The sequence below is a fragment of the Phocoena phocoena genome, chromosome 1 (assembly GCF_963924675.1).
Source record: "Phocoena phocoena chromosome 1, mPhoPho1.1, whole genome shotgun sequence".
NCBI classification, from domain to species: Eukaryota; Metazoa; Chordata; class Mammalia; order Artiodactyla; family Phocoenidae; genus Phocoena; species Phocoena phocoena.
The window spans coordinates 126,802,336-126,874,424 of NC_089219.1; the positions used below are offsets into that span (position 1 = coordinate 126,802,336).

Consider the following 72,089-nt stretch of genomic DNA (forward strand, 5'->3'; position numbering starts at 1 on the left):
TTGGCAATAACAAGTTGCTTCTGAGGAAAAGTGAGTTTCTTGGCATACTCCTTGTCAGCATTACAAAGCTGAAAGATTGATCTTCACTTATGGCAGCACACCCTGCTGCCCAAATGTCTTGTTTGTTTGCCTTTGCTATTGTTGGTGGGGTGCGTGAGTCAGAACCCCGGCCCACAGGTTTTCCCAGGACTTTCTTATTATGGGCATGATCCGAAAGTGTTTGATAGGTAGTCATAGGCTGACACACAAAACAGCCAACCTGGGGGCTGGCTAGGGCTTGGCCAGGAAGGCAAGCTTGGGCATTACATTTCAATAGAGCAGGAAGGGGAAGTGGTGACCTATAACCTCAGGGAGTATTTCCAGATGACCCACCGAATCTCTCTCCTGCTTTGAGGAAGTGGCCTAGCCTAGAACAGCACCAGCCATGGGAGAAATGCAAACCCTAACCAGGAGAAGCAGACCCTTACCCAGAGGGGAATAGTTCAGGGCCACCACCAGATTCTGTTACAATTTTTAAAAGCACTCAAGAGTTGGCAAAAATAAAATCTTGGGTTAACTGTAACTAGAATATTGGCTTTCTCTTTGTGGAAGAGTTGGTCAATCATACCTGTCTGTACCAGTTCCCCCAAAGAACAGAAAATGTACTAAGGTCGTAGCAAGAGGAATTTAAGCTAGATGTAAAGGAGAACTTCCTGAATACTAGTTTAATTACATGTTGGAACTATTTTTTTTTTTTTTTTTCAGGGAAGAACTGTTCAGAGTCCTTCCTGCAAAAGGAAAGCTAAAATGATCTTGTAGCTAACCAGACCTCTGCAGGGTTTGGATCCATGCTGACATTTATTCTGTTATCCCTGAGATGAAGTGTGTTGGAATAAGTGAAAATGTTTTGTATTAGTATTTTTTTTTTGCAACCCATAAATAGATGCATTAGGTTTTTTTAAATTGAAGTATAGTTGACTTACAATGTTGTATTAGTTTCAGGTGTACAGCAAAGTGACTCAGTTTTCAGATTGTTTTCCATTCTAAGTTATTACAAGATATTGAATATAGTTCCCTGTACTACGCAGTAGGTCCTTGTTGTTTACCTAGTTTATGTATAATAGTGTGTATCTCTTAATCCCAAACTCCTCATTTATCCCTCCCCCACCCCTTTCCCCTTTAGTAACCATAAGTTTGTTTTCAATGTCTGTGAGTCTATTTCTGTCTTGTAAATAAGTTGATTTGTTATCATTTTTTAGATTTAACATATAAGTGATATCATATGGTATTTGTCTTTGTCTGACTTACTTCACTTAGTATGATAATCTCTAGGTCCATCCATGTTGCTGTAAATGGCATTATTTCATTTTTTTATTATATATATCTTTATAGATGGATTAGGTTTTGATCTTGATAATTCTAACATTTATGAGCACAGTTGCAAGCAATTTTCAGGAGTTAATTATCTAGCTGTGGGCAATTTCAGGAGTTAATTATCTAGAAGAAGAATCATACACATAAATAAGATATGTATGACACAATGGGAATTCACAGAGTTCTGTTGAATTTTAGTAGAGGAAAAGATTACTCCAATTTAGAAATTTAGGAAAAACCCCCTTTTGTGAGCTGGGTCTTATAGGATGGGCTAGACTTAAATAAATGGAGAATGGGGAAAGTGGAGGTAATGGCTCAAGTAAAGATTCAGAAACAGAAAAGCACAGAGTGAATTCAAGGAAAAGCAACTACTCTAGTGTGTCTAGAACCTAAGTTGAGGTTTCTTTTCCTTTTTAAAAATCATGAATTCTTTTTTTTTGCAATATTGATTGAGTTGATTATGGGGTTTTTCTCCACTAAGCTATTAAGAAGGTGATTATGGTTAAAAATTTTCTAATGCAAATTCTACCCTTATAGTTCAGAAATAAATTAAGCATGAAGTTATATTTTTTATTTTCTGCTATATTTGGCTTGCTAATACTGTGTTTAAGATTTTTTCACATATATTCATAAGTGAGATTGGACTGTAGTTTCTTTTTCTTGCAAAGTCTTTATCTGGTTTTTAAATCAAGGATATTTTGGCCTCCATAAAATAATTGAGGGATAGTTCTTTTCATATCTCTAGAAAATGTTGGATATATTTGGGAAAAATCTGGGTAGTTTTTTTTTTTTTTAATTGGTAGAACTCACATGTAAAACTATCTGAGCCTGATGTTTACTTTGTGGAAAGAGTTTTAACTCCAGTTTCAAATTCTTTATTGATTATAGGAGACCATTCAGGCTTTTTATTTCTTCAGGAGTAAATAGTAAATTTGGCAAGTACAGTTTTTTCAGCAAATTTGTTTATTTTGACTATTACCAAATATATTTTTATTAAGTTGTTCTTAATGTTTTAATTAAAGAAAAATCATCTCTGATACCATTAGCAGTATCTTTTCTATACTCCTAATGTTGTATATTTATACCATTTTTCTTTATTTCCTTGATCAGTTTGTCTACTTTTTGATCCTCTTTGATTCTCTATTTTTTTCTATATATTAATTTCTGCTCTTAAATTTATTATTTCCCTCTTTTTTTTACTTTCTTATGGTTTATTCTATCATTTTTGTCCTCTAACTTCTTAAGTGGGGTGTTTAATTTTTGCCTTTTTGCTTTTCTAATATAAGCATTAAAATGATAAAATTTCCTTGATATTTCTTTTGCTGTACTCCACAATTACCAAATGTATTATCTTAAATATTATTCAATTATAATCAAATTTTTGTGATTTTTTTTGACTTAGGAGTTATTTAAATATTTTAAAATTATTAAGCATACTGGGATTTTCAAAAGTTTATTTTTTTTAATTAACTTATAACAGAGGAAGCTTTGATCTGTATGATTCTGGTTCTTTAAAACTTACTGACACCTGCTATATAGTCTATTATATGATCTATTTCTGTACATGTTCCATATGTAATAGAATTGATTAATTGTTGTGTTCTATACACCTCCATGAAATCAAACATAGACGTTTTTGCATGAGGATTGCAGTTGAATATACTCTTTGATGAAGATGAGAGGCCTGATATCTATAAAGCTGGGCTCTTTAAACATATTGCAGTGTAGCAACAAGCAGTAGTTTCTAATCTCTGGGCCTTAACTTCCCTCTGGGTAAGGAGCTTTTATTTTTAGCATCCATATATAATCTGTATTTTCTCAATTAGTGGGTAATAAAAATAACTACTATCCTGTAATTTTTAAACTTTAATGAGTATTCTTCATAATAGAAAAGTTCAGAAACTACTCCGGTGAGTATATGCTTTCTAAGGAAATACTGATTTCTCTAGATCATTCACACAGTGAATGCTTCAGAAGTAACTAGCTCAATTGTGTATGTCATAGGTATCATCAAACATGCCTCCTGTCTGTTAACTCTAAATCTGCCTGAAACTGACCACATAATCAAAAATGAGCTCAATGGACAGGTCCCAGCACACTGAGACAGGGGAGGCCAGTTTGCATGAGGGTTTCTGTCAAAACTGTATTTTGGAAACTAAACTCAGATTGCTTTCATTTAAGGGTCAGAATTGATTCAAACCCACATCTTGAAAATCCCTTAGTTTGGGAAATTTTTCCATCCTCAATCTCCTCCACCACTTGTCTTCGTGAATCCAAAGCCATTTTGACATATGCTTGACTCAATCCTATATTAAGAATAAAAGAGATATGTTCAAGCAGAGGAAATATAACAAAGGAGGGACTTTCCTACAAGATCTTTGTAAAAGAAAAAAAGAAGAACATTTGCATAAACCATTTTTAACCAGAGTCTTTGTTTTATGTCTTTCCTTTCTGAATTCTTTGTTACACTCCCTTGCAGTCCCCCTCCCAGTCTCTGGACCCCAACCAGTGACCAAAGCCTTGATTATGTTTCACTTTGGAATCTTCCTGGCTCCACCGTAGTCATCATGCTTGAATGATTACATTTACTGGCCAGCCTCCCTCCTTCCTCTTCTTTCCATTCCTAAACCCCTAGACGTGCTGATCTTCCCAGAATATCATTGTGATCCTGTCCCTCTCTTGCTCAAGTTTTCCCAGAAACTACCGAGTAAACTTCACCAGTGTTAGTCTGGTGTTTAAAGCTATTCTGTACCTTTTCCATTGCTGGTTCTCTGCTAAGCTTATAAACCTGTCTGACATCTCTGACTTCAATACCTTTGTCTTGGATACTTAACTTACCTTCTGGTTCCTAATTAGACCTCCCTCAGAATCTACTTTAGCTATAAATTCTGCTGCCCTTTGACAAGTGGCCCCTGTCTACTCTGGACCGTGGTGTCTCTTGGCTTGCACACCCAGCATGCCATAGTTCACACTGCCTCCACTTGCAGTTAGAGGTGTTTTCTTCCCTCCACCTCCAGATGCTGGGTCCCTCAGGGCATGACTCAGCCCCTGTGTGTTCCAGCCTCTGGTAACATTTCTTATAATAGGGAGTTTGCAGTAGATGTTTAATTGGTTAGTTGAAAACCACTATCCCATGCCATCAGCCCCTCTTCACACTAAACATGCCCATATAATTTAACACTCAATAACCATTTTGAGCATCTATTGACCTCCATATATAGAGATGTGTTCTAAGGATGCTGAGATCAAGAAACACAGCCTGTTCTTTCAAGGTCACTTTCTTGGATGATTTTGGTGTGAACTGGGGAATGGACACATTCTTTTCGCCTGCTCAAGGAGTCCAGCATTAGTATTTAAAATCAAATCTGGGACTTCCCTGGTGGCGCAGTGGTTAAGAACCCCCCTGCCAATGCAGGGGACATGGGTTTGAGCCCTGGTCCGGGAAGATCCCACATGCCGCAGAGAAACTAAGCCCATGCACCACAACTACTGAGCCTGTGCTCTAGAGCCTGCCTGCCACAACTACTGAGCCCACGTGCCTAGAATCCGTGCTCCACACAAGAGAAGCCTCCGCCATGAGAAGCCAGTGCACTGCAACGAAGAGTAGCCCCTGCTCATCGCAACTAGAGAAAGCCCATGCACAGCAATGAAGACCAAAGTGCGGTCAAAAAAATTAAAAATTAAAAAATAAAATAAATAAATAAAATAAAATCCACTTTGAGTGATTTTTTAATTCCCTTTTCAGCATTAGACACATAGCTCCTTTTATTTTATTTTTAATTTATTTTAAAATTTTATTTTATTTTTTATTTTTTAATGTATTAGTTTAATGTCTTTATTTTATTTATTTTTGATTTTATTTACTTATTTATTTTAAATGTGTTAGTATCTGCGGCACAGCAAAGTGATTCAGTTATACATATCCTTTTTCATATTTTTTCATTATAAGGTATTGAATATAGTTCCCTGTGCTATACAGTAGGACCTTGTTGTTTATCTCTTTTATATATATAGATTAGGTGTCTGCTAATCCCAAACACCTAATTTATCCCTTCCTACCACCTTTCCCCTTTGGTAACCATAAGTTTGTTTTCTGTGTCTACGAGTCTGTTTCTGTTTTGTAAATATGTCCATTTGTGCCATATTTTAAATTCTGCGTATAAGTGATATCATGTGATATTTGTCTTTCTCTGTCTGACTTCACTTAATATGATAATCTCTAGGTCCGTCCATGTTGCTGCAAATGGCATTATTTCATTCTTTTTTATGGCTGAGTAATATTCCACTGTGTATATATATCACATCTTCTTTCCATTCATCCGTTGATGGACATTTGGGTTGTTTCCATGTCTTGGCTATTGTAAATAGTGCTACTATGAACATTCGGGTGCATGCATCTTTTCAAATTAGAATTTTCTCTGGATATATGCTCAGCATCATATGTAGCTCTATTTTTAAAGTAACCTCCATACTGTTCTCCATAGGGGCTGCACCAATTTACATTCCCATCAACAGTGTAGGAGGGTTCCCTTTTCTCCACATTCTCTCCAGCATTTACTGTTTGTGGACTTTTTAATGATGGCCTTTCTGACTGATGTGGGGTGATACCTCGTTGTAGTTTTGATTTACCTTTCTCTGATAATTAGTGATGTTGAGCATCTTTTCATGGGCCTGTGGACCATCTGTATGTCTTCTTCAGAAAAACGTCTACTTAGGTCTTCTGCCCATTTTCTGATTGGGTTGTTTGTTTTTTGGTATTGAGTTGTATGAGCTGTTTGTATATTTTGGAAATTAAACCCTTGTCACACACAGCTCTTTTTAATATCACCTATCCTTACTTGTTAAACAGACACTTACTAACCATGTGGACTTAAGTTATTTAATGTCTCTGAGCCTCAGTCTCCTAAAATTTGAAATGGGGATAATAATACCTGTGGCCAAGGATTAAATTCTATGAGGAATGTAACCCAGATGTCAGGTAGGGTCTCTCTGCCCCTTAAAATCCAGATTATTAATGGATTTTATGGATTATTATTAATAGATTATACAATGCATTACACTACTGATCATTATGGAAGCCCAAAACCCTCTCTGAGGAAGTTCTTAAAATTCTCAGACAGCTTAATTTTCATGGTCACTTTGGTACTGATTTTCTTCTAAATATTTTGTTTCTGCCAAAATATTTTGTTCCAACTTTGCTTTTTGTGGCTGTTCTTTCATATCTGCTGTTTTCCCAAACTAAGGAAGCAGTCTCTTTACCTTAAACTCCTCCTTCAAAGCAACCTGAATACGGGTCTGTGTTTGTAGTAGAATTTTTACAGGTTTGTGCTTGCAGAGAATAGGAACTTTGAATGGGAAGAGCATAGACGTCCAAAGGATAACTTAATTAATTTTCCACAGTGTGGTTTGGATCTAAAGCCTCTTTCTTGCCTCATCTCTTCTCATTAAATTATTATGGAGTTAGGTCTGTTTCAGACATGTGTCAAAGAACAGAGCACAGTCTTAGGGGTGAAAACTAGGGCCACACATGGGAAGCAGGTAACATTCAGGGAACAGATTTTTCTTATCAGAGCTAAAGTCATAAGATTAAGTCATAATTTAATAAACTATTTCTCGAGGAAACTAAAATAATATAGCCCAGGTCCACTGAGCTCTGGCAAACAAATCCAGAGGAATGGATCCTTCTGTGTCCCTTGTATTCTGTTGATTTCACAAAGGCTGGTATTCCGGGTTATGGGAGAAAGGGGTTATTTCATTTAATCTGGAGCATAACTGTGTAAGGAAGATAATGGTATCCCTATTTCATAAATAAATCTCGAGTTCAGAGAGGTTAATGACTTACAGGTTCACCCCATAGAGGCAGAGACAGGATCCCAACCAAGTGGGTCTGGCTCCCCAAACCATTCCCTTCCATCTCACCGCAGAAAGGGCACAGGTAGCGGAGCTGACCTTCTGCCGTGAAAATCCGAGCACTGGGCTGCAATTTGAACACAAGTGAAGGAATCTCTCTAGTTTCTAATCTCAGGAGCAGGCCTCAGACCTGCTTCTGTTCAAGACCTTGCATAAGACCCAGAATCCTACACTAAGAATGCTTGAAAGACAAGATTTGGGTGGGAAGAATAATCTACATTTAAGGTTCAGTTCACAAAGAAATTTCGTACCCAAGTCAGTCATCGCAATAACCCTGTGAAGTAAACAAGGCATATTTCATTCTTACAACTAAGTCTCAGGAAGGTTAAACCCAAGGTCTTTGAGAAATTTATTTTATGAATCTTTATATTTATTTATTTATGAATCTTTATTTAAGGAATGTGGCATGACTTAATTCCTAAGATCATATAGTAGCCTTAGGGCTTAAGCATAGGACTGTGTTTTTAAGTCTGTACACATCTTACCCCCAACGAGTAGCCTCCCCTTGTGTTCTTTGATCCTGATGTCGTAGTTGAATAAGCTCTTGCAGTCAGGGCTGCCACGGGAGTCCATGCAGGTTGTGCGCTGTATAACTCTGAGGGATGCATTCGAAGCTACGTGAATGTGAATGGCACATCCGCAATTTATGGTACACAGCATGGAGAATCTTTTGCAACAGCCCTTGGTGTTGTGCAAAATCTGAGATGGCTTTGAGAAAGGAACATGTAATCATTACCAAAAAAATCATTCTCATAAAATGTAGAAGTTTATATGAAAGCTGTATTGGCCGTGGCACAAGGGAGGTATTTCCAACTAGATTTTACACAGGGCCCTATTCTCTTATAAGAATTCAGCCCTTGACATTAGCTGAGTATCTGTATGGGTTATCACATGCCATGGAAAGAGAGTTCGCAGCAAGTGATATCAACAGTACACTGTGTTCTCTTTCAGATTTATTGAATGCACATTTACTAAGTGTCAAGTAATGAATTAGACGTTCCAGGGATGTGGCCCAGTTTCTGCCTCTAAGGGGGTAGAATTTCACTGGGGAGAAAACACACATACCATAATTTTAACAATAACAAACTAGGGGGGCTTCCTTGGTGGCGCAGTGGTTGAGAGTCCGCCTGCCAACGCAGGGGACACGGGTTCGTGTCCCGGTCCGGGAAGATCCCACATGCCGCGGAGCGGCTGGGCCCGCGAGCCATGGCCGCTGAGCCTGCGCGTCCGGAGCTTGCGCATCCGGAGCCTATGCTCCGCAACGAGAGAGGCCGCAACGGTAAGAGGCCCGCGGACCTCAAAATAAATAAATAAAAACTAACAAACTAGGTAACATTTTTTTTAAAAACTGTATTTAAGTGCAAAATTGCATGTTACTGACTAAGCTCGCAGTAGGACGCCAGGAAGGGGAGTTTGTCACAGGTTGGACTAGTTAAGGACTTGTTATGAAAACAGTGGTAAGGGTGGGGGATGCCCGAGATGAATCATAAAGAGTAGATAGAATCTAGGTGGATACGTAAGAGGATTTGGGGGTGAGGAAGGACCCGCAATAACAAAAACGCGACATTAAAACCCAAATCCAAAAAGAAAAACCCAACAGTGCAGGCTATCTTTCTCATCTCTCGTTTTGCTTGGTGGTCATGAGCTGCTCCGTGTGGAAGTCAGGCAACTGAGAAGGGGAGATGGCTGAAGAAGGTGGGAGCCTGGGGCAGTTAAATAGGATGGCCTACCATTTATAGAAGCTGGGGCTGCAGTGCAAACAGGACTTTTCCTAGTTGGAGCAGATCCCCATTACTCTGCTGGAGCTGGAAAGCAAGGGTAACATCAATTTTATAAACTTTCTATAGGAATATGTCTCCACAGTACACTGGAGGGCTGGGGAGGTAAAATGTGATCTGTAACAAAACTGAGCCTGTAGTTGCATATGTATCAAATTTTCGCTATATTTCAAAGTATATGTCATCAGGTACAGCTCAGAATTGAAGCTGGAAGCCAGAGTTGAGAAAGAGAGTGAAATTGGCATATTTATGTTCCACAGTAATCCTTTTCCCATGGTCTTGTTTGTCCATGGAAAAAAGAATAAAATACTGAGCTATAAAACCCACAACTGCACACTGAAACTTGCGGGGGTAGGGGTGATGGGGCAAAATGGAAACAGAAGGAGCAGCTGGTCGTATTGAAAACTTTTCAGATGTACTGAAATAGACACACTTCATCTTCAGTGTAGAAGATGCCACCAGGCAAAACTTTGCATGGAGGGGGATTCGAAGGATCCAGTGACACTTCAGTTTCCCAAGAATTTTCTTTCACAGCAGGTTGTTTAATACGGCTCATCCATGCTGAATGATAAACAAGAGAAAATAAATTAAACTCAGGAGCCTAAAAATTGCAAAAATTTAAGTGTTGGTAGTAAAGGTAAATGGTCACTAAAGGTCAGAAGAGTAAAGGAACTCTTTCAGATGAGTTACAAGATGCAGGACATTCACTAAGGCACAGGAATGAGAAGAAAAGCCTAAAGCAACGCTTCTCACCCTTTCAGGTGCTTACCACCTAGACACGGTGTTGAAACACAGACCCTGATTCAGGTCTGGGTGGGCCTGAGATTCTGCATTTCTAACAAGCTCCCTGGTAGTGCTTAAGTGGCTAGTCCTCAGAACACACTGAGAGAAATTTTGGCGGTACAGGCTTTGTCTTCAGATCTAATAAATATGAAGGGCATTTTGATAGATTTTGAACAGTGGAAAGTCAGAAAAGTAAAATAAGACGTATTTAAATGGAAAGAGAAATTAGAGAACATCAAAACTCGTGAAAGGTACGGTACTAGGTTCTGCACGCCTGATTCTGGTGGGATATGATTTAAGGAGATGATGACAAATTTAGTTTTGTGAAAAGAAAAATGACACTTGTGTGTGTAAAACAATTCATTCTTGGAGAGAACAAGGGAGAACCAAGTAGGGTATGTCTGAATAACACCTTTCAAAGGGAGAACCAGATTCTGACACTCTGCTGTCATGGTGAACTGCCAGGGTAAACCACAGTTCAGCAGCTGCAAGCGTGCTTGCCAATTACCGAGATAAAAATGTTTCTGAAAACAAAATTTCATATAAACCTCCTCTCTGAGGTTGGCATTGTATCTTCCTGTGTATCTTGGGTGTAGCTTCTACCCAGGCAGAATTTAGACTCTAGAAACCAAATGAGGTGATAAACAGAACCAGTTTGCAGAAGAGTCAAAATAACCCAGCAAGAATTGAAACCACAAATGCACTAGGAGTCAGTTATTTGCCAACCAAATGCTAATAGGAATCAGCACAAAGGACTATGAGTGTTAGCTCAAGGGCTTAAAAAAAACTGATACATGGTGTTGAGTGTGAGAGTGTTCATTTTACCTTTGGCTCGTTTTAGAAACACACCCTACTTCTTCCACTCCACCCTTCCTCAGTGCCACCACACAATGGTTTCAGTGCAAAAAAATTACAATACTGGAGGAGGAGGGTATCTGTGACTTACACCTTCAACCTGGGTTCTAGAAGCATAAACGTTAAGAACATGATCTTTGGATCTAGATGGATGCAAATCTCAGCTTTGCCATTTATTCAGTGACCTCAGGTGGTTAATTAAGTTCATCGTTCCTTCACCTTCCAATGGAAATATTAATAGTACCTACATCCACAGGCTTGTAGGCAATCTTTAATGATTTAAGACGTGCAAGACACTCAGAACAGTGCACGGCATGGAATTAATGTTTGATAAATGTTTGTTACTATTGTAACTAACTCTGTCACTAGCTCAGGCACTATAGGAAAGTTATTTAATTAGCTCAATTATCAAGAGAGTTTGAATGCCAAGGTCCGTTCCAGAACTAAAATTCTATGATTCTATGGTCACTTTGGCCAATAAATTTGAAGTATCCCAAGGCAGCTGGGCAAATAATTCTTCTTTGCCACGTCCTTCTAGAATGTCTGGTGAAGTGTGCAAAACCTGTGTTGATGGGGCAAGGCTTCCCTTCCAACTTCTGTTCACAGCTCCTCAATACACCATGGGCTTTAGGTAGTTCTACTAACTGGCCCCTGAATGTTTTCAGAGTCCCAGTACCATACCATTTACATCATTTCCCTCTTCCAGACTGCCTTCCCTGCTTCTGTCCATACACCTAAATCCTACCCATCCTTAAAAAACCAACCCAGGTTCCATCTTCTTTGTAAGGTTTTCTGCGGTCACCAAACATCTTCTGAAGCAGTCTGGACTTCAGTACAGAACTCATTGACCATTATCATATTCTGCCTTTATTTTTCTGAAGTGTTTTTTCTATATTTCTGTCTTAACTTCCCAACTAGATAATAATCTCCCTGAGGTCTGGCACAAGGATTTACTTCTCTTGGTGTCTCAGTCAAGCTTAACATTTTCCCAACAAAAAGGTGTTAATAAACAGCTATTGATTGGTTCATTGTAAAAATCAGTGAACCATTAAACTTAATATGGCAATTAGCTTAATATGGTACTTAATCCTAATGCTCTTCCTGCCAGCATCTCTTCCTGTCGCCCAAGGACATCTGAAAAATTGATCTGCTTCCATCTAGTGGCAATTAAAACACAGGTGGTTCCTGTGGCCAGAACACAGCTCTGGGTAGATTGTGCCAGAAAAGACTTTCACTCAGTGGGTGTGAGCATGAAAGAAATCTTTATATCTTGTGGATTTCCTGCCCACAGAGATAGGGAGTTCAGCCTAGAGAAGAGTCAGGGACCCCATCTACACTATCTAATGGAAGATAGGGCAATAAAAGAACATAGAATAAAAGAAACTTCACTGACCCTATGTCCTCATCCAGTTACCCCTCCTGACTCTTTCATCTCCTTCCAGCCAAGTTTTATGAAAAAGATAATGTATACGTTCTGCCTCTGTGTTCTCCTCCCCACTGATTCCTCAACCCCTGGCTACAGGACTTCTGTCATGACCTCAGCATTGAAAACAATTTCCCTACTGATACCCTTATTATATCCAGTGGATCGTGGCAGTATTTGAAATAGTTTCCATTTCCCTTTTTCCTTAGGATCATGACCCCGTACTCTCCTCATTTTCCTTCTACATCTCTGGGAACATCTTCCCATTCACCTTTACCTTAGCTGACTTCTTTGATATTGACCTTCCTTTGGCTCCTACCCTCTCTCCCACATCCTCTTCCATTCTCACCCTGCACATACTCCCTGGGTGATTGTACCTGCTCCTGAGATACAATTACCTCCTATAATGTGAGAACCTCCAAATCCATTTCTTCTGCCCCAAGGTAGCCCTTTTGCTACAGACAGAATCAACAGATTATGGTTGAACCACAGACACCTAAATTTTAACAGGTACAAAACTGAACCCATGACTGCCACCTCCAAAACTTCTCATTCTTTCGTGTTCCCTTCTCAGTAAATAATACAGTAGAGATGGTAACCATCTACCAGTACCTACATCAGAACCATGGCAACTTACTTGATTCTTCTCCCTCTCTCTTAGCCAATTAATAATCATATTCAGTTGATTCTACCACCAGTTATCTCATGAACTCATCCTCATTGCTATTGCCCTAGACAGACATCATCGGCTTTAAGCTAATAACTTCAAATACCTCCAAAACAGTTCTTTGCCCCCAGAGTCATTCATCTCCCATGTTTGCATACTTTTATGCAGAGTGATCCTCCCAAGATGCAAATTTCAGCATGACATTCACCTGCTTCAACCCCTGTTACTAATACCCCAAAGACCTCAAGATTAAGTCTATACTCCTTCATATGGCTTATAAGTTACTTTATAATTGTCCTCTGTTGCCTTCTGTCTCTCCAGTTTTTCTTTTGTACTTTAAACTACAGCTCACTAAACTACTAAGGACTTGTCAGTAACAATCTGTGGTTGGTAGGATGGTTGTCTGAACAAGAAACCAACCTCCTCAGGCACCATCTTGCTTCATTTCCTCCAGCATTTGGAAAGGTACCCAGTTGTCTAGCTGGGTAGTCTGTCACCAAAGTCTCATCTCCATCGTTCGCTTGACTTATACTTTCCTTCTTAATATTTCAAAGCAAGTCACTAAACCCTGAAACTGAGAAGTGTTTTGCTATCTTCATTTCTGCCCGGTAGGCCTTGTATTTTCACATGTATGTGTTTCTGCAACTGAAGAAATCTGAGGTTCAAGACCAAGCGAAAAAACTTCCCCCTCTTTGGGGGAAGCTGCAAGTAGAATTCAGGCTCCTCACCTTTCCCGCATTTCTGAAGGTCAATGCCTATCAGAGGTCATTTGCCATCTTGTGCTAGGTGCTGAGGTCCTGGTGTCTGGAATTATACCTTTTTCGTAGAGCCTGGGATTCATTAGTTTTTCAATAAATCCTTGTTGACTTGAATGTTTCCTGAATACTGTATTTAGCCTTGCCCCCCATGTTCAGCCAGAATAAGAAGAAATAAACCATAATGCTTCCAATCCTCAAAGAAAATTCAGAAGCAATCAGAAAGAACTGTCTTTACATAAACTACCCCTTCTTAATAGGGCATTACTTGTTCATTCATTCATTCAGCTCCTCTAGCACTAAAAAAACCTGACAGCTTTTAAGGAAGGTTAGTAGACTTATTACTTTATCTGGAAATTTCATTTGGATGAGACCCCATGTAAATAACTAATAAGGAGCTGATGTGTCTAGCTATAACAGGAAGTATTAAGATACTTAATACTTACCCCCTGTAAGCAGAGGGTAGAGAAGGCATCAACAGATATCGAAACTTCTTGCTGATAAAACTTACCTTCTCCGAGACTTTTTGCCTAAAAATAGGAGAGAAAAATGGCATCAGAAAAAGGAGACAATTTCAATTTTTTTATACTTAGAGAGAAGGGAGATTCCCTCTCTCAAAACTGTTTCTTGAAGTGTACTTTGTATTTGTTAGGTGGACCGCATGGTGTCTAAGGGGATTTGAGGTACTGTCTTAATGTTCTAATTCGAACAGTGGTAGAACAGACTCATTCATGCAGATGCTTCTCAGAGCACCGTTTCATCCACTGTGCTGCTCATAAAGACAGAAAAGTCCAGCCCGAGCTATCCGATGATAAGGCCCCATGTACCCATTCTTGTGTTTACACATCCCGATCTGCCATCTCATCCTACCTGCAGATTCTTCCCTAAGAGATTCAGCTGCTAATACTGTAAGAATATGTGTCATTACACTTCACGCCATCTTCTCTGTGAAAATCCACAAGAGAAATTACACTCAGGTCTCAGTGGTAGGAGCTACATGCCTCATCTGGGTAACCACTGTATTCTTATTTTACAAACACAGTGAGTATCATCACTGGTTATGTTTCCTTCTTTGACTGGCTACAAGGAAACTCAGCCAGATCTGAAACCCTCTTCTATCCTAACTTTACCCCTGGCTCTGACTTGTTTTTGGTATTCTAAATTTGGGCCTTATTTTTCTTACTTTTAAGCTAATTTTAATTTGCTGTGTTGAATGCATTTGGTAAACTCTCTTACATTCTTTTTGAAAAAAGCAGACTATAAATAAGTAGATGAATGAACTGCAGGGCTAGGCTCCAGAGGAAATAAAAGCAAAAAATGCTTTTTGAGGAGAAAAAAAATCACTGGGAGGCAATATATTTCTGTGTCTATAAACTAGAGCTCTAGATCATCCAGTCTGGGTCCAGGTCCTTTTTTGCCAACTGTAGTGTGTCTTTGAATAGCTACTTATTCTCTCTAAGCTACCATTTCTTCATCTGTGAAAGGGTCATGATAATTATATTTTCCTCACTGAGTTGATAAAATGTATTCAAAGTATTTAGGCCAGGGCCTAGAGCATAGACAGTGCTCAATTCTTGTTTTAAACCTTTAAAATGTTAGAAATTACTACTTTAATTTTTTCTTCCAAAATTTAGCCAGCTGGTGACATGAGCCAAAAGCACTTGAGCAGGGAGAATTAAATCTGAATGAATTTCAGGTTCCATTCATTTTCATATGAATATATTTTTGTTTTAGGAACAATGAAACACATACATGAGCAAGAATCTGTTCCTATTGAGAAAGTTTCTTTTTCAAGAAAAAGGGAACTAAGGGGCCCGTGTTCAGTTTTGTGCCCTGTTCTCACCCTGTGTGTTGGTTCAGGTAAACAATTCTTCTGAGGGTCAAAAAATAGAGCCTTATTAATCTGAAGACCAGTGGTTTTAGGGAGCATATCTGGATGGGAGTCTGATCTCTGACTCCGGCCACTGCTGATATGGAATTTTAGAGATTTGGCCTAAAACATCATTGCTTCAGTTTCCTCATTTACTGAACAGGGCCAGTAATGATGCCCAATCAGAGAATGATGGTGCTAGGAGAAAAAAAATATTTCTAGACAAGCCCATGCACAGGGAAGCATGTTTCTGGAGCCCACCCTTATTCTTTTCTCCGAAAAAAGGAGCTGAAGTCTGGGTATTAAGACAACTGGGGCAGGGGCCAAAGTACAGGTTCAGAAGATCCATCTGAGGACAGGACAAGGGTCAAGAGTCTGGTCATTTCATTGGCTTCTGTGCTCTAAATATTTGCTTGTCCCCTTTTTCCAGCTTTTGGAACACCAAAAGCCTATAAAGTTATCGGATTGATGAATACTGTATACATGCAGATTTATTGTATTAGAAAAGCTCTAGGGGTTTAGCCTGGGAACCTATCCATCATTTCTAATAATTGTCTCTATAGGAAAAATATTCTTCGTGTTTCAAAGAACTAACTTACAACTAAAAGTTTTAGAAGGCAAAGTCACTTGAAAGTTGGAGCTATCAGAAGATGTTTCACAAATGAAGACTATTTAGTGTGAGATTAAAGATACCCTGACTTTCCTACAAAGTCAGTGATCTTTTGGGGCTTCTGTTCTCTTGTGCTCTTTGTTGGCATAATTGTAACTAGCCTAACTGCCCGTTTTCTGTTTCCTGTTTGCCCCACACTGATTCCCCAAGTAGGGGCATGCAGTTTTCAAGTTATCAGTTTGAGATCTTGTACAGAAATGACTCCAAGGTAAAAAAAATTGCAAAACAACCCCACTGCTTTTCTCACCACTGCTTATAGTACAGCCTTAGGCAGCATCCCACCTCCTGCACCCCACCACTAAATACACATGACTTCAATTCTATGCTTTTTATTCTACTAACATTTATTAAAAGATTTTGGAATTTGGGAATATCTCCTTACTAAGGTGACTCCCAGCCCCAAAGTCTTTAATGGTTACTTAGATAATAGCCCTCTTATCCCAGAGGGTGGAGTGTAAATTACCCACTCTATTCTACACCCCCTCACTTCTGCCAAGGTCACTCAAGGCAGGAGGAAAGAAAGAATGATTGGGGGCAGTCTTTAAGTCTCAATGGAAAGGGCGATCAACGGTGGGAGAAAAATCTCATTCTTTTTTTGCCTTACTGCCATATTTAAGTAAATAGCATAGTACTCTAAGACAATGGGATCTAATCTTAGCAGAAGTTCCAAGAGCAGGAGCAGAGACATTTTAACTGCTCAGGGCTCTTACTTTACAGTTACTGAAGTTCTTGCACATCAATAACACCCCCGTCCATTGTGTTTCTGGAGTTATAAAACTAATCTAGTACCCTTTCTGTGTTTCTGAGTTATAAAACTAATCTAGTACCCTTAGTCTTAAATGTGGACCGAAAGATCAGGTCATAGCAGAAGACCATTAGGGATTGGTAGATAATATTCCGGCAATTGCCAGTAGGAATGGGTGGTGGGGCAGCCTTTACATACCATTCATGGAATAGAATACATACTAATTAATTTGATGGAACTGAAATTACAATGGCCCCACAGAGGCAACACAGAGCAGTTGTTTTGAGGTCATTGATGGCCCCTGAACTTGAAGCAAGGTTATCTTTAAAGCTGCCTAATATCCATACATGTCATAATCTTGAATGTTTCTGTCTGATGACTTTGGCCAAATGTGGCAGCACATACCCAAGGCCTGCCTGACTGTGGGCCTGTAACTGGCAGGTTTGTCCCGCTTGAGGGTTTGGACACACTCAGGAGGGAGGTGAGGGCAGTGATGCTGTTGTTCTTCTCCAGTGGTGTTTCATCTACTATTCCAAGCAGCAGATACTAGTTTCTTGAGGCAGCCCTCCTTAATTCCCCTTCTTCTCTAGTCCAGAGTGGATGGAAAGCATGAGTATGGGGTACATTTGGTTAAAGCTGTAACCTTGGTGAATAGACACTGGGGAGAAAATGTGGGGATTTCCCTAAGGGACAATACAACTCCCACATGTCAGGAACCAGACAGGTATCATCTGACTCTTGACAAGGCTAGGTATTTGGGAGAAGTGCTTTGAAAACCTTATGGGACATTAGATTCACTTCCTAGTGGAATTGCACTGAAATCAAAACCATGTAGGCTCTTATAGGACAAGATCACATATCCCTTTTTTTTTTTTTAGAATTAAATAATAGCAAAGAACAATTACAATTTCTTATTTGTCTGTTAACACCCTAGCAAGGGTGTTGGCAAGGTACCTTGAAGACAGTAGGCATTTTTAGAAGATTTGTCAGAATGAAAAGCAAAAATCAACCAACTTGTTTTGATGAAAGTGTGTTCTGGGCCGCTTCACACATCTCCAGGGACTGATGTCTATAGAACCCAGAGCTTGGTATCCTGCTTTAGCTGAGGCTCTCATACTTAATTTCCTGTGGGTTTCTATGTTTTTTTCCACTTTAAAGTTGTATTATTTTTGTATGAAGGTAAACTCACATACCTTTTTTTAATCTCCTTGCCAGCCAAATGATAAATGCCAACCCAGAGAATGTGGTAACCATGACTGCCACCGGAATGAAGAGGGGGTTATAGTCACCCTCCTTGATTGTTGAGAAATTCCTGTCCACTTCTGCAAGAGAAATTAGTAAGGCATGTAGCATGAGGCCACAAGCATTATTTCCTTAGTGCCTTCTCATGACATTAAACTTTCTTCCTTGTTACATCTTCTAATAATTGTCCATTTGATGCTATTTGACAGATGAGGAAATCAGTATGGGAAAGCCCATGATGAGTCTATAGCAGAGAAAAGACTAGACCAGCTTTTCTAGCTCAACGCCTATAGAATCTCAACCCACAGATTTGTGATTCATGGAATTCCTGGGAGATGTACCTAAATATTTTGGCAAAAAGTGGTCATCATTGTATTTAGCTCCATGGCCTTGTTCAATGGTTGGGACTCAAACACAGAGAAGAGCTAAAAAGTTAAGTACAACTTCAGGAAAAATAAAAGCCAGTGACCTAAACCAGGCAACTTATCAATAAAAGGAATCTGTTCTCTGTCCTGGCTATTGTAAATAGAGCTGCAAAGGGGATATATGTATATGTATAGCTGATTCACTTTTTTATAAAGCAGAAACTAACACACCATTGTAAAGCAATTATACTCCAATAAAGATGTTAAAGAAAAAAAGGAATCTATTAATGCTTTGAAGCAGCTGTGCAAACATATGCACATGCTGTTACATGCCAAGGACCTGCACTAATGTGTCTTTCAAATGATGTAGTCCTGGGCTTCCCTGGTGGCACGTGGTTGAGAGTCCGCCTGCCGATGCAGGGGACGTGGGTTCGTACCCCGGTCCGGGAGGATCCCACGTGCTGCGGAGTGGCTGGGCCTGTGGGCCATGGCCGCTGAGCCTGCGTGTCCGGAGCCTATGCTCCGCAATGGGAGAGCCACAGCAATGAGAGGCCCGCATACCACACACACACACACAAAAAAAGATGTAGTCCTACCATTTCCCTCACAAATAAGTAAAAGGATACATCTATATATCCTCTTATAAGTATGAACTAAGTTCATGTGGGGACCTTTACTGAAAAAATACTGATATGAAAAAAACCTCTCTTCTGATACCACCAATTGAAGAAACTTACTTTTGCATATTGGCACAGCATCTGACTGTCCCTTATTCTTCATATTACTTTGATGAACCCTTTCAAGGTGCTTCCATCCCCACACCCAAATGTATAGTGGAAAGGAGGTGCAAGTTCCCAGAGGATCCAAACAGAGCACACCTATGAACTGCATGAGGATGAGGAAACAGACACTAGTCCAGCCTTAAAAGGAAATGCCCCATAAACCTGATGTACAATCCTCCCCTAAAGACCCCATGCCATGTCCCCAGTTCCCTACCCCACTTCCTGGCCCCGAGCCACAGAGAGATCAGCTTCTACAAATCCTACCATTTAAAGACTTCTGTCATTGGTATAGATAGTCTCCGGAGCAAACATGGGTAGCTATTCTTTCACATGCTAATTTAACGTGGATTAATTGAGCATCTATTGCCAGGTGCTGTGTCAGGTGGAGGATATATAGAGATGAGGAAGACACATCCTCTTATGCACAGACAGATTTGGGAGGCATCAGATTAGTGATAATTGAAAAGTATCCATTACTTTGGGAATTAAGTGGTCATTGGCGACTTTTGTAGAGACATTTTAGTAGACTAACAGAGAAGTGAGATTGTAGTGGAATCGAAAAATGGATAAGAAATAAGTCAGTATAGACAGTGAGTTTAGATGTTAAGGGCTAAGATAGGAGGAGTTGAGAATTGGCTAAAAAAAAAAGGGGAAATCACTGTCATTGAAGAAAGAGGCAAGAGCAGCTAATTTATGGTAAATTAATGTGTACAAATTTTTTTTAAGCGACATACATTTAGCAAAATAAACTTAAAAGTTTAATCTATCTTTCCCCACCATCTGCTTGTCAATAAGCTACCTCTTTAAGTCTTTAATATATTGGGGCAAACTTACTTTGACATATTGGACTAGGGCTGGACCAATTTCCAGATGATCCACAAACAGTTTTCTTTTCCCCAATTAACTCAGCTCCTTCTGAGCAGCTGAAGGTACACGTGGAGGTAAAGCCAAAGTCGACCAGGAGGTGACTACAGTCCATGGTTCCAAAATCGGGTGCTGTTAGAGGCTCACACTGAATCACTTCAGTGAAAAAGAAAAAATCAGTATTTCTAAGCAGAGACCCTCCCATGACAAATAGTTTTTAGGCAAACTGCCTAACTCAACTGTGGAACCATTGACATGAATCTAACATTTCTAATTTCTAGAAATTACTTCTGATGATGCTTCCAGAGTTTATTTTCTTGAGAATGATGGAGAGTGGTGAGTCAGAGGTGAAGCCAGGAGAACACAGAAAGCCCTGGGTGGGCAGGGGAGCATTGGGGAAAGGAGGGGAGGGCTGGCTCTTTCAGATTACTGCCCCAGCCCTGGTAACTCTCCGTCTGCTGGAAGTGCCATGCTATGTGGCCTTGGCCTCAAGAGCTCTTATGGTGCATTATCAATGAATGTAGAGAATTTCCACCCTTTCACCTCTTCTAAAGTCTACCCAAGCAGTTGTGAAAAACATCCCCATTCTGTGAAGCAAGTCCCTCAACTTTTATAAAATTCAACAGGTTGGTCAATTAGTTCTATGATTTCAAAAAATGATTTGGATAGTTCTTTTGAGAATTCAGCCACTTAAACTAGTGAGTCAAAAGCATAAACGTAGAAAATGTAACCAAAACTTCGCAAGTTTAGACACCACCAGTTTTTCCCCTAAAGGGATAATCTTCTTGACAGTAAAAAAGAAAAAACCAAAAAACACCATATTTCAAATGAAAAAAAAAAAATCAAGAGATTGTGTTTTTGTTTTTCACAGAATTTGCTATTCTCCTGAGAGTTCATGGAGGAGGAAATCTAAAAAATGATTTTAAGAATAAACCAAATAAAACAATCAAAAAAGACCTCTAGCCCCCCCACTCCCAAAAAGGAAATTGCTTGCTGTTAAGTAGGACACCATATAAAATAGGTGTTATTGAAAGGAGAGAACAACAAAAATTCAACTGCAGTTCAGCAAGACTGATTATTTATGCCATAGCAATGAGAAAATAAAAATAAAATAAAAATGCAGTATAGGGCTTCCCTGGTGGCGCAGTGGTTTAGAGTCTGCCTGCCAATGCAGGGGACACGGGTTCGAGCCCTGGTCTGGGAAGATCCCACATGCCACGGAGCGACTGGGCCCGTGAGCCACAATTACTGAGCCTGAGCGTCTGGAGCCTGTGCTCCACAACAAGAGAGGCCGCGATAATGAGAGGCCCGTGCACCCCGATGAAGAGTGACCCCTGCTTGCCACAACTAGAGAAAGCCCTCGCACAGAAACGAAGACCCAACACAGCCATAAATAAATTAATTTTAAAAATATACAGTATAACCACACTGTATTGCTGAAAATTATATATATGTTCTGTGACATAGTCTCAGAGGTATTTGGTTGTTATTTTTTGTTTGTGGTTTTTCTTTTTAATTAGTAACAATAACCTCTTTGAAAATCATCACAGTATAATCTAAGTTAGGTTAAATTATGCTTCAAAAGAGGATACAGACTTCTTAGCAAGACTCTACTACATTTGCTCAGTCTATAAACACAGGATTGCCATGACAACTCTCTAGTCTGAACAGTTAGTTACTCACCTCGACATGTTGGCTTTGGAGATGACCAGTTTCCAAATGGTCCACAAGTGGTTTCTTCAATCCCAACTATGTCTGCTCCCTCAAAGCAGTTGAAGGCACACTGTGATGTGAAGCTGAAGTTTCCCAAAGGGTGAATACAGGCCATGGTACCCAGCTCTGGGGCCTCCAAAGGCTCACACTGAGTCACTTCAATAAGAAAAAAAAAAAACACTGGGCAGTGTTCCAGGGACCTGATGACTGGGTTTGAATCTTAGCTCTGATACTTGATAAACAAGTGCCTTTAAGCACGGTGACTTAACCCCTCCAGCTTAGCTTCTTTACCTCTAAAAGAGGGATAATGATAATTGTATTGACTTCCTAAAGTTGGTGTGGGAATTAAATAATTTAATGCAAGTCAAGGACTTAGAGCCTGGCTCATAGGAAGCTTTAATTAAACATTAACTAATCTTATTATCTTTGGCATTACCTGGGGAGAGAGCTTTTAAATGTAGATAGGTTTAAGTGGGAATGACCAGCTCAGTTTGGAAATAACTGTCACATCAAAGCCCCTGAGTATACTAGACTGTTGAAAGTAGGAAGTTCGGAGAAAGACTGAGTGTCCATAACTGGTCTTCTTTAAAAGGGGAGAAGATAAAAGCTTTAGGAAGTGTCTTAGCCTGGATTCTGTCTTCCCCATCTCTAGCTCAGTTCCAGAACTTTAGTTCTTTTGATTTTTCCAGTCCTCTCCAGAAAGTATGTCTACTTCCTCGCCTGATTGGTGGCATAATAGATCAAATTAAGACTTGGAATTCAATCTTCACATTTTAGGCCCTGCCATATCATTTAGGCAAATATTGCAACTCTTGTGTCTTATTCCTTATCAAATTTAAACCATCATTTTAAACTTCTTCTTGAGAGTTCAATGAAGAATGAATTCAAGAAATTAGAAGAATTTTAATATTTTCCATATACAGTACAAGTCCAAATGAAAGTAAATTATGTTGTCCCATACAGTTCATGCCCACAAGCAAGTGCCTAGTCTCAATCTTACAGATGCAGTGATAAATAAGATGCTGACTGATCTCAAGTTGCTGTCAGTCTCCTGGGGAATACAGACAAGAAAATTGATGACTTCAACAAATGTGGGATAAATAAGAAAGAAATATATGGAGCTATTGGAACACAGAACAGGGTTGCTTAGCCTGTCTTGGCATCCAAAGAAAGCTTCCTGAAAGAAATAGTCCCTGAACTATTATCTTCCAGGTAAACAGGTGTGTTAGTCATGTGCAAAATGAGAAAGCCCTGAGCAATTCAATGATTGATATACAAAGCAATATGGTAAGTGTGGAGAACTACAAGCATTTTGATGTTACTAAAAGGAAAGAGGAGGCAAGGGATGATGTGAGATGAGATTAGGGAGAAAGATAGGAGCTAAGACAAAACGCCTTTATCTTTTTTCATTGGTTTAATGAGTATCTACTATATATCAAGCATTACTCTATGCCTTGAGGAGTTTAGATTTTATTCTGTAGGACAAATGGTAGGTAGAAATTAAAGGGTGGATGGTCACGTATGTGTGATGTTTACTTGGTATTTAAAATTGATCAGATTGTCTATAGTATGAATAATATATTTGAGAGGAGCTAATTTAAAGATGTGGAACTCAGCTCAGAAATAACTGCAATAATCTAAGAGGAAGATAATGAAGGCAATAATGTAGAGTTAATAAGTAGAAGACAAATTGGAGAAATAGTAAATTAGAAAAATGAGTAGTAACCTTCCAAGACTGAAGCAGGAAGAAATAGAAAATATGAACAGACCAGTCACAAGCACTGAAATTGAAACTGTGATTAAAAACCTTCCAACAAACAAAAGCCCAGGACCAGATGGCTTCACAGGCGAATGCTATCAAACATTTAGAGAACAGCTAACACCTATCCTTCTCAAACTCTTCCAAAATATAGCAGAGGGAGGAACACTCCAAACTCATTCTATGAGGCCACAATCACCCTGATACCAAAACCAGACAAAGATGTCACAAAGAAAGAAAACTACAGGCCAATATCACTGAGGAACATAGATGCAAAAATCCCAAACAAAATACTAGCAAACAGAATCCAATAGCACATTAAAAAGATCATACACCATGATCGAGTGGGGCTTATCCCAGGAATGCAAGGATTCTTCAATATACGCAAATCAATCAATGTGATACACCATATTAACAAATTGAAGAATAAAAAACATATGAGCATCTCAGATGCAGAAAAAGCTTTTGACAAAATTCAACACCCATTTATGATAAAATCCCTCCAGAAAGTAGGCATAGAGGGAACTTACCTCAACATAATAAAGGCCATGTATGACAAACCCACAGCCAACATCATCTTCAATGGTGATAAACTGAAGCCATTTCCACTAAGATCAGGAACAAGACAAGGTTGCCCACTCTCACCACTATTATTCAACATTGTTTTGGAAGTTTTAGCCACAGCAATCAGAGAAGAAAAAGAAATAAAAGGAATCCAAATCAGAACAGAAGAAGTAAAACTGTCACTGTTTGCAGATGACATGATACTATACATAGAGAATCCTAAAGATGCTACCAGAAAACTACTAGAGCTAATCAATGAATTTGGTAAAGTAGCAGGATACAAAATTAATGCACAGAAATCTCTTGCATTTCTATACACTAATGACGAAATTTCTGAAAGTGAAATTAAGGAAACACTCCCATTTATCATTGCAACAAAAAAATAAAATACCTAGGAATAAACCTACCTAAGGAGACAAAAGACCTGTATGCAGAAAACTATAAGACACTGATGAAAGAAATTAAAGATGATACAAACAGATGGAGAGATATACCACGTTCTTGGATTGGAAGAATCAATGTTGTGAAAATGACTATACTACCCAAAGCAATCTACAAATTGATTGCAATCTCTATCAAACTACCAATGATATTTTTCACAGAACTAGAACAAAAAATTTCACAATTTGTATGGAAACACAAAAGACCACAAATAGTCAAAGCAATCTTAAGAAAGAAAAACGGAGCTGGAGGAATCAGGCTCCCAGGCTTCAGACTATACTACAAAGCTACAGTAACCAAGACAGTATGGTACTGGCACAAAAACAGAAATATTGATCAATTGAACAGGATAGAAAGCCCAGAGATAAACCGACGCACATATGGTCACCTTATTTTTTTTTTTTTTTTTTTTTTGCGGTACGTGGGCCTCTCACTGTTGTGGCCTCTCCCGTTGCAGAGCACAGGCTCCGGACGCGCAGGCTCAGCGGCCATGGCTCATGGGCCCAGCCGCTCCGCAGCATGTGGGATCCTCCCGGACTGGGGCAAAAACCCATGTCCCTGTGTTGGCAGGCGGACTCTCAACCACTGCGCCACCAGGGAAGCCCAAGTCACCTTATTTTTGATAAAGGAGGCAAGAATATACAATGGAGAAAAGACAGCCTCTTCAATAAGTGGTGCTGGGAAAACTGGACAGCTACATGTAAAAGAATGAAATTAGAACACTCCCTAACACCATACACAAAAGTAAACTCAAAATGGATTAAAGACCTAAATGTAAGACCAGATACTATCAAACTCTTAGAGGAAAACATATGCAGAACACTCTATGACATAAATCACAGCAAGATCCTTTTTGACCCACCTCCTAGAGAAATGGAAATAAAAACAAAAATCAACAAATGAGACCTAATGAAACTTCAAAGCTTTTGCACAGCAAAAGAAACCATAAACGAGACAAAAAGACAACCCTCAGAATGGGAGAAAATATTTTCAAATGAAGCAACTGACAAAGGATTAATCTCCAAAATTCACAAGCAGTTCATGCAGCTCAATATCAAAAAAACAAACAACCCAATCTGAAAATGGGCACAAGACCTAAACAGACATTTCTCTAAAGAAGATACACAGATTGCCAACAAGCACATGAAGGAATGCTCAACATCACTAATCATTAGAGAAATACAAATCAAAACTACAATGAGGTATCACCTCACACGAGTCAGAATGGCCATCATCAAAAAATCTACAAACAATAAATTCTGGAGAGGGTGTGGGGAAAAGGGAACCCTCTTACACTGTTGGTGGGAATGTAAATTGATACAGCCACTATGGAGAACAGTATGGAGGTTCCTTAAAAAACTAAAAATAGAACTACCATACGATCCAGCAATCCCACTACTGGGCATATACCCTGAGAAAACCATAATTCAAAAAGGGTCATGTACCACAATTTTCACTGCAGCTGTATTTACAATAGCCAGGACATGGAAGCAACCTAAGTGTCCTCCGACAGATGATTGGATAAAGAAGATGTGGCACATATATACAATGGAATATTACTCAGCCATAAAAAGAAACGAAATTGAGTTATTTGTAGTGGGGTGGATGGACCTAGAGTCTGTCATACAGAATGAAGTAAGTCAGAAAGAGAAAAACAAATACCGTATGCTAACACATATATATGGAATCTAAAAAAAAAAAGGTCATGAAGAACCTAGGGGCAGTGCGGGAATAAAGATGCAGACCTACTAGAGAATGGAGTTGAGGACACGGGGAGGGGGAAGGGTAAGCTGGGACAAAGTGAGAGAGTGGCATGTACATATATACACTACCAAATGTAAAACCGATAGCTAGTGGGAAGCAGCCACATAGCACAGGGAGATCAGTTCGGTGCTTTGTGACCACCTAGAGGGGTGGGATAGGGAGGGTGGGAGGGAGGCTCAAGAGGGAGGCGATATGGGGATATATGTGTATGTATAGCAGATTCACTTTGTTATAAAGCAGAAACTAACACACCATTGTTAAGATTATACTCCAATAAAGGTGTTTTTTAAAAAAAAGAGTAGTGTGTTACTTTGCATAACTGTAGGGGGAGGTGAGAGAGTTTTTTACCAGAGTACCCATATAAATCGTGGAACCACACACTGAGATAAGGAATACAAAAAGGAAAGCTGGCTGGGGACAATTGAATTTTCAGTCTTTCGGGCATCCCAAATGTTATGCTTAGCATATTTGGAGTTCAGGCTGGATACATATTTGTCAGTCCAAAGTTCACATAGATTTGTGAGTCCACATAAGTTGCTAGGTTTGACCAAAGGGGGCACATAAAGTCAGAAGAGCAATGGACAAAAGATGGAAGATGAGACATAACAATAAGTGTATGAGCTTGGATAAGTGACCATGAAGAAACCCAAGGAGAAATGATCGTAGGTAGAAAGAAAACCAGGAAAGACTGATATGATGGAGACCAAGACAAAAACAGAGTAAAATGTTCAAAAAGGAGTGAAATGGGCATGCCAATGACATAAGAATTTTTTAAAATTTAGAAATCGAGTGAAAGTAAAGTATTGGTAGAAGTCATGGCTCAGGGATTGACTGAAATGAGTCAGATCTGTTCCAGTTGGTTGATCATTTACATGTTATTTTGGCTTTAATTCTTTATCTATTCATCGCAAACCCTGCTTTTTTTTTCTTATTATAATTTTCTATTTTATGCACCAGATACTTCAAACATAGTTTTGAAACTCAACCAATACCAATTGAAGGACGTGAAGTTTCTTTCAGTAGTGAGTTGACTAGGTCAAAGACTCCATGTCTTTGAATCTACGTATTCTTTCCTTTCTGTTCCTACCACTGTGACTCTGATTGACTTCAATAGGCCCCTGATGATGCTCTCCAGCTTCTCTCTTTCTGTTCAATCCATCTTATGTACCGCTTCTACGGTAATGGCCCTAAATGAAGGGGTTTAGTTGCTAAGTGGCCTCTCACTGTCAAATAAAGGGCAGATTCCTTCATTAGGCAGCTTTCAGTCTCCACAGGTTTACTCCAGCGTATCTGGCTTTCCATCACATTAAATTATAAGCATGTATAATTTACACTAGTTAACTGTAAATCCTTTAAGGTCAGGATCTGTAATAGATTTGTCCTTGTACCCCCTGAAATGCCAGCCCAAGTAAATGCGTTGGATTTATTATTATATTTTCCAACAGATACTGTATATCATGATGTGAACTTTTCTTGTTGGCCTTGCCCTGTCATGATCTTGAGGATGATGTGAAAAAGCAAGATTACCTTCTGCGTAACTCACCCTCCTGATGATAAATGCTATTGTTTCTTTCAGTTTCAGAGTTCTAATGAATCCAGTAAGCTTACTTGATTATGAATTCCTACCAAGCCTGATTCATTATTGGAATCCTTACAGCTTTAATCCCAAAGCAATATTCTTTGTAACACTCAAAAAGACTTTTTGAGAAGTGAAGTGAAACTTCATGCTGACTTATGAAATCTTTACGGAAAGGTAACAATATTGTGCAAGCATAGCCTACTGATCAAAACTTCTCATTTCTCAGAATGGCTAATATCATTTTCCTTCAACCAACTTTCATAAACTACAATACTTTACATACGAAGAAACAAAGGAACAAAAGTGGCTTACCGAACTGACACTGGGGCCCGTAGTGCCCCAAATCACAGTTGCAGGTGTAATTATTGATGATTTCCATACATTGTCCATGGCCGCTGCATGACAAGGGTTGACAAGAAGCTTTAAGGGGGTGAGAAATTATATTAAGATGAATACTCTTTTAGTACTCCTAGTCATTTCTTTAAACATAGATAACTTTGGGGCTGTGACTACTTTAATAAACAGGAAAACTTTATTTGTATATTAATAGCATTTTTTGCATAAAAATCATATGCTAAAATTTTTATTTATGTAATATACTTGTGATACAGCCATAGACATTTTTTTAAGAATGAATTTACTAATGCTAATACTCTATAACATTTGAGGGAACTTACTGACATACATTGAAACTCTTGAAATTTCTTTGATTTTAAGGTAGTAAGTGTATTAAACTATGGCCTGACCCCAATCGTTTCCGAAGTATGTTTGGCAATCCCTTTCTTTATAGAAAGTACTGAATAGATATTAGAAAATCTGAACTTGCTACATTACTAGAGAGTCCAATTTACAAGACACCAAATGAACTATGTTTCACTGTTAAAAATGACCTGGAAAAAATGCTGATTGCTTTGGAACTGTCATCATGGTCTCTACAGAAGTTTTCATATACCACAGATAATGAAACACTGCAAAGTTTCATTATATAGAATTATATAAGATTAGACCAAGAAGGAAACATGGCACCAAGCCGCCTACTTTACGAGGAGGAAATAGGTGACATGAGCCTCAGCTCTTGGCTGGTTCCATCTCTCTGCTTCCACTTCCTTGCCTTATTATCAGCAACACTGATTGTCTAGCTCTTCCTCCTTACTTTCCACATATATTTATCATCTTGATGTAAAAGTGATTCAGGGGTATAGATTTTGGATATAGGGATGAGCCTCCCACACCAAAAATGCTCAGAAGTGACGTGACTCATGCTTATTTAGAGGACTGGACTTATTTCAGAATGTCCTGGCAACTTCTCTGCTCCCCCAGGTTTCCATGGGGTTAGTGCTGTCATTCTCAGAGAAGCAGTCTGCTCACTCCTACCTGTGTAGCAGAGGGCTGTCTTTGCTTTGTGGCAGGCGTCGTCATTCCATTTCCCTGCGTCTTTTGCCCTCTTGATGTAGATCTCCACACAGTCTTCTTTACTCTTCTTGTTGTTGGGCTCCCCATGGCCCCAGTTCTCCGCTTCTTCGGTGAGAGATTTGTTGGTCCCTACCCAGGTCCATGCCCCTCCTACCTTCCGGATTCCTATCCAGTAGTATTTAGGACTGAAGGGAAGCGTCTTGTTCAGGTACTCAATCTCCCCTTTGTTTTGTATGGCAACTAAATCCGTGTAATTTTTTCTGCAGAACATTCTAGCCTTTTCCCAGGTCATGGGTCTTTTAGAATAATGGTAAGTCCAGCAATCGGTTCCATGATGTGCGAAGAAATCTGAAAGACATCAGTGTGAACTATGTAGCCTCGTGGTTATAGCTGAAAAGAGCCCAGAACTAATCCAGGCTGAGCCTGCCAGAGACAAGGAAGCTGACACCTCAAGAGGGTAAGTTACCCTCTTGAGGTGATGGAATTAGTCATTTGCCGATTTGAAGAGTAGAACCTAGAACCTCTAGCCCTAATCACTTTTCACCATGATATAGAATACTTTTGCTCATAACTCTATTTTAGATGAATTTGGTGGCTTTTTAGATTTATTTTCATAAAACAGTTTTTTCTCAAAATTCTTTCAAGTAAAATTTAACCACCATTTTTTAGAAATCCATATTTCTTTATCTTAGCAGTTGTCAATCATTTAAAGTTAATTTAAGTGTAATATCATATAGCCCTAAAATTTACTGTCCACTCTTTTATTTTGGGATAATTTCCTAAAGGCCAATATTTGTGTTTCTAAGGGAGAAGTAAAATAAGAACAGGAATAATGGCATACTTTTAAGTAATCTCTTTTATATCAAAAAGATAATGTTTCACCATAGGAAGAGCTTCTTCTGGGGAAAGCACACAGCCCAAGCCTTATATATCTAACTACATAATAAAAAGAACAATTGAAAAAACCAAATGATGTAGGATTATGAAATTGATTTAGATTATGTTATGCACACAGAGATACTCAACTGTTGGTGTATAATAATCATAAGGGTGCTTCAAATATGAGGGCTTTGAAGAAACCAAAACAAACACATAATTACACAATGATACCATAATAATATATGCCATTCTAAGCATGGTATGATCTATGTGAAGCACTATTATACCATAAGGTAAAGGTTTTCACAGCCATCACCATTTGTTGAGTTTTCACTGTGTAGGGAAAATACTACGGAGAAATACCAAAGAAAACACAGATCCAATTTTTATACTTTCCTAAGGATTCTGAGCAAGGAATAACACATGCAAAGAAAACATAATTAATCTTGATCAACTTAAACATATCAAAAATGTACAGAGAACTGGGAGACAGTTATGATTAATGAGTAAAGACTGTCATAAAATAAACCCTGCAGCAAAGGGTGGGGCAAGGTTAGGAGTTTTCCGGGGAAGTGAGAGGAAGAAAAGGGATGTTTGTAGAAAGGGTAGCTATCTACCTAATAATTTTACCTGTGAATATGTACACCCAGTGGACATTTACCAAAATATGAACATAACTTTTTAAAAAAGCTTAGTAATATATAAATATCATAACATACCACAACAGAGCACAGTCCAGACCCACAGCTCAAAAACATTCCATAAGCTCCTCTGAGCACTCTGGCATTTCCATGGAAATATCTGCAAATAAAATACAAAATTATACTCAGACTTATGCTCTAAATCACAATTTTATAGCAACTTGAGGAGATGCCTACAACTTTCTCAAAGTTCAAAGTATAACACTTACGCCTACTAAACCTGTCTGAGGCAAGAGATTTCTCAGACATGGGTGAAAAAGTAGAATTAAATTTGCCTCAAAACTGATGCAGAGTTGATGTTATTGTTTTTTCATATTTTAGCCTCAAGTCGCTGTTTGTTACTGTTCTGATTTTTTCTACATTTTAGTAATTTTTTTGTATCTACTTATCTGCTGAGCTGTCAGATGAAACTATTTGATATTTAGTATGTGTATTTTTAAAGTGTTCTTTGGTCTTTAATGAACTATTGATGTCTAGATTTAATGTCAAAATCTCACACTTGACTATGATGGGTCAATGCTTCAAATACGTAAAAGAATTGGGTAACCAAAAAGACACTACTAAAAAAAAGGAGTTCATTTATTTTTCAACTAGAGAGAAACACATTTTGAGCAACTCAAATGACAAAAGCACAAATTTTCTTCACACCTTAACACCATCTTTTCTGAAGTGTATCAATTCTCAGGTAGCGCCAATGTTTAGTCACAAGAGTGCTAATTTCAACCAGATAGTAGTACTTCTTCAAGAACCTCACCAGAGACAAGTCAAGGAGAAGAAATCAGCACAACTGAGAAGAGAGATTCTAGGAGCACTTTTTAAATTAAACACAGCATTTTTAGTTTTGGCTTTTTTAAAACCAAATAGGAAATGAGTTGCTTCTTTTCCTTTGCCACCTGCCTCTGCATCCCAAGAAGAGGTTCTATCTGAGCATCTGGAAATCTTTTAGGCTGAAAAGCTTACCATGGCTTTGCTCCGTCCTTCTATAGTTCTTCTGTAGCACTTCAGCCTCTGCGCTCAGTACCAGAGGTCTCTGGGTCCTTGCCCAAGGATGGGTGTGCAGGGAGATTGCACTCACTGTCCCCAGAAAGACTTACTTTCTTTTATTTCTCTAACCAAGGTTCACATCCTCCCCCTCCCCTGATCCCTCCCCTTCCCCCACCTCTTCTGTTCCTCTTTCCCCACCCCTTTCCTAGTCTGGTCTCTAACACCTACCCTGAGAAAAAAAGAGCTGCTGACCAAGGACATTATTGCTAGATTCTCCCTTCTTCCTTCACTATTTCCTTCCTCACTTCCTTCCTCCCTCCCTTCATTCTTTCCATCCTTCCAATCTCCTCCTTCTCCTCCTCCCCTTCTTTTTCTTCCTCTTCTCCCTCTCCTTCTTCTTCTCCTCCTCCCCTTCTTTTTCTTCCTCTTCTCCCTCTCCTTCTCCTCCTCCTCCTTCTCCTCCTCCTCCTTCTTCTTTCTCTCCTCCTCCTCCTCCTCCTCCTTCTTCTCCTTCTTCTTCTTCTTCTTCTTCTTCTTCTTCTTCTTCTTCTTCTTCTTCTTCTTCTTCTTCTTCTTCTTCCTCTTCTTCTTCTTCTCCTCTCTATCTCTGTCTGTCTCTGTCTCTCTCCTTTCTTTTTATAAACATTAGACTAACTCCTGGTTATCCATGGTAGAGGGCCCCTGATAATTGCAAGCACCACACAATCAAAACATTATTTTGAGAGACACAGATGTAGAGAACAAATGTATGGACATCAAGGGGGGAGAGTGGGGAGGGGGTGGTGGTGGTGTGATGAATTGGGAGATTGGGATTGACATGTATACACTAATATGTATAAAATAGATAACTAATAACCTGCTGTATAAAAAACAAATTAAATTTTTAAAAAAGAAAGAATGGGAAAAAAACATTATTTCAGACAAATTTATAGTGTGTTAAACTTCAGTAGAGCTAACCCAAAAGACTGGATTAATTTCAGCTTTCTCCTCCCTCTTTCCTTGCTCACCCTCTAGTGGACATTCTTGTTAATGGCACCTCCTAAAAGTGAGTCCTGAAGGGAGCAAAGCAGCTCTAGCTTTTTGCCCTAGCAGGTTTCAGGGCCTACAGGTACATTTACATTTCTGGAGGCTAAGATGTAAAGGAGATAGTCTGCATATAAAATTAGGACCTGTATGATGGAGGGTAATAGAAAGAAAGACTCACTGACAATCAGATTAGCATTTTTAAAAAGAATAACAATAGCTGTAGAGCTCAACACTCCATATTTATTACCTTATTTAACCTTTATAAAGCTTAAATATTACTGCTTCCCAGTGCATACCATTATTATCCCCATTTTTAAAAGTCTCGGAGAGGTTAAGAAAGTTGCCTTAGTCACAGAGCTAGTAAGAGACACGGCTGGGGTTTTGAACCAGGGCCAGTCGGTACTGGAAACTATGCTCTTGATGGCTAAGCAGCACTGCTGGAAGGAGCTCGGAAGACATGTTGAAGTGGGGACCAACCTGGAGCCAAGAAGACCCGGAAGTGCCAGTACTCCTGCTACTCCCCAAAGACATGTCTAGACCAGTGTTTCTAAGTCCTTTCCTTCAATTCTCTCAACGCTTGTCCAACCGGGCTTCCAACCACACCTGAGACTGCTCTTGCCAAGGTCTTCCACTTCAATGAAGCCACAAGCCAGTTATCTGTCCTCATCTTATTTGACCAATCAGCTCCTAGATTTCCTCCTACTTCCCTGACTAGTCCTTCTCTGTTTTATTTGTTGATCCTCCCTCATCTGTCCAACCACAAAATCTTTGGAGTACTCCAGTGTCCACTGCTTTTCTCTTCTTATTTACCTTCACAAACTTGATGATCCAATCCAGTCTCTTCACTTTGATTACCAGCTAAATGCTGATGACTTTCAAATTTATGTTTTCATCCAGCCCATCCCCCTGCCCTGGGAATGTTCCCCATTCCCAGCCAAATGCCTACCTCATATTTCCATTTAGTTCCTTTATAAGCCTCCCAAACTGTACATGTATCGAACTGAACTTCTGAATTTCCTCCAAACCTGGCCTGGTGGGCTCTTCCCACAGCCTTTCCCGTCTCAGTAAATTATAACCCCATCCTTCCAGTTACATAAGCCAAAGATTTCGAGTTAACTGGGACTCCTCTCTTCTTCTCACAACTCATATCCAATATGTCAGCAATTTTTTGGCTTTATCATCAAAATATTTTCAGCATTCACTCACTTCTATTTTATTACACATCCAAACCACCATCATCTCTCATCTATGTTATTGCTACAAAAGCCTCCCACCTGGACTCCATGTTTCTACTCTTTTCCTCTTATAGCCTGTTTTCAACAAAATAACTTAAGTGATTCAGCTAAAATGTGTATCTTTCAGGGGCCCAGCCAGAAACAAAATTGACCCCAGATGGGTGAATTCTTCACCCACTGAAGAGCCTTTAATGGAGGGGTCACTTGCAACAGATTAACAACAAGGTTAAGAGGACAAACAAAAAAAAATGAGCTATCCAGGGACTGGCAATATAGGAAGCTGTTGCATCTCTGGGACTAAAAATTCAAGGGGAGGAGATAGTGTATCATGACCCAGTGAGGACTGGGACCCTAAAGGAGAAGTCGTAGTGGAGGAAGGATGCAGCTGCTTCCAGAAAGAGCACCAAAGTGGGAAAAGAATGGGTGAGAAACACCCTGACCACTGTCTCTTCTCATTCTCTGGTCTCCTTTAGGAGCCCCTTATTAGTTAAACCAATTGGAAACCAGCCCACCAGTGACTTGGTGATGCAATCTGCAGAGGTCAGCCCCCGGGGGAACTGAGCAGGGAATGGATGCTAGATGACAGTTGGACAGGGGGAGAAGATAACAAGCACGAAAGAACACAAGTCAGACCACTTCACTCCCCTGTTCAAAACCCTCCAACGGCTTCTCATCCCACCCAGAGTAAAATCTAAAGTCCTTATGTTGGCTTACAAAGTCTTGGATGGTCAGGTCCCTGATCCCTAGTCATTTTTGTCCTCTGAGATTCCCATTGTTTTTTGTAAGCTCAGCTATTCATTTAAAGCAAGCTGTTGTAATCCACCTAGCAATTGTTAATATTATACTGGTAGGAGTTTTCAGAATATTGATCCTCCATATTTCCAGAAGGAGAAGGTCCAGCATTCAGTAAATATCAGTTAAACAAAAGGATGGATAAATGGATAAACAAACCCCTTCGTGGTCATAAACTATAAATGACATTTTTTTAAAGGGAAGACTACCTTTTCTTCTTAGTCATTATTTTTCTGGATATCTTTGTTACGCTATTAGTTTTCTGGACATTTCTGTTCTTCTTTAAAAATTGTAGAAATAGCCAGGGTTTTATTCAGAAAGCTAGTTTTGGTCTTCTGGCACCCAGCCAAAATTATATCATGTCCCAGGGTTGCATGATGTCTACATGGTATCCCGATACTTGAGGCCCTTGTCAGAGAGATGGAGCACCTTAGGTCCCATCCAAAGTTTGCTTTCTTTCTTTTTCTTTCTTTCTTTCTTTCTTTCTTTCTTTCTTTCTTTCTTTCTTTCTTTCTTTCCTTATTTATTTATTTATGGTGTGTGGGGGAGCTATGTAGTGACCATTGTCAAATATGCATGCAATCCATTCACTTTTTCATACATTTTAAATTCTGCTCTTATATCAAGGTAGATTTCTAGAAGACTTGCACCACATCAGCTTAGCCTCTCACTAAATTCCTCTCACTGACTTCACCAATGCTGTGTTTTTTGGCTTTTATCAAAGCTTTTTTTCATATGGATGCCTTTGAATCATATGGATGGATCTTACATTTGTTGAAAACATTTTGGGGGGGAATACAGTGAGAAATTTGCTTTAAATTTAATACACGTTTACCTATGCTATAGAATATGACTCAGCCATAAAAAGGAATGAAGTCCTGATATATGCTGTAACACAGATGAATCTTGAAAACATTATGCTAAGTGAAAGAAGCCAGTCACAAAAGGACAGATATTGTGTGATTCCATTTATATGAAATATCTAGAATAAATAAGTTCATAGAGACAGAAAGCAAAGTGATGATTGCCGGGTGCTAGGGGGAGGGGAGAGAGGGACTGACTGCTTAATGGGTACAGGATTTTCTTTTGATGAAAATGTTTTCAACTAGATAGAGGTGAAGCTTGCATAATATTGTGAATGTACTAAATAGTATTCTGGATTGTACACTTTAAAATGGTTGCGTTTATGTTGTATAAATTTTGCCTAAATTAAAAAATAATAGTGCACAGCCAGCCTAAAGAGAATATTTGGTGTACGAAGGTCACAGGGACATGGTAGCAGTGACTTAAAGGATGGTCAGGAGAAGAGTAATTATTAGGCTATTCCATGGTCCCCAAAGGGTAGAACTAGATTGAGTAGGTGAGCACTATAAAAGCATCACAAAATCAGAGAGATTGGAATACCGAAGGACCATTTGCCCACCATGAGATAGCTGAGGGAAGGGTCATCGAATGTCATTGAAAGCAGCAGCCTACGTCCATAAAAATGACCAATGCCCAACCTTTCCCTAGCCTACACTCCCAACGAAGATGACCACAGGGTTGACTTGTTCACTGCTGCCAGCCAAGGCTGCATTCGCTGCAGTTGCCAACATTAGTTTATCATGGATAGAAGGAATGCACAGCCCCACACAACAACCAGTAGACCTCACTCCAGGCCAGAGTTAGACCTAAATGTCCATCCTCCTCCACAGTCCTTTCAAGACCAAATCCACCACGACTGCCTATTTTCCTTACACTTGGAGTGTAAGTCCCTCTGATCACCTTCCATTTCCTAGACAATTCACCCAAGTTGCTGTCTCCTGACCTGACCTTTCTTTTCTTCCCAAACTCTTCCTTGCCATCCTCTGTAATTCCTGTTTTACAATCAACAAACTCCGATATATCCTCCAGTTCCTCTCCAAAACTTTCTTCTACCTCCTGCTTTAATAGAACCTGACCTCCCAAGAGCACCACTTCCCCTGCAGATCTCTCAAGGTGATAATGTTCTCTCACACTCCGCACACCTCAGGGTTGGAAAGCAGAGTTGATTGTCCTCCTTTATGATGAATCCCTCTTACCAATCTTTGCTCTTCCAGCCCCTTGTAAAAAAAGAAAAGAAAAGAAAAGAAGAAATAAAATAACCCTCCTCCTTTGAAGCTCATGACATTGAGATATATGATCTTCTCACTGTCTTCATTGCAGCGACCTACCAGCCCCTCATACACTGATGACTTCGGCACCTAGCTCCTGGACTTCCTTCCTCTTTAAGCAACTCCTGTAATCCCATATGACATCACTATCCAGGTGCACTACCCATCCCAGAGCTTAGATTCCCAGTTCTACCATAGCATGCTCCTCCACTCAGCTTGAGTTACCTTCTCTCCTGGACATAGCCAGAACCTTGCCATCACCCTTAAATGTTATCAACTCAAAACATCATATAATCAAGCATCCCACTCTTTAATCACAGTCTCCTATTCTTGTAATTTATTATTCAAGTATCTCATTGCATTGCCTCTTAACTCTACCTCACTGAACCTCTAGGCCATTAACTAGTTCCTTTGTTTCTAGCCATCAGTTTGCTCCTTCTTTATTTCCATTCCATGCTGTACTGTTGCGAAACATATTTTGCTATATAACTGGCTTTAAGATTTTTGCCTTCTGAGACAACTCATTCTATTTGTGAAAAGCAGTCCTGCTCCTTAGGATGAGCCCAAATGTGCTTTCGTTTATCCGCTTATTTATTCATTGATTCAATAAATATTTGTCGAGTATCTACTATGTGTCAGGAATATGCCAGTTTCTAGATATATATCAATGAATAAGGTAATTTGTTCCTACTCCTGAGAAACTTAAAATCCAGTGGGGAAGACAGATATTCAACAAATAACTACACATATAATTATTTAATCACAATTAAAGGAAGGAAGAATATGGGCCGTGAGAGAATTAAAGAGGCGCCGTTCTGAGAGCTATCAGTGGGAATCAGTGGATGAAAGTTACTAAAGGGACTATTGATAGGGTTTGGCACCATTGGGAGATCAAGGAGTGGGGAAAAAATCTCCTTGATTTTGACCAAATGTCTGTTGTGGTTTTATTAATTGATTGATTGGTTGATTGGCAAGACAGGAGGCTCATCTTATTGCTACATGCCCCTTTACAGTAAAATAATTTTATAAACCAGCAGCATGACTATATGTATGTGTAACTGAAGAGAGAAATAGTTTAATTTTTCTTGGCTTAGAATCTTTTGGGAGAGAGATCCTAAAATTTTGAGGTAGAATCTATATTTATTATTTCCAATTGGAAGAAGAACAAACGCTTTCTGTTTAGGTAGATGTTTGTTTTCTTTCATTAAAAAGTTCTTTTCTAATGTTTTAATCTGCTGATTCCAAGAATTGTTCTACTTTGCACTTCTGTGCTTTCTACTTGCCTATGTCCCTTTGACTTGGGCACCTGTTTCCCTTCTGAATACATTTAATTTGTTCAATTTACTCTCTCTTTTTTTTTAGACCTGGAAAAGCTAACATTCCTGCTTTCTCTGCACTTCGAGCTGATGTCTCAAGTGTGTACCCATTTCAGTCCTACATGAAAACAGCCCTAACTAGCAGAATCTATCCTTATTTTTCATTTTTTTCTTCAATTTTCTCTTAAGTAATACTTTGAGCTAAGAAGTATAAAATCAAAGTGAAAACAACCGTAGTCTGTAACAGTGTTATAGCCACATTTCTTCTTTTTTAATCTGGATAACCAAACCAAAAGTTAAACCATGTTTTCTTAGGAAATTCAGGTATTCGGATTCTTTGATAGCGATGAGATTGTCGAGGTGGTTTTTAGTTTGGTACACACCAGGCTTTGTACACTGACACTATTCTAGAAAAGAGAAGACACATATTTTGGGTGGGAATAAAAAAGCCGTGGCTCTAATCCTGGAGAATAACTGAGTCTACAGAATAAATCAAGATGAATTGGTTGACTTGAGCAGCCTAGAATTGAGACTGGCGTGATGCAAAGACACCAGGAGTCTTTGTTTCATTGAGATTAATGACTGTTTTCAGATTATTAATACTTTTTCAGACAACTGTGGAGTACTGATGCAAAAGCCCGTATGTATACTACTTCATACCCATTAGGGTGGTGATAATCAAAATGACAGACAGTAACAAGTATTGAACAGAATATGGAGAAATAGGAACTTTCATACATTGCTGGTGGGGTTGTGAAATGGTGCTACCCTTCTGGGAAACAACTTGGCAGTTCCTCAAAAAGTAAAACGTGAAGTTACCATAGGACCCAACAATTCCATTTCTGGGTATATGTCCAAGAGAACTGAAAACATAAGCCTACTCAAAAACTTGTGCATGAATGTTCATAGCAGCATTATTCACAATAGCCAAAAAGCAGAAACAATCCAAATGTCCATCAGTTGATGAATGGAAAAAGAAAATGTGGCATGTTCATACAATAGAGTATTATTCAGTTTATAAAAAGGAATGGAGTACTGATACATGATACAAAATGGCTGAACCTTGAAAACATTATGTTAAATGAAAGAAGCTAGACACAACAGGCCACGTACTGTATGATTCTATTTGTATGAAATGTCCACAGTAGGTAAATGTATAGAGGCAAAAAGTAGATTAGTAGTTACCAGTGGCTGGGGAAGATGGAGAGTGACTTCTAATGGATCCTGGGTCTCTTTTGGGGGAGATAGAAGTGTTCCAGAGTTAGATAGCAGTGATGGTCACAGGATCTTGTAAATATACCAAAAGCTGTTGGATTGTACACTTACAAAGGGTGAATTTTATGGTATCTTTTATCTAAGTAAAACCGAATTTTTAAGAAAGAGCCTGTACACAGGGCTAAATATAAACATGTTTATTATAAAACTTCATAATGCCATGTCAAATACAATAGGTATGACATAAGCTTAAATAAATACATACTTAAAACATTTTAAATCATAATTTTAAATACTTTATAAAACCCAAACACAGACCACATTTATATTTCACACAGCTATTTCCAATGCAGTATATACAAATATTTACAACATTTGAACAATTTCAAAGAAAACAGTGATTCATTCCATATGTATCCTGCTCATAATACTTGTTTTTTTTTCTCTCTCTCCTTTATTTCCCAGAGTTCTTTTGCCCCTTAAAAACCTCTGCTGTTCTGATCCTTATCATATCTCTCTGTTTCCTTTCGGTTTTGTCTTTGCCAGTGTGCAGCCAGCACTTCTCTGAAATTTTGCTTTTTCAACACATCCTAAGTTAATGAAAGGGTGGGAGAATTTTGATTCTCATACTATCCTGCAAGGTTGGAGCAGCTTTGCCAATTACTGGCCCAGTATCTCTTATGGCCAGTGATCAATCAATGACTAGGGATTCCTTAGGAATTTTAAACTCTCTTATAAATAAATACAAATACTTGCTCATTCAGGCTTTTCTCTCTTTAAGAACACCCGAACGGACAGAATAAGACAATTAGGGAATACTTATTAGACATCTTGACTTTAAAAAAAATCCACTGGACAGATCCATTACATGGTATGTTTCTAGCATGGATTTAAAATCTTATGTAATATACAAGAATTGTATGTTGACACATCACATCTGACAAACATCTTTGTAGTAATGCAAAACACATATATATCTATATGTTTTTTTTAAAGAAAGACATTCATAAAACTGTACCTTTGTTTGCATTTATGCTTTTATCAAATCAGAACATTTAACCTCATGGAAGTTTTTCATCATAGAAACCATATAGCTATGAAAAAATACCTGACAGTGTACAAGTGTGTGCCATGCGGATTTTGCTCTCCTGAGACTACTCATTGTGTTTAAAGAAACTGTAGTCAAACATTCAGAACTTTATACTGGTTTATGCATTGCTAGGGCACAGTATTTGCCCTTTTTGAAATACATTTACTACAGATGAAACTTTAGAATTTGTTAATAAAGATCTGGGATAAGCAACTTTTATTATAGTCCTAATATTTATAGTCCTAATTATTATAGGACTAATATTTACATATTTTAAAGTCCCTACCACACTTGTACTGAATTAATATAGTCCTAATATTTACATATTTTAAAGTCCCTACCACACTTGTACTGAATTAATATAGTCCTAATATTTACATATTTTAAAGTCCCTACCACACTTGAACTGAATTAAGACTTATGGACTTTATACTATAGTCCATGCAAGTAAAAAGAACACACAGCCTCTAAAATATACTTTAAAAAGCACTGAATCCCACAGGGATAAAAGTGATTGAGACAATGTTTGCACTCCCACAGAGTGCTAAATAGAATTTCCACCATTAACAACCTTTCCCATGTCGTCACCCCATGGCATTAAAAATTTGTCATTTTTTTTTCCAGGTCTGTTAATAGATTATCTTTGACCAGTTTGTTTCCTCTAAACTCTTGACACGTATTATTCATCCCAATGACAGCAACTACATAAGCAGCAGTTGAAACACTGTGAGGGACAAAAGAAAGAAACAGCGCCACAAAATAGTGTGTTGCACCACAAGATTTTACAGTGAGTGAAGGGTGAGTTAGAGAAGGAATTCTGAGATTCCAGAGCCTTAGTCTCTTCACTCTTGCATGGAAGCGAATATTCTTTCCTTCCAGTAGCCAGCACTGGAAAGGAGAAAACTGAGTCTTTTTGGTGGCAGGCTGGACTTGCCCACTGGATTTTAGTCCGTTGAAGTCCTTATAGGTACCATAGTCCCAGCTATAAAGGCAACCAGCGGGTGTAGTAGGTGAGTAGGGCCAGAGGCCCAAGCAGACCTCTGTCTCTGCCGTCTTCAGGGTATCGTTCTAGTTCCCTAATGTACCTGTGCTCCTGCAATGATAAGAGTGCATGCGGGCAGGACATTTAATATTTTGCATACTAACAGCAGCGACAAAATTCCCCTTCTAGCACAGACAACTGTGTGCACTCTCACAAGGCTAGTCCAAATACAAACCGCAAAATCCTCTATAGCTGGGATATTGAAACTATTCTGTATGATACTCTAATGGCAGATACATGTCATTATACATTTGTCAAAACCCATGGAATATACAAAACCAGGAGTGAACCCTACTGTAAACTGTGGGATTTAGTTAATAATAATGTATCAATACTGGCCCATCAATTGTAACAAAATACCATACAAATGTAAGACGTTAATAATAGAGGAGGGCTTCCCTGGTGGCACAGTGGTTGAGAATCCACCTGCCAACGCAGGGGACACGGGTTCGAGCCCTGGTCCGGGAAGATCCCACATGCCATGGAGCAACTAAGCCCGTGCACCACAACTACTGAGCCTGCGCTCTAGAGCCCACGAGCCACAAGTACTGAGCCCGTGTGCCACAACTACCAAAGCCCGAGCGCCTAGAGCCCGTGCCCCGCAACAAGAGAAGCCACCGCAGTGAGAAGCCCGCGCACCGCAACAAGGGGAGTCCCCACTCGCCGCAACTAGAGAAAGCCCGCGGGCAGCAATGAAGACCCAACACAGCCGAAAATAAAATAAATAAATAAATTTTTAAAAAATAATAGAGGAAATTGGAGGGCACGAGGGGCTATGCTGGAACTCTACTTTCTACTGAATTTCCTGTGAACCTGAAACAGCACACACAAAAATGTCTATTAATTTAAAAAAATCTATTCAGAGGGGACCTGAGCCTTCCAAATGATCACAAAGCAGAGCAGGGTGGTTAAGAACACAGATTTTAGAGCCAGACTGCCTGGGTGTGAATCCTGGCTATACCACTTACTAGTTTTGAGATTTTAGGCATTAAGTTCTCTGTGCCTCATTTTCTTCATCTATATAATAATAAATACAATAGCCCTTATCTCATATAATTCCTAGCTTAGAACGGTTCCTAGAACATAGTAAGTGCCATATAAGGTTAGCTATTATTATTATTCATGTTCATAAATGAAATGACTCCATAAAGGCCAGATCCTTGTTCCTTTCCTCTCCTCCGACAAAAACATGAAACAACTTTCCCTAAAATAACATGAAGGTGGTGATTTCCTCCCTAGACACTGCAGGTTCAGAAGGTTCCAGGAGCAACAGAACATGTAGAGAAGATATCTTCTTTCAAAACCATATGTGATTTTCAAGTCTTACCTGATTCCTTTGGACTTAAATTAACTCGGAAATCGTTTGGTAGGATCCATCTGATTGAAGGCTTTGGCAGCTGCTGTGGAATACATGAGAACACTAAGTAAAGCACTGGTTTCCAGCATGAAGAGAGAAAAATGTGTAAAATGTTCAATGGCATGCTTTATACAAGAGAGCAGCTTACCTGGCAGGAACAAATTTTTTTGCTGCAAGAGAAAGAAAACCATTCATTTAGACTAAATGACTTTTAAGGATACATTAAATCCTGAAACAATATGACTCTTTTCATCAGGGGTTGCAAACTCAGTACCTACACGGCCCCTGTAATTATCAGAGCCCAGACACAGCTTGGTGGCAACACGGGGGCAGGGCAGGGGATGCAAAGTGCACACTCATGCAAAGGACACAGCAGCTTCCTAATGCAAGCGGATAGCAACATGCTCTGCTTGCCAGGTTCTGCTGTCTTCCAACTTGCCATGAGAAATCTCAGATCTGGATTAGATGTGAAATTTCCTATTCTGTAAATGTCAGAACTTAATTCAAAAAATGTTAAAGACTCTGTAGGGCAAACAAACCAGGAGTGTGGCTAGATGTGTTTGCATATCCCCTGAGATACTCCCATATTTAAGCCTGTATTCCAAATAAAATTTTTGGAAACATTTTATTGATTTTTCCCAGGACTGCTAATTATGGCAGCCTCATTGCAGCAACTCCCAGGGAGACCACAGCATTCAATGTGAATAGCATCCCCTGGAGCTGTACCATGTTAGCACACTAACATTTGTATTTCCTGAAACTCTTTCCCTAAGACTTCTGCTTAATTACCCTGCAGTTTATTAGTGTTTAATGACTAGTGACTAGATTCTAATTACTTTTTAAATCTGTGAGAGATAACATGACTCATCAATGAGAAAATAATTTTTTTCAAAAAACCTTTTTGGAGTACATTCATAAATGCCCTTACCTTTCTTCTGAAGGCGTTTCAGAAGCCAGAGGAGAAATGATGCTAATGTCATGAGGGAGACCCCAGCAGCAGAAAGTCCAACTGCCAAGGGAGTTTGGGACTTAGAAGGAGCTAAGGAAACAGAGGGGGGTAAACTGTCATGAGAAGGAATTAAATTCAAAGTCTTTCTGTTCTGTCCATTTGCCCTTTTCTTTGTGCACTGATTACAGTGTACAAAGCAGAAGAGTCATCTAGTTCAATACATGAGGCAGAGACATGGTACTAAAGGCCTTAGAGATCAGCCCCAAACCACCTTTTGCGAGCTTATCTCCCAGCCTGGCTAGGCAGAGCTCTAACCTACCAAGCTTTCACAGCACACCTTGGTTAACCTCTCTCTCTCTCCTCTCTCTCTCTCTCTCTCTCTCTCTCTCTCTCTCTCTCTCTCTCTCTGTCTTTTTCTCACTCTCTCTCTCATTTCCCTTCCCACCCCCCAACTTTTCCCACTAGCTCTCCTTTTATCAAAATTCCATTGACATGTCACTTCTTCTGTTTTCTCTTTATCCCCATAAAATGAAATGTCCATCCATTAATGTTAACCTGGGTAACCTTTCTGGTTTGGAAATACTGGGTAGTTCATTACTGTAGCCAGATAGCTTCCTTTCTTAGCTCCCTTTCTTCTCTCTTGTCCCCCAGACAACCACCATCAATCAATGCTTCACCTTCACAGGTAGGCAGCATCCCAGACCAGTGTCCTGTGGCACCACATGTCAGAGCCGCAGAGCCATTGAGCGTCCACCCTTCAGGGCATGCAAATGTACACTTGGTGCCAAACACAGGCTCCCCACTGCAGTTTATGTCGATCTTTCCGGGAACCTCCAAACTTGAACATTGTACCACTGTAAATGATAGGACATGGGTAGAGGTTAAGAAAAATCTACTGGAAAAATTTTTAAACTGGCAGAAAAGTCACCAATAAGTGTAACTTATAAGCACTACTTAGTTTTCAGCACGTAGGAAATTAGGATCAAGTCCCTTGGGGCAATCTAGGTTCAGAAACGTTTTAAAGTACTTGACCTATACTCCTTTAAAGATTGAATTCAGTCCTACCTTGGCAGGAGGGGACCTCCTGTGTCCACTGTCCCTGAGATGTGCACTCAAGTTGAGCCGATCCACGCAATTCAAAGCCTTCCTCACAGCTGACGGCACAGGAGGACTTGTAGGTAAACTCTCCAGTGGGGGAATGGGTACAGTTCACTGAACCACTTCTGGGCTGAGGGATAGCATCACATTTCACAGCTGGAAGACATGAGTGAGTACATTAGAAGTTTGTTTTTATCGGGCAGCAACAGGTTTCCCAAGGTAACCAAGTCCCTAGCTCTTCAACAGTGCTCACAGGAAAACTCACCCATGGACCCACTTTGGAAATTTTCAGAAGTACTAGAAACGTTAGACTAGTTGTCTTTCAGAAGACAAGTCATGTAGCCTCTCTCTGGGCTGGACAAAGCTTTCACGGGAAAGCAGAGCTACCAAAATTATGGTCAGAGAATAATGTAGTGGAACTGGATAGTACTTGGCATTTGACGACTGAACCCAGATCACTTTGGACAAAGGAACACTCAGAGAATTCAAGACTCTTCATTAGTCCCTGGACAAGTGGGAAGATGGCTGTGTTTTCTTTGAATTCCAGTCCCTTCACTGACAGGGGTACTAATTAAAGGACAGCCTTTAACAGGACCAGTGGTTCCTGAGCTCTGTTCTGATATGTGAAAGAAGTCAGGGTTAGGAGAAAGATTTTATGTAGTCAGGGAGCAACTTATGGGTCCCGGATGCTGACAGATGAGGCCAAAAAGAAAGGAGGATAAGAAGGCAGCCACATAAAATTTGTCTGCTTTGCAGTTTGGTTTTTGTCTTGTGTCTTTTTGCCACTGTAAATCATTCTGTGCTGTATTTGGCTACAAAAATGCCAGTTCCTGATAGTGAAAACTGCTTGCTTTCAATGTTCTTGATCTTGCTTTATTAAATTAAATTAAACTAAATTTTAGCGCTTATGTATATATTAAGGGTGTCTCTATATCTGCCACCACACTTGTAACATTTTCATCACTGCTAGTTATGAGCAATTTCAGAAGAAAGGTATGACAAGTACTTTGGAATCGAGTCATGTTCTCATAATCCTAATTTGTACATTTTCTAATGTGATTTCCCTTCAGATTAAGATTTCTGCTTACTCCGTGCCAATGTCTATAAAGTTATATTAGTGCAGTACCGTTAAGAAACCAGCAAAGCATCCACTCTTACTACATACAATCCTTTCCCTGGACAGTTCTTTTATATGCATCTCAAAAATATAAGATGAACGTTGCCCATCAGATCTGATTACTATAGTTAAAGTAGGCATCAGGTTTCATTTTCAGTGCTTCACATTTGAAGACTGCTGCTCTTTGAGAGAGGGAGAGTGTAAAGAAGACTCTCAGGCTTACCTTCACAAACTGGGACCTGCTGTGTCCATTGCCCCTGGGTAGTGCATTCAACCTGGGCTGGCCCCTGCAACACGAAGCCTTCTGCACAGGTGAAGTGGCAGGATGACTTACAGGTGAACTCTCCAGCAGGGGAGTGGCTACAGCTCACTGTGCCATTCTGAGGATGGCTGACGGCATCACACATCACAGCTGTAACACATGTCCCAATTTACATTAGCAGGTCTGGCTTACCCATTTGGAGTATAGGTTGAGAAAAAAGAATGTTTACAATATAAACCCTGATGTAGAACCACTGTACCTTTACATGTTGGTTGCTTGTGGTCCCAAATCCCAGAGGAGATACACTGCAGGTGCTGGGGCCCAGTGAGTTCATATCCTTCATTACACTCAAATTCACAGGTGGTGTTCCACAGGAAGCTTCCGTGGCTTTGGAAACATTTCACAACTCCATTGACAGGATTTGACAAAGCATCACACTTAGCCACTGGGGATTTGAAAGAACACCATGAACTTTGCAGAAGAGTGACATATTCACTTCTTATTGAACTGGAATTTATAATACAGTAAGATAGATCAGAGGGTAGATTCCCAAAGCCCTGCGTTCATCCTTGGGGACATGCGTACACCCAATAAAGTTTTTATGCTTTTTTCTTGATATTTTCATCTTCTCTGATTGACTCTGACTATGCTAAGTGGTTTCTGATCTATTTTATCAGATCTCTCATCAGGTCTCTGATCTATTTTACATAAAAACAAAGAAAAATAACATATTCTAGATCAGGATTTATGACTAGTGATTAAAAAAAGAAACAATCCCGACGTACACAGAACATTCATTTATTTTAACCCAGCATGACCTGGAGGAAAGAATTTTTTTGTCTTTGGCCTAGAAAGATAAGACAGAGAGAAAAGGGTATATTGAGGCTGCTTGATTTTCATGCTTTTAAATTGGTCCAGTTGCATGGGTGAGGTTCAACAGAGAAAGGGGAAAGTCATTAAGATGTTAAGAGTATGGTTCCACTGTTTTATGTGTTTTCTTACAAATCACCAGAACCTCAGAAACACTTATGTCAAACATAGGATCAAAACCTCTCTCAAAGCCAGCTGGTACCATACTGGCCATATATATTGGCCAAGAGAACAAGTTTAATTAGAACTTGTTTAATTAGGACAAGTTTAAAAGAACTGTCCCTGACGTGCTGAAAATGGTATAAACTGGATAAAAAGTAAGGCAATGAGGGATGAGTTAGAGAATGTTCTGTGCCTTCTGAGAGAGACTTACAATTGCAGGCTGGAAGAGGAACACTCCATTCTCCGGAGGAAGTGCACTGTGTGGCCTCCGGGCTGCTTGGGAGATAGCCCTCCCCACAGCTGACAGAGCAGGAAGAATTGTAGCTGAATTTCCCCAAAGGGTCTTTGCAAACCAGGCTTCCATGCTCAGGGGCTTCCTGTGCCTGACAGGTCACAACTGAAAAGGGAAACCAAATCAATTCTTCTCCTCTCTCACCTTATCAGGTGGGAAGAACCCTGGAAACTATAACTACTGTTTATTGACCTTTTTTTTTTTTTTTGTGCGGTACGCGGGCCTCTCACTGCTGTGGCCTCTCCTGTTGCAGAGCACAGGCTCCGGAGGCGCAGGCTCAGCGGCCATGGCTCACGGGCCCAGCCGCTCCATGGCATGTGGGATCCTCCCGGACAGGGGCACGAACCCATGTCCCCTGCATTGGCAGGTGGACTCTCAACCACTGCACCACCAGGGAAGCCCACTACTGTTTATTGAATAGCAGGCACTATGAAAATGTTGTGTCTGCATTTGTTCACATCATCCAAACCATAAGCCTGTGAAGTTGGTACTATATTATCCTCATTTTACAATGAGAAAACTGGGACTCAGAGCGTTTAACTATGTTGTCAAGGTGCTGTAATTAATAAGTGGTGAATCTGGGATTCAAAGCCAGGAGGGTCTGACTTCATAGCCTCAGCTCTTAACCACCTTCTGAAACCATATGCCCCAGGGAAGGGAAGGCATGCAGACCTGACTCCGAAGCCAGCTTGGACACAAAATCCTCCTACCATCTCTAGCAAAGGAAAAGGTGAGACCAAGCCTTACCTTGCTCACACTTGAGTCCCTTGAAGCCGGGGTGGCACTGGCAAGTGTAGCTGTTGATGGTCTCTCTACAGTCACCGTGGCCGCTGCAGGATGTCGGGGTACAGGCAGCTGTGGAAAAGACAGTCTGTGATGACGATTGTTATTGGGCTTCAAATGAGTTTCTTTAGGAATTCAGGGTCAATAGTGTGTAACGGGGATGTCACCAATGATACAGAGTGCCAGAGATTTTAACAGAAGTACTTGATGAAATGCCAAAGCTGAGTTTTAGGCTCAACCTTTTATTTTTTTTTTTTTTGTGCTACGTGGGCCTCTCACTGTTGTGGCCTCTCCCGTTGCAGAGCACAGGCTCCGGACGCGCAGGCTCAGCGGCTACAGCTCACAGGCCCAGCCGCTCCACGGCATGTGAGATCCTCCCGGACCGGGGCACAAACCCATGTCCCTTGCACCGGCAGGCGGACTCCCAACCACTGCGCCACCAGGGAAGCCCTAGGCTCAACCATTTTAAACTTTGATGTTAATGTCAGGGGTATAGCTGTAACTGGCTCCCCAAATAGAAAATTCCCTTTATCACAAACTCTAAAGAGAGTTCCCCTACGGCACATAAACAACAGGTAGCTAAAAATGTATCATGTGTTTGTACACACACTGTATATAAGTAATAGACCTATATATATGTATACATAAATACATACATTCTTGTCTACATTCACACAAAGAAGCAAAAACACGTCCTGTTTTAAAACATCAAACAGAATGTTTTAAAACCGTATCTTTTAGAACATAAAATCCCCACAATAGAGACCAGTTTTTGCATACGGTCCACAATCTGTCAAGATGCTCACACACTGAATCTCCCTCCCACTGCTGCCACAAACTCCCTACCTGTGTAGCACAAGGCTAGCTTCTTTTTGCTGCATCTCTCATCGTTCCACTTGCCCGAGTCCTTTTCTCTCTTGATGTAGATCTCTACACAATCCTCCTTGCTTTGCTTATTGTTTGGTTCACCTGGAGCCCAGTTTGTGGCCTCTTCAGTCAAAGGCTTCTGGGTCCCTATCCAGGTCCATGTATCGTTAACCTTTCTGATTCCGATCCAGTAATAACTTGGTGAATAGCTGAATGCGGAGTTCAGGTGTTTAATCTCTTCCTGGTTTTGAATTGCAACCAGATGTGTGTACCTTTGCTGGCAATAAGCACTGGCCTCATCAAACGTCATGGGTTCCGTGGAGGCGTTGTAAGACCAGGCTCCACTTTCTTTAAACAGGAGAAGCACTAAGGGGGAAAATGTGAAAGGAATGGGAAAGTTTAGGCCTGCTATGGTTTGACTCTGTTAACTGGACCTTTTGTTGTCTTTTTTTTGGCATCTAGTGGCCTTTGGGTTGACTCAACCTTTTTTCACCTTTTCCAAAGTAAGAATGGGTACGAATGGAGAAACTACCATTTACTGTGTATCTCTTTTGTGGTTGCCCTTCCACTTGGTGCTTCACCCACCATAACCTACCCAATATACCTACGTAACAGTAGAATAATAATCAGAATAACTAAGCTTTTTGGGGCACTAAATATGTACTGTCGGAGGAACTTTACCTGAACCACAATACTGAATCCTCAAAATGCCTCCGGGAAATAGGTTATTTATGATCAACTCTTTATATGTAAGGAAGCTGAGACACAATGAGGTAAATTGCTCCTAGCCCAGGGCACAACACACTGTGAGGGGAGGCAAGGAATGGTGCTAAACAACCTACAATGCACAGGACAGCCCCCACAAGGAAGACTTATCTGGTCCAAAATGTCAGTAGTGCCAAGGATAAGAAACCCTTTTCTAACTACGGGCATTGACTTACCGAAAGTGAGAGCAGAGAGAAACTGTGAAGCCATCATGACTTCAAGACTTCTTTTGATCCCAAGATTAGACTTGAAATGCTTTTCTGGGGGCGAAAGTACAAAATTAATTATAGAATGAAGTGCCAGGCTACCAGTTACTCAAATCATTCTACAATGACGCGTATAGTCACATCATAAGATTTTCAGATAAAGGATTGAAATCTTTTGACACCATCTTCACTTCAAAGAAGTTTACCCAAATGAATACATATAAAAGTTAAGATCCTCATCATTTAGGTCAAAGAGAAAAGCCAGGTTTTAACTTGTCTGAATACAATAAGAGCTTGCACAGATCTTTTATCGAAGGCTTCTTGACTATCTGTTCATATTAATAATCTGGGTTTCATGGCCAGATTAGTTAAGTAAAAGACTTCTTGCACTTACCTGTTCGGTGAAGCAGTTGTTTCGGTGTCAGATTCCTCCCGAGTTGCTGCTGCTTCTGTCTCGTGCCACTCTTGCAGTTCTGATGCGAGGTCAGCCAAGAACAGTGGAGCTCTGCTCCTGCTGGAGCTGCTTTATAGAACGGCGCTTCCTGTGAGTAATAGGAGGATATGTCCAAAGCCAGTAAAGAGGAATTCCCAGACAGCATCCAAAAAGTTTCCCAGGAATATCCATAATGCGAAAAATTACAATGATGTCAAAATGAATTCTCCTTTTTTACATACCTTTTAATTTTACATGAATTCTATTGATATGACACAAATAAATACATGGTTTTAATCCCCAAAACATAAAAGCTATGTCTTTAAAATTTTTTTAACTTTGCTTATTAGTAGTCCCTCTCCTGAAATTGTGGTAGCAATCAGAATTTCATCACCCTAAGCAAACTAAGAATAGTTGTGTCATCTCTGGACTATTACCCTCAATTTTCCCACCCCATAGCAGTCAATTATGTCATCACACACTTTTTTTCTCTTTCTCACCTACCAACTCAATCCATTTTAAGGTACAGTACCTCATTGGAATGAATCACGAAGTAAATGTTAATCCTCAGATTCTGTGCATAGTTATGGCTAAATTACTAGAAACAGTATCTCCCACTTAAATGTCTGAAATAATGCCTTGTTTCTTAAATATAAGAAAAATGGGAAACAGACTTAGATATCCCTGTCGGGAAAACATTCATGATTTGTGCAGTGAGAAAAAAAAGATGAAAACTATGTATACTTGTGTTTAATTTACCCAAATTTTGTTTAAAATTTTTTAATGTGAATTGCAAAAACATAAAAAATGTATCAAAATGTTAACAATGGATTTCTAGATGGCAGGATTCAGGGGTTATTTTTATAACTTTCATGTTTATTTTCAGGTTTTCCCATTTTTTGCAATGACCCTCTATTACTTTTATAGTAAAAAGAACAGAGTTTAAAGAATTCTGTGTCTAAATGCAACAAAAGGGTATATATATATAATATATATATATATATTATATATATATATATGTAATATCACTGATTCCCGCTCTTTATACTGACATTTCTTTTGGGCAGTTATATACAATCACCATTCCCCATCTCTGCATCTTGTTTAATTCAAACAGTAGAGACAGTAAATGGGAATCTTTTACTTTCCATGTTCTATAGAGATCAAGTGAAGCTAATATTCTAGAATTACAGTTTTTAGAATAGGACATCTAAGAATGTACTCTAAGCAGGCATGAAGTAGTAGTGGCAGGGGAATGAGGGGGGGAATAATAGGTTAATTTGTGTCATTACACATGTTAGCCCTGGCTCTTTCTATGCACATAAAGACCTAAGCCAAACAGGCAAAGAGAAGAAAAATTCCAATGAGTACAACTGATTTTAAAAATTAAATAAATAACCCAGTTAGCTAATTTAACTCCTAAAACTGCCTGGCTCTGAACAGAGACGTTATCATCCACCTCCCGCTGTCTTATATTTTCTAGATACTGACATTATTTTTTTTAATCAGACTTTACTTATGTAATGTGATCGCTATGGCTCAGTAAATGTGGAAGAGCAGTCAGTCACAAGTGTTTATTTAGATTTCAGAGAAGGATGTGAAGCTGGGTTAATACGTAATCTGTATATATTTTATTTTTTAATAAGTTGCGAACGTATCATTTGCCATTAAAAAATGCGTACTGTAGGCAGATCTTAAAATTTATCTGACACACTAATAAAGTACCTAATAATTATTTTGAAGATGGAAATTAGTCATAAGCAGCCCTAGATAACTACATTTACTATTATGATTTTTCATAACTAAATTAAGTTTATGGTTTGTCTCTTTCCTTTCACAAATATCTAAAAATAGCCCCAATGGTGGTACAGTCCCTATTTCATTTACAAATATATGTCCTGGACACCCCCCCCCCCCCAGCCCAGTTATAATCTGTAGCATCTACTGAGTGCTTACTACGTGCCAGGCCCTGTTCTAAGCTTCTTTGCATATTCATCTAGATGATTATTTAATTCTTACAACAGCCTCTTATGAATAGGCACTCTTATCATCCCCATGATACAGATGAGGAAGTTGGGGAACCAAGGATTATACCTATCTCATCCAAAAACACAGAGCTAAGGAGTTGAAACCCAGGCAGTCAGTCTCCAGAGCCAGCTTTCTTAACTGCTATCCCAAAGCACAGTTTCTCTTGTTATTTTGCCCCACGATGAGCCTCCCTGTTCTTTCCAAGTCTCCAATATCTCTCTTCTTCCCAAGAGCAATGAGATCATCCCAGCTCTCCACCAAGAGGGCTGTGTCCTGGTTTCCAAGACATAAAGGCAGGAAGGGAACCAAGGGGCAGTAAGCAGTAGACAGACAATGCAGTGAAAAAGGACCCTAGGTTCTCAACTATGGGGAAAAAGTGGATGAAGATACAAGCAAGGCAGGCTGAGCTATGCCTAGGAAAAGTTTTGATCCCTAGGTCACACTTTCCAGGAGATCCTGATTCAAAAGCAGATTCTCCCTATGGCTAAAGGGTAAAATATTTTAAATTTACACTGAGAGAACTTCAGGGACAGAACCCAATACCTAAAAAGAAGGATAAGAGAAATAAGGAGTCGAAGAGATTGTGAGTAAAAGTAATTTATTATTATTGTTGTTGCTGTCACTACCAGAGGTGTAACATTCCAAACTCACTCACCCTTATAGTTTCCTGCATTCTCCCAGAATATTTTCCACATTCCTGCCACCTGAGGTTGGGACCACAGATCATGTACCTGGCTGCTAGGAGCTGAGGGGCTTTCTTCAGGCTCCAGGGCTGCTGAAGAGGTCATAGACAGACCTAGTTTGCCTCTCATAGGGAGACGCCAGCACTGTGAGGGGCTGACAGCTGGACTGTAGCTTCTTCACCTGCTTTTTCTGATCTGATGAGGGACACCCTCATTTTGGGGATGGAAGAATGAGTTGAAGAGGAAATTAGGTGAGCGTTGAATAACTGGGGGTGTTGAATATTATCTCCTCTTTCTCAAATAAACCTAATGTCCCAAGTAGCAGGCTGATTAGAGGTCCCTCAAGGCCCTATTGAGTCTCCCAAGTTCAGAAGATGTAGCCGGCTGTCCCTGGACTGCTCCATTTTCAACCCTGGCCTCATATGGACACCCGTTACAATCTCCAACTTGGAGAGGCAAAGAGAAAAGGAAAGAAGATGCTGCAAACACAGGCACACCCCAGGCTCCACCACCAGGGCTATTTTGTCTCTGAGGTGCCGCCCTTCCTGGCTTTATCATCCCTTTTCCTGGAAGTGCCCTGGCCTCTCCTCCACGTCCTGTAATGGGGCACCAAGGACATTAACCGCTTTTGCTTCTGTGCCCAGGCCAACTCATTCTCACCTTTATGGTGATGGGATGTCCCTGAGGGAGTGAGGGAAAGCCAGAAAGAGAAGGTTAGGGTTCCCAAGGCAAATGTTACAGTGTTACTCAAGGCCATCCTGTTCACCTTCCATACATAGGGACAAATAAAAGCCACGGACAGGAGATTATTGGGTTTAATGGGAAGTAGCATCGGCCATAAGCACATGTGGCAAGACCATCTATTAAAGTGTGAATTTAGCTTTGGTTCCTCAGTGCTGTAGGGAACTATGAAGCATGGACAGTGGTTCTTGGTTCCCTCATCTCTGGGCAGTGTCGCTAGGTGCTTATTTTTTGAAAGCTTTGGTAACTTCCCCCCAAGTTCGACTCTGCTAACATCTAAAGTACTTCTGTAGAGTCTAAGGTAGGGAGACGAAATCCCAATAAAGATTCAATACTATTTGCAGGATACAAATAAGATATTTCTTGCACACCCAAAATTGTGAAATAAAATTAATAGCAGTATGCCATCATGGTGTAGAATGGCATTTCTTGCTTGACTGAAACATAAGCATATTTGATAGAAATTAGTCTGGTTCCCTCTAAAGTCATTCTCCAGAAAGGCATGTTCACTTCTTTGGATGCGTAGCTATCTCAAAACACCTGGGTCAAGTAGGAGACCTGGGCTGTCTGTCTGCACTCCCATACCCAGGGACCAGGAATCCGTACTTTAAATGAATATTCAGGTAATTCTGATACAGAAACCCAAATCCTACCACACTTTGAGGTATATTGGCCCAGGGTCACCTAATTTGGGAGAGAATATCAAGACCCCATGGCTGGTGCTCAGCTCTAAGTACAATTTTGACCAAAATGTCACTGTAGTTACTGACACCCTCTCTACTGGAAGACTAGAGGCACCATTTGTAACAGTGTTGGACAAATTCAGAAAATATTTAGGATGAGTCGATGTTTTGACTTCTCGTACGGAAAGTAAATGGTTTTTAACCAAAGGAAGAGAATAGCTCTAAAGAAGTACCATAAGTCGGTATATATTAAGTTAGTCTCCTTTCTTGTCTGATTCAAGAGGACTCTGTAATTTCCACTAATTTCCCTTTTAAAACTTCTGGCATGATTCTGAGACTCCAGTTCTAATGTGTTTCCTTGCTTCCTGCTTGGCAGTACCTTATCTTGAAGCTTCCGTTTTCTGTTTTGGAATCCAAGAATTAACAGTGGGAATATCTTCAAAATGAGCCAACTCCAGCGGTGCATTCCCAAAGCAGGAGAAATAGTTGCAGAGGGGCTGGTTCACTGAAAGAGCCCTTCCTGAATGTAGCCAGACTGTTTGCCGTCAGTTGTTAACAGAGAGGGGGAAATACCCCTGGATTTTAGAAAAGCTTCCTTGCTTGTTTTCCTTGGCCATCGTGCTGCTTGTTTTGTAACCAGAAGTTTCCTAAAGGATTATTATTAGCTTTGTTCTCAGTGTCTTATATCAGGAGAAAAATCTGGCCTTGTCATTTCTTTTTTTTTTTGCGGTATGCGGGCCTCTCACTGTTGTGGCCTCTCCCATTGAGGAGCACAGGCTCCGGACGCGCAGACTCAGCGGCCATGGCTCACGGGCCCAGCCACTCCGCGGCATGTGGGATCTTCCCAGACTGGGGCACGAACCCATGTCCCCTGCATCGGCAGGCGGACTCTTAACCACTGCGCCACCAGGGAAGCCCACCTCTTCACTTTTCGAATAAAAAGATCTGCTGTTTCCCTTGTATATAGTTTTAATTTTTGAACTTGTGAACGTACTATCAAAAAAATCTTCAGTTTAACACCAACACTGTGAATTGGAGCAAGCTTCTTGGCCTCTTAAGTCTCAGATCTCCCATCTAGAACTAAAGGTGTTTGACTACAGTCCCTGCCATCTGTAACATACTGTGACATAACATATAAATACAGGAAGAGACTAATTTAATTACATGCATTACTTCATACAAATTTCACAAAATTAAAGGTAGATATTATTAATTCCATTTTCCAGAGGATGAAACACAGACCTCAAAAGGTTAAGTAACTTGCCTATGTTTTCTCAGTTAATACATGGTCAAGCAGGGATTCAAATCCACGCCTGTGTTATTCTAAAGCCCATGTCCTTTGTGTTGATTCCATGCCTGCTCAGATCGAAACCTCAGAAGGTAGATATACCTTAGTTTTTACATTAAAAAAAAATGTTATAGCAACCTGCTTGGCTTCCTGTACCTCCAGCCAGCTCATAAATTCAGTGTCTTAGGTTGAGTTCCTTCTGAAGCAGACCCAGAGACAAGGACATAGGTGCAAGTCATTTATTTGGGAGGTGATCCCAGGAAGCACTAGTAAGGGAGTAAGGAAGTGAGACAGGGAAAGGGACAAATCTAGTAAAGGGTGTGTTAATCAGCAGGTTACCACTGGGGGAACCAAGACTCAGTCCCACAAGAGAACTCTGGGAGACACCTCAGAGTATCCCCAAGGAGTGGTGAGGGAGCTGGGGGAATGCATCTACCGATTCCAGTCCATCATTGGCTAGGGGCTGATCCTAGGAGGGCATGGTTAATTATCCTGCTCTTCCAAGTGGATTCCTGAGGCCAGAGAAAGCCCTCCACAAAGAGATGCAGGTGCTTATGGTTGGAAATGACATGATTTGACCTGGGTTTTTAAAGGATGATCTGTATGCTGTATTGGGACAAAATAGGCATGTTAGTAAAATTACTACAAATCTGATGGTTGAAAACAACCCAGATTTATTATTTCATTGTTTCTGTAGGTCAGAAGTACAGGTTGGGTCAACTGGTTTCTCTGCTCTGGGTTTCACATTCCCAAAGTCAAGATGTCAGACAGTTGGGCTCTTCTTGAGAGAGTCTGGGAAAAATCTACTTCCAAGGTCATCCAAATTGTTGGTAGAATCCAGTTACTTGTGGTTGTCGGACTGGGGTCCCTATTTCCTTGCTGGCTGTCAGCCAGGAGTCATTTTCATCCTCTTCAGGCCATTTTCATTCCCTGGCTTATGGCCCTCTTCGCTGTCCAAAATGGCAGTTTTGAGTCCCTCTCCTCAAATCTCTCCAACTTCCCCTTCTGCATCATCGTTCGTTGGCCTACGACTTCTGCCACATCTCTCTGCCTTACCCTGCTGCCTCCAATTCTACTTCTAAGGGCTCGTGTGATTACACTGGGCTCATTCAGATTATCCAGGATAATCTCCCTATTTTAAGGTCAATTCATTAATAACTGAATTTCATCAGCAAAATCCCTTCCCAGCAGTACCTAGATTAGTGTTTGATTGGATAATCAAAGAGGAGATGGGAAGTTGTAGGGGTTGAGGAGGACACATTTAGCATTTTGCCTACCAGGGTAGGCACTTGGTCACAGAGATGCAATCCAGGACCTAGCTGTGTGGCTAGCCTAAATTAGTGCTTGTGTGCTAAGGCCAATTCTGTTGTGATGTGCTTTCTGACTTGGTGCTTATTATATCTCCTCTGCTTGGAAGTGGGACTAATTCCCTGGATCCAAGGATGTTCCAGACCTTTAAGTGGGGATTAAATATAAGTGGGGATTAAATGTATACATTATATACATCATCCCACCCATAACCCCTGGGGCAGTCATCTTTCCTGAATAACCCAACCCTGTTAGTTTTTTTTTTTTTTTTTTGCAGTACGCGGGCTTCTCACTGCCGTGGCGTCTCCCGTTGCGGAGCACAGGCTCCGAGGCCATGGCTCACGGGCCCAGCCGCTCCGCGGCCCGTGGGATCTTCCCAGACCGGGGCACGAACCCATGTCCCCTGCATCGGCAGGCGGACTCTCAACCACTGCGCCACCAGGGAAGCCCAACCCTGTTAGTTTTTTTTGTTTTGTGTGTGTGTGTGTGTGTGTGTGTGCAGGGCCTGAACTCTGTTTTTTGTTTTTTGTTTTTTTTTTTTAGAAGATGTTGGAGTAGGAGTTTATTAATTAATTTATTTATTTTTGCTGTGTTGGGTCTTCGTTTCTGTGCGAGGGCTTTCTCTAGTTGTGGCAAGCGGGGGCCATCACGGTGCGCGGGCCTCTTACTATCGCGGCCTCTCTTGTTGCGGAGCACAGGCTCCAGACACGTAGGCTCAGTAGTTGTGGCTCACGAGCCTAGTTGCTCTGCAGCATGTGGGATCCTCCCAGACCAGGGATCGAACCCGTGTCCCCTTCATTAGCAGGCAGATTCTCAACCATTGCTCCACCAGGGAAGCCCCAACCCTGTTAGTTTTTATATCACACTTGCTCCTTCACTCTGTGAACTGATATCCCATACATAGACACTTCATTTTGTTAATCCTACTACTTGAATAAAATGATTATTATTAATCTAGCAACTATCATTAATTGGCCATTTCACACCAGAGGCAATACTAAGAACTTTAAATATACCATGTCATTTGATCATCATAACAGCATTAGGATCTAGGTGTTACTATCCCCATTTTCCAGATGAGGACCCTGAGGTTTAGAGAGTTTAAATAACTTGCCTGAGATCTCATAGCCTGTAGAGGTAGAACTAGGACCTAACTGACTTCAAAGTCTATGTTCTTGGCTACCACACTGCCTCTGCTATAACTAACTGAACAATTTTAATCCACTGCATGGAATCACTGGCATACCCCACGATGTCAGGCATAGCCATAGTCACCAGGTGCAAGATCAACACCAAGGATTTGAAGGAGAAAAAGGAAATTGTGGAGAGGGGGGAATAGAGGAGCCACACTTGCTAGCGGGAATGCTAATGAGAAAAATAGGAAGCAAGATGTAGGTGAAGAAGAGGAAGAAAGTGATGAGGAAGAGGAAGAGGAGGAAGATGAAAGACATGGTGAAGAAGAGAATGGAGAGGAAGATGAAGAGGCTGAGGCAGCTACATGCAAATGGGCAGTTGAAGATGATGAGGATGACAATGCTGATACCAAGAGCAGAAGACTGATGAGGAGGACTACACAGCAAAAAAGGAAAAGTTAAACTAAAAATTAAAAAAATAGGGCTTCCCTGGTGGCACAGTGGTTAAGAATCCACCTGCCAATGCAGGGGACACGGGTTTGAGCCCTGGTCCGGAAAGATCCCACATGTAGCGGAGCAACTAAGCCTGCATGCCACAACTACTGAACCTGTGCTCTAGAGCCCGTGAGCCACAACTACTGAAGCCCACGTGCCTAGAGCCTGTGCTCTGAAACAAGAGAAGCCACCGCAGTGAGAAGCCTGTGCACCGCAACAAAGAGTAGCCCCCGCTACCGGCTGCAACTAGAGAAAGCCCACGCGCAGCAACAAAGACCCAACGCAGCCAAAAATAAATAAATAAAAGAAAATGAACAAATACAATACAATACCAAAAAAGCCACTGTGACCTATTCATCATTCTGTGTCAGAATCTAAACGTGGTCACCTTTGGACAGAGTCCCGCCAGTCAGCCCACCTTGGGCAACACACCCACTGATGACACTTCTTGTCCATTACCTGACCAAAACCGTAACATGAATTTGAAACAGGGAAGGAATAAAGAACCAACATTTCTAAGGCCCTGTTTTTTTTTCTTCTTTTTATTTAAATTGAAATATAGTTGACTGTAAAATATTGTGTTAGTTTCAGGTGTACAACATGGTGATCCAACAATTAAATACATTATGAAATGATCACCACAACTCCAGTAACTATCTGTCACCATACAAAATCATTACAGTATTAACTCTCTTCCTTATGGTACATACTACACCTCTGTAACTTACTCATTTTATAAGTTGAAGTTTGTATCTCTTAATCCTCTTCACCTATTTCACTCAACCCCCCGCCTCCTTCTCCTCTGGCAACCACCAGTTTGCTCTATGTATCTATAAGTCTGTTTCTTACTATTCTTAAGTTATGTTTTCTTTGTTCATTTGTTTTGTTTTTTAGATTCCAGGTATAAACGAAATCATATAGTATTTGTCTTTCTCTGACTTATTTCACTTAGCATAATACCCTCTAAGCCCATCCATGCTGTCACAAATGGCAAGATTTCATTCTTTTTCATGGGTGAGTGATATTCCAGCGTGTGTGTGTGTGTGTGTGTGTGTGTGTGTGTATACTAGGCTTTATCCATTCATCTATCCATGGACATTTAGGTACCTTTTATATCTTGGCTGCTATAAATAATGCTGCAGTGAACATAGGGGTGCATATATCTTTTTAAATTATTGTTTTTGTTTTCTTTGGGTAAATACCCAGAAGTAGAATTGCTGGATCATATGATATTTCTAATGATATTTTTAATTTTTTGAGAAACCTCCATACTGTTTTCTGTAGTGGTTGCACCAATTTATATTCCTAACAACAGTGTAAGAGCGTTTCCTTTTCTCCACATCCTTGCCAACATTTGCCATTTGTTTGTTGTCTTTTTGACAATAGCCATTCTGACAGATGTGAGGTTATGTCTCATTGTGGTTTTGATTTACATTTCCCTGATGATTAATGATGTTGAACATCTTTTCATGTGTCTGTTGGCCATCTGTATGTCTTCTTTGGAAAAATGTCTATTCAAGTTCTCTGCCCATTTTTAATTGGATTTTTAAATATTTAGTTGTGTGATTTCTTTATATAATTTGGATATTAACCCCTTATCGAATATATCATTTGCAAATATTTTCTTCCATTCAGTAGGCTGCCTTCTCATTTTGTTGAAGGTTCCTTTCACTGTGCAAAAGTTTTTTAGTTTAATGTAGTTCCATTTGTTTATTTTTGTTTTTGTTGCCCTTGCCTGAGACAGATCCAAAAAACAATATTGCTAGGATCAATGTCAAAGAGCATACTATGTTTTCTTCTAGGGGTCTTATGGTTTCAAGTCTTACATTTAAGGCTTTAATCCATTTTGAGTTTTTTTGTATATGTATTAGGAAAACGGTCTAGTTTGATTCTTTTGCATGTTGCTGTCCAGTTTCCCAGACACCGTTTATTAAAGAGGCTGTCTTTTCCCCATTGTTGCCTCCCTTGTCAAAGATTAATTGACCATATTAGCATGGGTTTATTTATAGACTTCCAGTACTGTTCCATTGATCTCTGTGTCTGTTTTTGTGCCTGCTTATTTTCTTGAAAGTGCTTCAAAAAGGAAAATGTGTTTGTAAATTTTATTTATATTTTTGTACATATTGTTAGGGGTCAGCCATTTCTAACGATCTCAGATGACCAAACCAACCTTCAGAGTGTTTTCTGCCCTACTTCTGACTTTACTTATGGTGTGCCCATGTTCGTTCTAATCTCAAATGAGAAAAAAAATACACTCGTGAAAAGAGCAAAAACAACTTATTCCAAGCGTTCTAGTAACATCTTTTGTGTTTATATTTAGCTGTACAATAAGTACTTGGTTTGTATAAGATGATTTAAAAGGCCAAAGGTAAAAGCTTCTTTTTTTTTTTCCTTCTTTTGGTCTGTGAGGCTGCTGTTTATTTTTTGGCCCGTGTGATGTATGTGTGCAACACTGTTGTCCAACAACAAATTGGAATCTTATTTTACTGAGTTCTTCTTAAGAAAGAGAAGGAGATGGAATGGCCAATTCACTGTATGAAGTCATTTTCCAGTACATGATGTTTTCTATAATCCAGTTTTACTTACTGTCCATTAGTTGCTGGTGTCCAAATTTGTACTGAAAAATGGGGGTAACTTTGGAAATCACAATGATGTCCTTCTCTTAGAGTATTTTTTTAGTCATCATATCCCCAGCCTCCGACTCAGCCTGGCTTTTAGTAAACAATCACAGATACTTGTTGAATGAAAAAATGAATGAAGTCACTTGAAACATGTAAAACATTTGTTAATGTGTCCTAATCATAGGTTTTAGAAAGGTTGGCATCCTAAAAAAAGTGTGTGCACTCTTCTTTCCACTTTAATTTTTCACAATGTAAAGACAGAAAAGCATTTGGGAAAAGCTGCCAGCCTCAGTATCTCCTAATAATAAATTGAGTGCCAACTTGGAGAAGCTAAGTGAGAGGGTTGATGAGGCTTACCCACACCCCTCGTTGTGCTGAGAGCCCTGTGGGTAGTCAGATCACAGGAGAGCAGGGAGCGCCCCTCTAGGGGCACATTTCCACACTGAAAATAATGAGGCTCAAATATTAGAGGCATTGCTAAAATGTTTTTTATGTTTAAAGGCATAAAGAAGATATCTCAGTAAAGAATCACTCTGATTTACAGTATCTGCAAACACTTTTTAAAATACCTTAAACTTTTACTAGAATATATTGAACCTTCCCAACAAATTCTAGGAAGTTATAACTTCCTATCAAAACTGGACAGTGCAAGCGCAAAAGTAAGAAACCAGTCTTTTGACATCAAAAAAAAGGAGTCCCAATTTGGAAACCCCACCTGAGTTAGCCACCCTGGTATTGCCTCTCTGTGTCTTGTCTAAACACGACAGTCATCTGTGTAAGACAGAGGAGTCAGGGTAATAAGCCGCATCTCCTTCATCTTGTTCGCCAGGGTTACAGACTGAAAAGTTAATGTTTATGTGGGGCAGAGCATCCATGGTTATGAAATGATAAATGGGGAGCTTGCATGCATTGTCCAGAAAAGAGACTGGAAGAAGAGTTGGGGCTGACTTTCAAAATGGAATTTCCTTGCTCTCTGGGTGTTGTCTTCCTTGGCCTTTGACGTTTAGAGGTTCCTTTCGTTGTTCAACAATGTTGATTTTGGAGAGAAAACAGCGTTCAAAACCCCAGGGGTCATGTTCTAGGGAGTGTTACAGGAATACAGAGGGCAGTTTCACGAAGCCGACAAGGCTTCATCTCTGCTTTTAATAGATAGAAAGAGAGGAAGAGATGAGCAATACATTTTTAAGAAGCTCAGCTTTAGCTCATAAAAAGATGCCTCCAGTCAGTCTGGATAAAGGTAATTTGCATAGGAGCGTCTTTATGATTCTAAAGAGTGGAATGTTTCCCTTAATTAAGAGAGCCTTGTCTGACTCAAGGAAAATGAAACACTTTCTCAGATATGAGTGGACCATAATCCCCACTAATAAAACACAGATAAGGCGATTGTCTGGAATGTCAGAAATGAGCCATTTCCCCCTCTTGAAATATTCAGAAAATTGAAGCAAAGCTATATATTTTTTGCATTTTCTTTGTCTAACAGATAATGTTTTTGGTTTATAAAATATAATTTAATTTTATGTTACTCTGCTGTTACATAGGGCATAACATTTTCACAAGGCTTTTTTGGAACTACGGTCAATGATTAGCAACACACAGTAGTGGTCCAACTCTCTAAACAATAATCACTAGACCACTGGACAACCTCTCACATGTGTACAAATCTGCATGGAAAAGTACTAAAGTTTTAGACTCAGACTTGTGTACTTTAGCTTATTTCCCCCTTTTAGTGTATTAGGAAATGACATGCACTTTAATTTGCCAAAAGCAATGCTTGTATTCTGACAGCAACACGTTACTTCTGTTATATGGTACCGTGAATACCAGGACTCCAAAGGCAGCAGGTGTAAGTGAATTTTTCTTGGGAAGGGACGCTGTCAACTTAAACAGCAGCAAATGAAGAGCAAATAAGGAAACTCTCTGTTGTTATAGATACACAAGACCTCCATCATTTATGACACAAGAGGCATCTCAGTTTGTGACTCTCAGCCCAGAAATGTCAAATGCTTTTTCATTCAATCTAATACTTCTGGATTCCTACCAAAAATGAATACATTAAGAGCATGGAAAGTTGCTTACTGAAAGGAAACCCTTGAAGAAGAGTAAGGGAGAGAATGTAGAAATTAAGAAGTTATGTAGAACACTCTTTACATTGTAGTTAATTACACTTTCATATCTTCACAGTAATGCAAAACACCGTCACTTACAGAACTGGTTCAGATTACTTAAATACCAGATACATTTTTAGACCTCTACATAAGCGTTTGGAAGTTGTGTTTATATGAAATGAAGCTATTAATACTTTCTACAGCAGTAACTGCACACCAGGAAGGCCAAGACAAACACAAATCAAAGAGTTTTCCCAAAGCTGCAATGTGAAAAGACTACAGACAATTGATTCCACACACATGAATGGGCTTCTTTGCTATAGGAAATCCAAATGAAATAAGGAGATGAATACGTTAAGTCCCCTACATACGAATGAGTTCCGTTCCAAGAGCGCATTCATAAGTCCAGTTATAAGTCCAACAAAGTTAGCCTAGGAACCCAACTAACACAATCGGCTGTATAGTATTGTACTATAATAGGTTTGTAATACTTTTCACACAAATAATACATAAAAAACAAACACAAAATATAAAGAAAGCATTTTTAATCTTACAGTACAGTACCTTGAAATGTACAGTAGTTCAGTACAACAGCTAGCATACAAGGGCTGGCATCAAGTGACCAGGCAAGAAGAGTTACTGACTGGAGGAGGGAGAAGAGGTGGGAGATGGTAGAGGTGAAGGATCGTCAGCAACAGGAGATGCCAGGCAAGCTGCAATTTCACTCACGCCTGACGTTGATGGCACAGGTTCTTGTTCCTTGCTAGATTCAATTCCATCTACCCTTTTGAAAAATGATCCAGTGATGTCTGGGTACTAGCTCTTTTTTTCTCATCATAGATGACACAGTAGCACTGGATTGCATTCTGAACGGCTGCTGTAACCTTCCTGTACCGTTCTACATTGGGGTCCTGTGCCTCAAAAACTAACAGTGCCTCCTCAAATAAAGAAAACCCCTTGCCATTTCCTGCGTCGTGAATCTCTTCGCTTCTTCATTTACTTCTTCCTCTTGTCTCTCTTCATCCTTCCTCTGGGCCTCCAATTCCATCAGGTCTTCATTAGTAAGCTCCTCATGTTGCACAGCAAGGAAGTTCAATGAAGTCCTTTTGCAGATCTAGCTCTAGCGATGTTTCCATCGTTATCGCTTGGCTCTTCTCAGCAGTACCAGCTACAATAACCACTGCTTTTACGCCTGCTTCCAGACATCCTGGGCTTGAAATAAAGATACTGTACTACTGTACTCTATACAGTACTATACAGTAAAGTACACAAAAGCACAACCACTTGTAGAGTATGCAGGCACGTCACAATGTACACCAGACACGTGAACTAACTTACGTGACTGGACGTGCAAACCATGTGCGCACCTTTGAAGCCTCGCAACTTGAAGGTTCGTACGTAAGGGACTTACTGTAAAACGGTTTCTTGAGAGGAAGAAGGATGACACCCTACATGTACTTAGTTTTCTGCCCCTTCTGCCACATCACATTCTTCTCCTGCACTGTCTGGTGTCCATAAAGTTGTCTCTAAGAAACTGCATGTTGAAGGCACTGTCTTTACACGCCTCTCCTTCGTTCAGTGTATCAAGTTCTTCAGTGACCGCATCAAAAGCCATTTTAGCCAGTGTGCAGGCAAGTTCTGGGTTATTAAGGATCTCATAGTAAAATACAGAAAAGTTAAGAGCCAGCCCCAGGCAGATGGGGTGTGTGGGGTGCATCTCTTTCTTGCTTAAGCCTCTTGGTAAGCTCCTAGGGAATTATCTATCATTTATTTCTGATCATCACCACATGAAACTTCAGCAAGTCACCGGAAGTAATCTCCCTTCATTTTCAGATACAAAATCTTACTCTCTGGATTAGGTGCAATGGCTATTAAATGCTTGTCCAACAAATCCAGGACCGTGGCGCAGACGGACCTCAGTTTGGACTCCACCATCCCTCGACAGTTCTTAATCAGCTGCAACTTCTGGTCAGAGGTGTAAGTTTTCTGTTGGATGTTCAAGATGACCCTCCAGGCGGACCTGCAGCCCCTGCCCACATTCGTGTAGGCCAGGGACAGGAGGTTGCGCTCCGGCTTGAACAGCACGGCGCCCCCAGTCCATCACGGCCTTCATTGCTGATGACCATATCGTCATAGCGCTCGGCCAGCTCGGCCTTCTGGATCAGCTCTGTCTTCTCCATGGGGCAGGGGAGAGGAGAGCTAGGGTGAGCACTCACCCACCTGGATCAGGAGGGAGCTGAGGAGGGCCTTCACGTCTCAGTGGCGCGAGTCTCACCACTTTGATCTGCTTTGGCTTTAGCCGAGGACCCTCTGGTCTCAGCTCAGCCCACCCCACCCAGGTGCCTGCAGAGGGAAGGTCTGCCACTCCAATAGATAATTGGCGAAGGTCTCCGCTTTGCTAAATAACTGGGAAGCAGCATGAAATAAAGTAAAAATTTGGTCAAATCAACAAAACAAACAATTCTGGGTATTGCCACGAACTGGCTGTGTGAACTTGAGTAAGGCATGTCTCTCTGAACTTCAGGTTCATCTGTAAAGCAGTATAGTATCTGTAAAAGGGGAATTCTTTCTGTACTGTAAAGCTGTGGGTTTCTTTTTTTTTAAGTAAAAATAGATGACATGAAAGGAATAGAACACTTGGCAGATATAGTCACTCAATAAATAGTACCATGTAAAATACTATGAAGAAATGCTAATTTTAGACTCAGCTATTCAGAGATGACCAGTCAAAGCTGGCTATGACAGATGGCAACTAAGAATTGGCCTGGTCTTTAGAATGGAAATAAATAATTGTTAGCAATGCCTCAATCCTAAAAAGGAGCCTATCAGCCTGGACAGGTGGGAAATTTCCAGGCTAGTGTCATGAAACCCATTCCTTGAGAAATAGATCCTGGATTGAGTGAAGGAAAATAAATAGGAAATGCTGCCCATAGCAAAGCACTAAGGCCCTCCAGAGGCTCTGGAGTAGGTAGATTACATTCTGGAAAATGAAGAAGAGCGGACACTTGACCTTCCCCTGAAATGGGTACCAAGATTTTACAGAGTTCCTAATTGTATAAATGCCACCACAGCAGTGGTTTACAAAATATGTTCTATGGAACACTACTTACCAGAGATGTGAAAAGAATATCATAAATATGTTTGAAAACACTGCATAATATAGTTCCTTCTTAAAGAATCTTAATGCAGGTTAGCATGTTAAAGGCTCTGAGAAGTCCTTCAGAGTAGAACTATGTTCCACCTCTGTCTAAGTTGGTATTTTCCCAGTCTACTTGATTATGGATACCTTTTTGCCCTACAATACCATTCTCTGATATATCTCTATCAGATATGTATGAAAATATTATATGCACGAGGTTATTCATTATGGTATAATTTTTAATAGCAAATATTGGGAACAATCTAAATATAAATGCACAGCATTTACCTTTTCTCCATAAACTATGTGTGCATAATTAATACTTACAGAGCCCTAGAGAAAATGCCTCCCTCACTCCCTGGGGAGCATTCTAACCAACATATATTTGCCTTTCTGTGTGCTGTGTATACAATTTAAATTTCAGTCTCAGAAAAACTGCAAATTACAAAATGTGTGCCAAGGGCTCACTGTGTAGACAAGTGTTTCTATAAGCATTGGTTCTCCTCTAAGGAAAATAGTCCTGTTGATAAAAATAAGGAAAACATTTTGTGCAAGTATAAGTTTCTCCCAGCCTCCTACCCATATAAGCAGAAATGTAAGCTGTTTTCCTGTCATCTTTTACATCTATCTTCCAAACTTTGGTGCTGGCTTGGACATTCATTTTCCCTTTTGCAAGTAATCTTGTAAAAGTTCAAGGTAGGAAGAAATTGTATTGAGATTTGTTTTGCTGAGTGATTGGTTCCAAAAGAAATCTGGCTGTGCTTTTGTGGAGTTCAAAATGATATAGTGTGAATGTTTCATAGCTCACTATTTTTAGGAATGTTTTTATTTGTTTAGGTGTTCTAAGAATATGACGCAGAACCTCCCTGTCTTAGAATAGACTCATTGCAAATAAGCAGCCTCTCCAAAAATGTAAATGTAAAAATTCCGAGGCAAATATGATACACTCCTAGTCTGCTCTGTTTCTGGAGACTTAACAGAATCAAAGAAAGTCCTGACAAGGCAAAATAAACTATAAAGTTTATGAGAGGTGGGAGCAAGGAAGAGAATAGAGACAATACGAGGACAAACAATGTAAAAGGGGGTCTTTTCAAAAGCTTGACAGCATACTCTTTTGGTGAGGCTGAAGGGAAGCATTCACTTCCATACATTGCTGGTGTGGATGTGAAACAGTATCCCACTTATAGAAAGGAATTCAGCAATATCTAGCAAAACTACACATGCATTTATTCTTTGACCAAGCAATCCAATTTCTAGGAATTTGTGGTGAAGATACACTCCAACAATATAAATATATATATGCACAAGATTATTCATTATACTCTAATTTTAGTAACCAAATATTGGGGACAATCTAAATGGACAAAATAGGAGACATTGAATAAACTATGGACCGTCTATACAGTGGAGTGCTATTCAATTACATTGTTAATTTTAAAAAATCAAGGTGCTTGTTTTAAAATAAACAGATGCATACCTTATTTATCTTATTTCCCTTTTTTAATACTAAAGGAAGCATACTATATACTCCTTGAGTATGCTACCTTTAGTATAAAAATAGGGAATTTAAGTAACTATGTATGCATCTGCTTATTTTGCAATAATAAGCACAAGAAGGATAAATCAGAAATTAATGAATTTGATTTTCTCCCGGTGTTAGGGAATAGGGTGGAAGAGAATGCAGCTTCTTTGGCTATATAACTATATATTGTTTTGACTTTTGAGCTATATTCGTGTTTACACATTAAAATTAAAATAAAATAAAATAAAAAATAAAAATAAACTAACATGAGTAGAAAAAACAAAAACGTAAAATTGAATGCAAACAGGAAATAATTGACCCTAACGGTATTGACAACATAAACTCAGAGGAGAAAAAAAAGAGCCAATCCAAGTACCAGTGGAGCATTCTACTCTAACTGTACATGCTCAGCAGATATATTCTAAGGACAAAAAGAAATACAAAAAATTTCTTGAACTTTAGCTTGTAGGGTTTTATTGGTAGTGAAATTGATATACTAATCCTGAAATTGTTTTTCATGTGTTATAGGATTGAGTAAATGAATAAATATATTGATGTTATTGGGAACTAAGATCATCAGTATGGGAAAAGGGAAATTAAAATATGGATTTGACAACCCTTATATGGTGAGATATCCATATAAGCTCATTACTTAATAAAATATATCTCCTAGCTCTGTCTGACAGGGCCTAGATTCAGTGGCAATCCTGGTAGAAATATGCACACCTATTGTCAGAACTTAATTTCTCATTACTATTCTCCACTAAAAGGATCAAGGTCTCCTTGGGGAAATGACTGACCCCAGGTCTGGAGCAGGAAAAGCACAAAGTGAGCCTGGAATTTCTTGCTGTGCCAGAAGTAAGCAAATGCTCAAAAACTTTTAGGAACATATCTAAAGGACATATGAGGCAGCTTGAAATAATCCTCACTGGCCAAATATGGGGCAATTTGAACATGAGAAAGAATATTGAGAATAATGAATTATAACATGTTGATTATAAAAGAATCCATGAGCCCATAGAGAAAGAAGGAAGATGAAGCCCTTGTTTACAGAAGAATATCAAAATAAATAAAGAGGAAGTGACAGAACAGGAGAAAAATTGTTTTCCAAACAATGATTGTAATAGTCCGTTCAGGCAAGTATTATTTTTAAGCATTTTGAATACATATCAAAAACTTTTTTTCATAAAAAATAGGTTATGCTACATACCAGGGTTTTTTTGCTTGGTTTTTTTTTTTTTTTTTGATGAGGAACCTTATTGTTATATCTATTGATAGATCCGTTGACCACATTTTTACCTATTGATTGACAATCAGACATTATGTGCCTCTTGATGTGATACAGTAGGAAATATACAGCATCATGTACGAAATATCCTTGCCTAAATAAATGAACCTGAATCTAGAGCAAGCGTCTAAGTCTGTCAGTTTATAGGAAATACAATCCCATACTCATTAAAATGATAAAACTTGGTAAGTCTGACCTTAGCAAGTTTGGTGAAGATGTGGATCATTGGAAATTCACACCTAGCTGGTGGGAGTGCAAATTGGCTCAAGCAGTTTGAATTTGACAGTACTTAAATGATGGGGAAAAAGTCACCTTCTTTCAGGCAAGTGTTAATGGATGTATAATACTACTATTGGGTAAAGATGGTTGGAGAGCAAGATATTTATACAGTTTCAAGGTAACACCCTAAAGATAACTTATTCATTACAAGTGGGTAAAGGTGCCTTTACAATGGAGAAATCTGACAGATACCACCTTAATCTAGTGATCAAACTTAATGTCACCAATAATGTATCAAATTGAATCATGTGTTTCTTAATACGATACAAGTATCATACTAAGGAAGGATACAAATCATCAATGTGGTATTCTTCTGTGTTGAGCAGTACCCAAGGTAAAGGAGAGCTTTAGCACTTACCTTCCATGGTTGTTGGTTTTAATCCATTTTGAGGATCTTAGATTCTGTATTTTCTTGTCAGTTCAGTAATTAATTTAAGAAAATGGCTTTTATACTTTATTCAATATCTTGGTTGTTTTAATGTGGAGAGTCTTTCAAGGTTCCTAACTCATCAAATGGCCAGTAATGGAAAACAGCATGGTTTCTTTTGAAAATATCTAACTCTGCACTTACTTACGTGTGTCACTTAGATTAATAGAGCCCTTTTGCCTAGTAATGTGGTACCACGTGGGAAGAGCTATAAAAAACGTTTATACCCTTTTATTCAATAATATGGCTCTTGAGAATTTATTCTAAGGAAATAATTTAACAGTAACAAAATGCTTAGCACAAAACATAATTTGATTTGGACAACCAAATACTGGAAACAACCTAAATGTCCATGGGGAAAATCGTTTACTCTGCAACCACTAAAATGCTCATTATGAAGATTGTGGTAACATGGAAGATGGTTCTGATGCTAAATTTTAAAAGTGAACATAAAATTTGCATACATGTCGATTGCAAATTCTAGAAAAATGTATGCACATAATAAGACAGTACACAAAAGATAGTTGTGTTAGAGTGGTGGAATTATCTTTGATTTTGCTGTTTTAATTTTTTCTTTAACATTTGATGCATCATTTTAATTTTAATATGCAAAAGAATCTGTCTTTGTCACTTCAAGATGAAAAGAGACATGTTTGACTATTCTGTTCTTACTGGAGTCTTGGCAGTTTCCTGACATGTAAAATGGGCATACAAATCCCAGTTTAGATGAGATAATATTAAAGAATCTAGCCCAGTAATTGGCACGTAGAAGCTAGTTAATAAACGGTCATTGAGGTTTTTCTCTCATACTTAATCATGGTCAGGTGAGGGGTGGGAGGGATCAGTGCCCCCCTAGAGGTTCAGTGTTGAGGTGGCAGCATCAATCCCTGCGTGAGAAGATCTTGGGAAGGATGGTGGTTCCAGAGCAGACAGCAAGGTGAGAATCCAGGAGCAGATACCTATGTAAGAAATAACTGTTTACCAACTTCTTCCCATGCAAGGTACCCCTTTCCACTGTACTTTGCTTACTCTTACATGAATGAAGGCAGAGCAAAGGAAGCCAAGTTTACTCTTAGCTATTCACCGTGCTGTTTAATCTGCCTCAGTCTTTCTTGTCAGCTCAAATTGGAATATAGGTCTGAGTTTAAGTCCCTGTTTGGCCGCTTACAATGTGACCCTGGGCAAGACACTTGTGTTCTCTGAAACTCAGTTTCTTCATTTTTAAAATGGGGATATTAATCCACACCCCACTTGTCTTTCAAGTGTATTGTAAGGTCTCTGATCTAAACATAGACAAGTTTTTATTATCATTATGTTGGTAAACTATTTTGAGATATGATACCAGAAGTGTTTGGTTTAGCTCCACTGGCATGTTTAAGTTCAGAATATGGAATTAAAAGGCTTTATCCTCAAAAATGACTTCCATCCTACTTTTATATCCCCATTCTCTACCACCAAGCTCTCAGGAAATGGAAAACTTT

General features: G+C 39.7%; 2 protein-coding genes and 1 pseudogene across 3 annotated transcripts; all 3 read right to left on the reverse strand.

Moving 5' to 3' along the window:
* Positions 1–9,181: 9,181 nt before the first annotated feature.
* On the reverse strand, positions 9,182–31,969 carry SELL (selectin L). Its single transcript, XM_065876231.1, has 9 exons — positions 31,836–31,969; positions 30,894–30,975; positions 29,257–29,643; positions 28,195–28,302; positions 21,746–21,931; positions 20,033–20,218; positions 18,003–18,131; positions 14,036–14,054; positions 9,182–9,602 (listed from the first exon to the last, which is right to left on the reverse strand). The coding sequence occupies exons 1-9, from the start codon at positions 31,836–31,838 to the stop codon at positions 9,584–9,586; spliced, it is 1,119 nt and encodes a 372-aa protein (XP_065732303.1). The 5' UTR covers positions 31,839–31,969; the 3' UTR covers positions 9,182–9,583.
* Positions 31,970–43,043: 11,074 nt separating this feature from the next.
* On the reverse strand, positions 43,044–50,483 carry SELE (selectin E). Of its 2 annotated transcripts, none has more exons than XM_065875429.1 (10): positions 50,406–50,483; positions 49,444–49,830; positions 48,562–48,669; positions 46,750–46,935; positions 46,452–46,640; positions 45,079–45,267; positions 44,691–44,867; positions 43,993–44,103; positions 43,213–43,234; positions 43,044–43,107 (listed from the first exon to the last, which is right to left on the reverse strand). In XM_065875429.1, exons 1-10 carry the CDS (start codon positions 50,440–50,442, stop codon positions 43,050–43,052), a joined length of 1,464 nt encoding a protein of 487 aa, XP_065731501.1. In that variant the 5' UTR covers positions 50,443–50,483; the 3' UTR covers positions 43,044–43,049. The 2 variants fall into 2 exon arrangements, with proteins under 2 accessions (XP_065731501.1, XP_065731507.1); XM_065875435.1 differs by lacking the exon at positions 45,079–45,267 and adding an exon at positions 47,734–47,919 and having other exon boundaries at positions 43,050–43,107; positions 50,406–50,476.
* A 14,928-nt stretch (positions 50,484–65,411) lies between these two features.
* LOC136128048 (14-3-3 protein theta pseudogene) lies at positions 65,412–66,133 on the reverse strand (annotated as a pseudogene).
* Between the last annotated feature and the right edge of the window lie 5,956 nt (positions 66,134–72,089).

What these genes read in the sequence shown, in the direction of transcription:
- SELL (XM_065876231.1), bottom strand. An exon ending in CTGGACTGTGCTCTGTTGTG is followed by an intron (nt 29,644 to 30,893) that starts GTATGTTATGAT and finishes GATGTCTTTCAG; the next exon opens with ATTTCTTCGCACATCATGGA. An exon ending in GACAGCCCTCTGCTACACAG is followed by an intron (nt 28,303 to 29,256) that starts GTAGGAGTGAGC and finishes ACCCCCTTAAAG; the next exon opens with CTTCTTGTCAACCCTTGTCA.
- SELE (XM_065875429.1), bottom strand. Translation starts at nt 50,442, where the DNA reads ATGATGGCTTCACAGTTTCTCTCTGCTCTCACTTTCG. An exon ending in GCTAGCCTTGTGCTACACAG is followed by an intron (nt 48,670 to 49,443) that starts GTAGGGAGTTTG and finishes TCTTTTCCACAG; the next exon opens with CTGCCTGTACCCCGACATCC. An exon ending in GGGACTCAAGTGTGAGCAAG is followed by an intron (nt 46,936 to 48,561) that starts GTAAGGCTTGGT and finishes TCAAATCCCCAG; the next exon opens with TGGCTAAGTGTGATGCTTTG.